Genomic DNA, 72,089 nt, shown 5'->3' with positions numbered 1-72,089 from the left:
CCTTCTCCGCCTCGCCAGCAAGGGCGGAAGAGACCCGCCGCCGCCCCGGCTGCTCCGGCGCATCGTAGTCCTTCTCCTCCGCCTCGTAAGCAAGCACGAAAGAAGACAGCCGCTCAGTCTGCTCCGACGTCTAGCAGTACAGCTAGAGGCGGGAGGCAATACAGATTCGGTCCACCTCTCAAGCCTCTAGAGAAGTTACCATACGAAAGGACCGTGGAAGAAAACGTGAAGATCGTGGAAAAAGAAGTGAAGGACTTCTTTGAAGGGGGGAAAGCAAAGAGACATCCACCTCCGGAGGAGAAGGTAGACCGGGTGAAAGCAAAGCGCGCTATCGATGCCCTGAGGAAACCATCAAAGTCTCCGCTAAAAAACAACTATGAGCGCATTACTGCAAAGGTATATATCGAAGCGGAGCGGTCGAGAAATACTATCAGTGATCGAAGGTTAGTAGAACGACGGAAAAAAATGCCCAGCTCGGCGAACAAGCGGACCAATCGTGCCCCCCACTCAAGGTGTCTAGCGATATCGTCGCTATTGATCCGGGGATGGTGTCCGGTTATAGCAATATTGAAGATTACCTTCCCAATGATGTACATTATGATTTCTTGGAGGTGGAAGAACACCAATGCCATTACGGGAAGCCTCTTGTCAAAGATTAAAAATCTCTAACAACGATGATGCGAAGATTCCATGATTGGTACATGAAAACCTACAGAGAGTCTGGGGGGACGAATACTGTGTATCTGAGGGTTAAAGAGGAGCACGACCTCGTTGGAATTGATTTGTTGACTGTTCCATTTGAGGAGTTCTTCCAGTGATACAATGAAAAGGCCCTCGATAAATTAACGGTCACTTACTACTGTCTATAAGTACTACTTCTGTCATTAAGTCTCTATATATAGCTCAGCTCTTTCATTGCATGTATATATGATTATTCTCACTATATTATGCAGATTGAAGATCGTCGAGTGCTGAAAAGCAGAAATGTATGATATTGGGTTCATTAACACAAATCTCATAGATAAATTTGAGGTTGAAAAGAACGCCGATGATGCTGAGGCCAACTTGCTCAAATCATTGATAGTAAATCAAAACAAAGATAAAATACTCTTTCCTTACAACTTCGAGTGAGTGTTACTGTCTTGTGCATATTCGGTTTCCCTTATTACTCGAGCGAGGTTATAGTAATGTAATTCATGAGTTATGCATGCGTGTGCAGCTTCCACTATATTCTCCTGGAGATTAAGCTTGAGCAGGGACTAGTAACCGTCTTAGACTCGAGATGAAAATCTCCCGAGACCATGCGGACATGACTAAAATGCTCGAGAAGTAAGTTCAATCGATCATTATCGCACCATATCGGCAACTTTTTGTTCATTTCCTGATATCAAGTAATTGTTTTCTTTGTCTCATAGGGTTTGTAAAGTATTCACCACACAAGCTCCGGGACTACCGGGGAGCTGCGACGGACATACCCAAAAGTAAGTAGTACTAGCTAGCTAGTTCCGCGCATCTCGATCCCGTTGATTCTAGCTACTTTCATCAATGCCATTTATAATGCTTCATTATCAGTTTGATTGACCTCTATTTCTTGTAAAGTGCTTGTGGCGGGAACAAGGGAATGATTTCTGTGGATACTATGTGTGCGAGTTCATCTACAACGCGACTTGCAAAGATAAGCGGGGCTACTCTAAAAGACAATTTGATGTGCGTAAGCAATAATATTCATAATTTCATTTTATTACACCATCATTTCTGTTGAGTTTCATTCATATATATGTATTAACCCCCTTCTTCAAATTAGACATGGGAGATGCGGAATGAACTCCTACCAGAAGATCGCATGAAAGCAATTCAAGAGGAATTAGCGAGATTCTTTCTTGACCACGTCATCAATAAGCCGGAGAATACCATGTGGAACTTGATTTCAGATGCTAGGGGATTGTAACAGATCTTACATATTGTATATGTATGTAGCCGTAGCGTCGGATAGATAATACGAAAACTTGTTCGACCAATCTCTCGGAGAAGGAGAGGTCGATCACTTCCCTCGGTATGCATGACGAACTTCTGTACTTAATGCTTTCCTTCATTTTCTTACTAGCTAGCATGTCGAGGGCCACTCTATACGTATAGTACGTAGCGTCGACCAAGCACAGAGATAAGAGAGGACACTTCTCTCTATTAATTAATTAGCTACCTAACACAATATATGATAACAAGCCCTACTAATCATCATCATACAACTTCTACTCGCTATTAATAACAAGTCATACGATCATCATCCTCATAGTCATCCAACCAACCCTACTTAATTGTTCTTAGCACATGATCATCAGTATTAGGTAGGATCTAAATACCCTCTTTAAGGTAAAATAGCATAAAACAATATAGACCCTGACTCTCCATTATGGAGAATGGAGATCATCCTGTCACCAATTATTGCGCTTCGCTTCCTTTTGCTTCCAAGAACCTCCTTACGACTGTCCATACATTTTTTCCATCCTTTGATTAGCATGTCTCCACTTCTTTGAGAAATCCGGTATGGATAGTTGATATTCGTAGGATGACCTGGATGTATGTTCAAAACACGAAGGCTGCCATTCTGATACATCAAATGTGGCACACAATCCGTCGGGATTCCCTGTTGAAAAATATAGTAATAACTTCATAGTTAGCAATGATGTACTAGTTTTAGAAGTATGCAAAAGATGCACGGATGTCGTAATAGTAAAAAATCTTACCAGGGTATCTCCATGGTAGTTACCGTAGTTCAACACGTGCACTAGTGGCACGTATTGACCATAATGTTGAGGAGTTTGATTGTAGATATTGTAATTCTCAATATCTGTACAAAATCCAACCAGATGATTTTTCTCCTGATAAGTTAATTCGGAGGCATCGGTGTAGTGGGTTTTGTCTAGCATCTTCCGCACATTCTTTGAACAATGAAAATAAGCTGTTAATGGAAATAAGCTGTCAACTATTTTTTAATAAACAATATAAATTAGTTAATAACTATGTTTGAGAAACTCACATCGCGGTAGAACTGGAAGCGTATCAACAAGGACCCAAATGTCCATATTGTCTTGGTCGATGTCAGGATCACCAAGATCCATGGTGATAAGCATACCCTCATGAAAACCATACATCTTTCAAAGTGCTTCCCAATTTTTGTAACCAAAATGGGTTACGCTCTCAAAATTATACAGATTTACTTCAAAATCCACATCATGATAAGTCCTTAGGTGAATTTTCTTTGTTTCATAATTTTCATGGTCTTGAAAATCCATCATCTCCAATACATAGCGTCTTGGATGGCATGTGATAAGCTAGTCGAACTGTAAAAGATGAAAATTACACGTTGAAATAGCTGAAGTCATGCTTAATTACGAAAAAACACTTGTCGTCGTTGCGTACCGTTTCAACATCGAAGGTCTTCTCGAGCTTAATGCTGAAGCGCCGATCATCGTCCAGGTGAGGCCTGTCGCACAAACCTCGATCGTCGTGGCACCAGCTGCACTCCCCCGGGAGACTTTCGTCGTCTGACGATGACATTTCCTATGTTCATAATTCAAAGATTAAACTTGTACAATTAAATATATGTACTACACAAACTAAATTATATCATTATTATTCATCACGGGTTGACTATCGGTCTGTCAAGTCTTTTCTTGAAAATTCTCAGCTCACGTGGTGTATATATTCGACTCTCGGTGATGGTCGCTCCTCCCTTCGTCTCCGAGTGCATTACACCAAAATGTCTAGCACACGGGAACAAAGGAGAAGCGACCCCCACGACAACAGTCGGGATTCTTCGTCCTCTCATATATATATATATATGTATATATATATATATGGTGGAACTCTCCCTCACGGATTCCTCTCTGACATTTGCGACCGTCGGTGATGGTAGCTCCTTTCGTTCCCGAGTGCATTACACCAAATTGTCTAGCACACGGGAACAAAGGAGAAGCTACCCCCAGGACAACAGTCGGGATTCTTCGTCCTCTCATATAAGGTGGAGACTCGATAGACTTAAAGTCAACCCGAAATATCGTTTAATTATCTTTCTAAAAAAGGATTTGGCTGGTCTCACCTCGAGGTCGGAGGGGGTCGGTAACGGGGACGATGGCGGGGATGATGGAGGGGGGCTCCTAGATTTTTGCGAAAACAAAAACCCTATAAGCTATCAACTAATCATATGCATACGCCTTGCATAGTGCTCTCCAATTTTAGCATTCAAAGTAGGAGTAGTTTTCCAATTTGAGCATTCAATAAGCAAAATCAAATCGCAAAATAAAGTAGTATTCAAATTAGGATGCATTCAATTATAAGCAAAACTACATAATCTTTTGCGTCTGTACATCGTCGAATATTATCACATATACACCTCGAATACTATCATACATATAACACTGCTGGTACAGCTAGAACCGTAGCGCCCGACGGGTATCGGCACGGGCGGTGGACACCTAGAGAGAAGGAGCCATCACAGGATCATAGCTCCAGCAAGATCCCTGAAGAACCTGCCAGGTATTGTCGAACCTGCCCTCGAACGCAACCATGTAGCGACGGATGTGCTCGCCCTCCTCGCTAACACGGTGGCGTACCACGTCCGCGGTGTCCGGAAGCCTCGGCACCGTCACTGGCCACACGACCATCACCAAACAAGGATCGGGTCAACGACGGGCTGGCTCCTCACAAACCTACGCCCCCCGGAAGGTAGCACCTCCCAATACCAGCCCGGCGGAGCCCAGTCCCGGACATGGCCCCACTGATCAAGCCGGCCTCCTCCGTCGAGTCGACGACGAGGATGCGGGATAGGCATCGTAGACGTCTATGCGGGAATAATTGCTTTAACTAAAAAAACTAGTTCTATTAATTTTGTTGCTAAAAACAAACTACGTCTATAGTAAAATAAACTAGTTTTATTAAATCAACTAGTTCAACTACTAATTAAGCACTTACTATAAATAAAATAAAGTAGTACTTACTAAAAATAAACTACTTCTATATATAGTAAAATAAAGTAGTTTTATTAAATCAACTAGTTCAACTACTAAGCACTTACTATAAATAAAATAAAGTAGTACTTACTAAAAATAAACTACTTCTATATATAGTAAAATAAAGTAGTTTTTATTAAATCAACTAGTTCAACTAAAATTAAACTAACCTTAAATGCACTAACAGTAGAACTAATAACCTAAAATGCACTAAATCAACTAACCTTAAATGTAACTTTTGCAACATAATTTTTTCCTCTTCTCTTCTAACCATAAACATCGAACAAAAATAAAACTATACAGCGTAAAAATGCTATGAATAAAAAACTATGAACAAAAAAAACTATGAACACATACACATACATCCATCCATATATATGCATATCCATTCATACATACATACATCCATATACATACAAACAAAAAACAGGCGCGGCGCAGGGGGCGGCGGCAGAGCACAGGGGCGGCGACAGTCGCGGCAGCACACGGATCGGGATGGGAAGGGCCTCACTGGGGGCTCGAGGCAGGACGACGACGATGACGGCGACGAGGACGGAGGGCTCGTGGGGGAGGGGTTACGCACGCGGCGAGGGCTCGGGGAGGAGCGGCTCGGGGGGCGGTGACGGCGACGGCGATGGCGAGGACGACGTCGACGGCGGGTCAGGGGCGCGGCGATGGTGTCGGGGCAGGGGCTTGGGGCGGCGACGGCGACGAGGAGGAACAGCCTGGCGGCGTCGGGGGGAATGGCCGCAGTTGGCGAAATTTTCACAAGTGCTACCTTATATAGCAAAACCAATGGTACCGGTTCATGGCACCAACCGGTACCATTGCCCACCAATGGTCCCGGTTCGTGCCACCAACCAGGTCCAAAGGTCTCTTTTCGGTAGCCCAAAGAGCGGGAAACAAAGGCCTATATATGGTCCCGGTTGGTGGCTCGAACCGGGACCATAGGTGGGCATTGGTACCGGTTGGTGGCACGAACCGGTACGAATGCCCGCCTATGGTCCCGGTTTGTGGCACGAATTGGAACCATAGGCCTTGTGCTGGCACGGTGCGGTGGGAAGTTTAGTCCCACCTCGCTAGTTGAGATGGGCTCGGGGTGGTTTATAAGCTTTGCTGCCGTCACCCTCTCAAGCTCCTCTCTATTACAGGCTTACGGGCCTAATCTCTACTTTGCCATGCCTGTTGGGCCTATTGGGCCTTCTGCGGGCCTGAATCCTGGCCCATTGTAGGGTTTTTAGTCGTATTCAAGCCGTGGAGGTCCAGTAGGTGGCATTTTTTCATTTTCTCTTTTTATTTTTTATTTCTACTTAAAACTAAATATTTATAGTTTTTTAGTGATTTCTTTTTGCTTTTAGCTCACAAAAATTATAAACTTTCTGTTAGTGCCATTAGTTTTAAAATTTGAATTTTTTTAAATGTATGTGAATCACTAGTTTTATGAATAAATTTACTATAAAAATAGATTTTTGAGTGATTCTTTTTCCTGCTATTTAATATTACTATGTTTTATAAATTCTTTGTGCTATTAATGTGTTGAACAAAAACTAATTTGTTAATATAATTTGCATAAATTTTATATAATTTTAGTTTCAAAAATACTAGAGGTTTATAAAAGCTTTTTAGTTGATTTCTTTTGGTATTATAGTTTTATAAAAGCTTTTTAGTTGATTCTTTTTGCTATTGAAGAATATTATAGTTTTATTTTAGTTCATCATAACAGAATATTTTAATTGATTTTAGTTTTTTAGTTGATCATAACAAATACTATAGTTTTATGCATTTTATTATTTTTCATGCATTAACTGCTTTTTTGAGCTATAAGACCCGGAAATTGAAAAGCATTTCAAATGAACTCCGATAAGGTTGCAAATTGGCATGGTATCATCATTTCACACAGAAACTCGTCTGTTACAACATTCATTTCATTTCTTCACATGTAACTGCAGTGATATTCTAGATCAAATGCATCATCATAATAGTTGTAGAGAGAAAGTCTTCACTTTTTATTCGCTTGTGACGTTTGCTTATTGCGCCGTAACCATGGATAATCTTCATCGTTTATTAGGATGCTTGGGTTAGCCTTGACTTTGAAGGGAGGAATTTCAGGAAACTTTTCATAATCTTCAGACATGTCTGTCTTGCCCTCCACTCCCACGATGTCCCTTTTTCCTGAAAGAACTATGTGGCGCTTTGGCTCATCATATGATGAATTCGCTTCCTTATCTTTTCTTTTTCTCGGTTTGGTAGACATGTCCTTCACATAGATAACATGTGCCGCATCATTGGCTAGGACGAACGGTTCGTTAGTGTACCCAAGATTGTTCAGATCCACTGTTGTCATTCCGTACTGTGGGTCTACCTGTACCCCACCTCCTGACAGATGGACTCATTTGCACTTAAACAAAGGGAAAATCATGTCCATAGTCAAGTTCCCATATGTCCACTATGTAACCATAATATGTGTCCTTTCCCCTCTCGGTTGCTGCATCAAAGCAGACACCGCTGTTTTGGTTGGTGCTCTTATGATCTTGGGCGATCATGTAAAATGTATTCCCATTTATCTTGTATCCTTTGTAAGTCAATACAGTCGAAGATGGTCCCCTAGACAACGAGTATAGCTTATCACAAATAGTGTTTTCACCTCTGAGATGTGTTTCCAACCAATTGCTAAAAGTTCTGATGTGTTCACATGTAATCCAGTCGTCGCACTGCTCTGGGTGTTTGGAGCGCAGACTGTTCTTGTGTTCATCGACATACAGGGTCATCAAGGTAGAGTTCTGTAGAACTGTGTAGTGTGCTTGAGACCAAGAATATCCGTCCCTGCATACTATTGAGTCCCCTCCAAGCGTGCATTTTCCAGTCAGTCTCCCCTCATACCGTGATTTAGGGAGATGTAACGCCCACGATGCGTCTATATCTCCCATGTGTCGAAGCACGACTTAGAGGCATAACCGCATTGTAAGCAATGTCGCAAGTGAGGTAATCTTCACAACAACCCATGTAAATGCATAAGGAAAAGAGGTACATAGTTGGCTTACACTCGCCACGTCACACAATAGCATAAATGTCATTACATTCATCCAGATACAAGCAAGGTCCGACTACGGAACCAAAATAAAGAACAACCCCAAATGCGACAAAGTTCCAGATCGCCCCAACTGGGCTCCACTACTGATCGTCTGGAAAGGAAACGTAGTATCATCATGAGTCCTCATCGAACTCCCACTTGAGCTTAGTCGAAACTCCTGGAATGGTATCATCGGTCCCTGCATCTGGTTTTGGAAGTAAACTGTGAGTCACGGGGACTCAGCAATCTCACACCCTCGCGATCAAGACTATTTAAGCTTATAGGAAGGGTAAAAGGTATGAGGTGGAGCTGCAGCAAGCAACTAGCATATATGGTGGCTAACATACGCAAAAGAGAGCGAGAAGAGAAGGCAAAGGCACGAACGAGAAACTATGATCAAGAAGTGATCCTAGAACAACCTACGTTCAAGCATAACTCGAGACCGTGTTCTCTTCCCGGACTCCGCTGAAAAGAGACCATTACGGCCACACACTGTTGATTCATTTTAATTAAGTTAAGTTTAAGCTTTTCTACAACCGGACATTAACAAATTCCCATCTGCCCATATCCGCGGGCACGACTTTTGAAAGTTCAAATCCCTACAGGGGTGTCCCAACTTAGCCCATCACAAGCTCTCACGGTCAACGAAGGATATTCCTTCTCCCAAGACAATCCGATCAGACTCGGAATCCCGGTTACAAGACATCTCGACAATGGTAAAACTAAACCAACAAAGCCACCCGAATGTGCCGACAAATCCCGATAGGAGCTGCACATATCTCGTTCTCAGGGCACACCGGATGAGCAAGACATCGGGTAGGCCAGCCCAGAGTTGCCCCTGGTGGCACCGGACGTCGCCTAGTTTGGACCAACATTTAGAGAAGCTCTGACCCCGGGGGGGTTTAAAATAAAGATGACCCTTGAGTGCGAAACCCAAGGGAAAAATGGCTAGGTGGCAAAAGGTAAAACCAAGGTTGGGCCTTCCTGGAGGAGTTTTATTCAAGGCGAACTGTCAAGGGGTTCCCATTATAACCCAACCGTGTAAGGAACGCAAAATCAAGGAACATAACACCGGTATGACGGAAACTAGGGCGGCAAGTGGAACAAAACACCAGGCATAAGGCCGAGCCTTCCACCCTTTACCAAGTATATAGGTGCATTTAAGTAAACAAGGTAATATAATGGTATCCCAACAATAAACATGTTCCAACAAGGAACAAACTCCAATCTTCACCTGCAACTAGCAACGCTATAAGAGGGGCTGAGCAAAGCGGTAACATAGCCAAACAACGGTTTGCTAGGACAAGGAGGGTTAGAGGTTTGACATGGCAATATGGGAGGCATGATAAGCAAGTGGTAGGTATCGTAGCATAGGCATAGCAAAAGAGCGAGCATCTAGCAAGCAAAGATAGAAGCGATTTCGAGGGTATGGTCATCTTGCCTGCAAAGTTCTCCGAGTTGACGTTAGCTTGATCCTCATAAACGTACTCAACGGGCTCCTCGATCACATACTCGTCTCCCGACTCTACCCAAGCAAGAACAACAAGCAAATGGAGACACAATCAACCACGTGCAATGCACAAGCAACATGATGCAAAACATGGCATGATATGCGGGATGTGATATGCGATGCATATGCATGTTTTGCAAAGAAAATATTGAACCTGGCCTCAACTTGGAAAACCAAGAGTGCCGCTGGAAAGAGGAGTTGATTTCGGTCAAAATGGATATAAAGATCACCGGAATCGGATGCACGGTTTGCAAATGACAAGCAAAACAAATATGGCACCGATTTGCGATTAACAGCACGAGGCCATCTATATGCATCAAGAACAACAAGCTGCATCACTCCAACATAGCAACAAAATACATGGCAGGGATCCACTCAAGATGCTTGACAAAAGATGAACACTGAGCTACGGCTAATTCACTCAATAGCAGGTTCAAACAAGCATGGCAAAAGTGCAAAAGATATCAGGTTACAGACTTAGTGAAATAACAACATGCCAGGAATTTAACATCAGGAAGCAATGTTTAGAGAAAGATAACAACATGCTACAGGAACATATCATGACAAAGCAAGGCATGGCATGAAGCTACTCAAAGCATACAACAAAAGTCCCTTACTGACCATAAGCCAAAAGGGATCACAAAATACAATGGCAACCATGTGAACATAGCAATTATCGTTAACAGATTCAGACTTAGTAGAAAACTGGAACATGGCAAAACAGGTATTAAGTAGGCATCTTTACGAGCTCGATGCACTCACCACAAGACATTGCATGACAAACTAACCATACACCCAGCAAGTAGGCATGTCATAGAATCTAAACATGGCAAGAGAAACATCATAGCATGCATGGATCAACTACAACAACCTCGGCAAAAATGCTTAACATGTAAACATTCTGCCTGGAATATTTTATAGCAAAAGTAGAGCTCGATTGACTCAAGTTAGGGTGCTCCATAATTGCAAACAAAGACATGGATGGATAGAGCACCACAATATCTACAAAACATCCTTACTGATCATGCTCAAAAGAGGCATGGATCACTCTGTAGCAACAAGAACACATGGCATAAAAATAATGACATGCAAAGACTTAGAATATTTCTAAGTCCCTGAAATCAGCAACATTACGAGAGCTACTTTGCATGCTTGTGCTAGTCACCACAAGGATCACAAAAATACATGGCATACACCCCTGTAAAGATAGCATGGCATACTTCAAAACACATGTAGGGCTCAAGTTCATAGGAGGCACAGATCAATCATGGCAAAAATGACAAATGACCAATTGCCGATAATAAGCTGAAACTAACAGAAACTAGCACTCTTACAACAGCATTTAGGACATCAAGATGAGCTCAAATGAACATGATGCAATTAGATGAAATGAAGTACTCGTCGAGACGAACAATTTGATATGCTATACGCCCAAAATGGAGCACGGATGCAGAGTTATGACATGAAGAAGAATGCCAAAAATATCTAGGGTTAGAGCAAAAGTCAACCTCCGAATTCCAGATCTGGATCCGGGCACGAACTTCGAGGCACTCGCCGGAGTTACTGTTCACCGAAGTTGGTGGCGGTGGCTGGAGCTGCGGGGGGGAGCGAGGTCGGCGTTCCGGGGCCGAGGTGGCGCGCGGGCAGCGGAGCCGGGCGGGCGGCGACGCGGCGGAGAGGAGAGTGGAGGCACAGCGCGGCCTCTCGGGCGGAGGCACGGGCGGCGCACGGGGGAGCCGGGCTGGAAGGGCTCCCCTCGGGCCCACGCGGGCCGGCGGTGGCGATGTGGGCGCCTGCCACATGGCGCGACGGGAGTGGCGGCGGTGCGGTTGTCCGGCACGGCCCGGACGTTGTCCGGCACGCGGAGAGGAAGGGGCTAGGTTAGGGGTGGAATGGATCCGGAATTTTCGATGGAGTGTCTAGTAGAGGGAGCTAGGAGACTCCAAATTGAGCACGGTTTTCGGCCACGCGATCGTGATCGAACGATCTAGATGATGGAGGAGGTTTAGGTGGGTTTTGGGCCACTTTGGAGAGGTGTTGGGCTGCAACACACACGAGGCCTTCTCGGTCCTTCGGTTAACCGTTGGAGTATCAAACAAAGTCCAAATGGCACGAAACTTGACAGGCGGTCTACCGGTAGTAAACCAAGGCTGCATGGAAAGTCTCGGTCCAATCCGAAAACGTTTAACACCCGCACGTGAAAAGAGATAGAAAGGGACACCGGAGGACATAGGAGCGCCGGAATGCAAAACGGACAACGGGGAAAATGCTCGGATGCATGAGACGAGCACATATGCAAATGCAATGCACATGATGACATGATATGATATGCATGACAAAGACAAAACAACACGGAGACAAAACCCGACAATGAGGAAATAACATAACTTAGTGCCGGAAATGGCAAGAGTTGGAATACAAATATGGCAGCTTACATACGCGGTGTTACAACACTCCACCGCTACGAAAGGATCTCGTACCGAGATCTAGGACTGGAAAAACTTCAGGTACTAAGAACGGAGGTGGTCCTCGCGTTCCCAGGTGGCTTCACGGTTGGAATGATGTGACCACTTGACTTTCAGGAATTTGATAGACTTGTTGCGAGTCTTGCGCTCAGTTACTTCAAGAATAGCAACGGGGTGCTCATGATAAGACAGGTCTTACTGGAGATCAATCTCTTCAAAGTTGATGGTGCGGTCAGGAGTCTTGAAACACTTGCGGAGTTGAGACACGTGAAACATGTCGTGCACGTCTGCAAAGTTGGATGGAAGCTCAAGTTGATAGGCGAGATCGCCTCTTTTGTCAATGATCTTGAAAGGACCCACGTATCTAGGGGCAAGCTTCCCTTTGATACCGAAGCGACGAGTACCTTTCATTGGAGAGACGCGGAGGTAGACATGGTCTCCGATCTCGAAAGCCAAGTCATGATGCTTGCTATCATAGTAACTCTTCTGGCGCGATTGCACGGCTTTGAGATTTTCATGAATGACTTTGCACATTTTTTCTGCCTCTGTGATCAAGTCATTGCCAAGAAGTTGACGTTCACCAATCTTTGACCAGTTAAGAGGAGTACGACACTTCCTGCCATAGAGAATCTTGAATGGGGCCTTACCCGAACTCGCTTGGAAGTTGTTGTTGTAGGAGAACTCGGCATATGGAAGACAATCTTCCCACTTCATACCAAAAGAGATGACACATGCCCTGAGCATATCTTCAAGAATTTGATTGACACGCTCGACTTGGCCACTGGTTTGAGGATGAAAAGTTGTGCTGAAGCAAATGTTTGTGCCCATGGCCTTCTGAAAAGAAACCCAGAACTTAGAGGTGAAGATGCCGCCACGATCTGAAGATATCAACTGCGGGATGCCATGCAGGGAGACAATTCTGGAGGTATATAGCTTTGCCAACTGAGCTGATGTGATAGATTCTTTGATAGGAAGAAAATGTGCCACTTTAGTGAGTTTGTCGATGACCACGAAGCTAGCACCATTGCCATTCTTGGACTTTGGAAATCCAGTCATGAAGTCCATCTCAATATGGTCAAACTTCTATTCTAGAATGGCAAGAGGTTGGAGGAGACCAGCTGGTCGTTGGTGTTCTGCTTTCACTCTTCTGCAGACATCACATTCATTTACGAACTGAGCAATCTCGCGCTTCATTCGAGTCCACCAATACGACTGCTTGAGGTCCTGGTACATCTTTGTACTTCCAGGGTGAATAGAGAGGAGCGAATTGTGAGCCTCGTTCATAATGACTTTATGAAGGTCACCTTTAGGCACAACAATGCGATCCTCGAAGAATAGAGTATCCTTGTCATCAAGGCGATAGCACTTGTACTTGGGTTGACTCTTGGCAATCCCAATCTTCACCTTCTTCACCATAGCATCAAGAAGTTGAGCCTCACGAATCTGACCTTGCAAAGTAGGAGAGACTTGGATGTTGGCAAGAAATCCTTGAGGAACAACTTGAAGATTGAGTTTGCGGAAAGCTTCACAAAGCTCTGGCTGGTAAGGCTTGAGAATCAGACTGTTGCAGTAAGACTTCTTGCTCAATGCGTCAGCAATAACATTGGCCTTGCCTGGAGTATATTCAATACTCGGATTATACTCTTGAATCATTTCGACCCAACGAATCTGCCTGAGGTTGAGGTTTGGCCGAGTGAAGATGTACTTGAGACTTTTATGATCAGTGAAGATGTCCACTTTTCTTCCCAATAAGAGATGTCTCCAAGTTAAAAGAGCATGGACAACTGACGCCAACTCGAGGTCATGAGTGGGGTAGTTCTTTTCATTGGGATTCAACTGGCGAGAGGTATAGGCCACAACTTTCTTCTCTTGCATCAAAACTGCACCAAGACCTTGAAGGGAAGCATCACAAAAGACCTCGAACGGTTTGGATTCATCAGGAGGAGTCAAAACTGGAGCAGTGACTAACTTCTCTTTCAGGGTGTTGAAAGCGATGTCACATTCAGGCGACCAGACATACTTCACATGCTTCTGGAGAAGGTTGGAAAGAGGCTTCGCGATCTTTGAGAAGTTCTCAATGAACCTTCGACAATAACTTGCGAGCCCAAGGAAACTGCGGAGTTGCTTCTTGTTCTGAGGTGGTTCCCAATTCATAATTGCAGACACCTTCTCAGGATTAACAGCTATGCCCTTGGCGGAGATGATATGCCCAAGCTAGAGAAACTCATCGAGCCAAAACTCGCATTTTGAAAACTTCGCATAGAACTGATGTTCTCTGAGTTTATCCAGCACCAATCTCAAGTGTTTGGCATGATCCTCCTTGTTCTTGGAAAAGACCAAAATGTTATCGAGGTAGACCAAGATGAAGTCATTTGTGTAGGCATTGAAGATGAAGTTCATCATGCGAGAGAATGTTGGAGGAGCATTGATGAGGCCGAAAGACATGATAGTGTATTCATATGAACCATAGCTTGTTCTGAACACTGTCTTGGGGATATCTTCTTCACGAATGCGAATCTGATGATAGCCCATACGGAGATCAAGCTTGGAGAATACTTGAGCACCTTTGAGTTGTTCAAAAAGCTCGTTGATGTTGGGAAGTGGGTACTTGTTCTTTATGGTCTTCTTGTTCAATGGATGGTAGTCGACACAAAGTCGGCCCGTTCCATCCTTCTTCTTGACGAAAAGAACACCACAGCCCCATGGAGAAGAACTTGGTCGGATAAGACCCATACGCTCTTGAATATCGAGTTGCTTCTTCAGCTCCTTCAACTCTTCAGCTCCAAGCTTGTAAGGACGTTTGTAAACAGGTTCCATGCCAGGCTCAAGATTGATGACGAATTCAACTGGCCGGTGAGGAGGCATTCCTGTAAGCTCTTCTGGAAATACGTCTTGATACTCACAAACAACTGGAATTTGAGAGATGGCATCCAGCTCGCCCTTCTCGTTGAGAGAAAACAGTCTAATGGTATCATCACGAGTGGCAAAGACGATTACATCCTCAGACGAATGTGTCAATTGAATCGGTCTGGCAGCACAATCAAGCTGAGCCTTGTGCTTAGAAAGCCAATCCATTCCGAGAATAAGATCAATATCCGAATTACCAAGGACCATTGGAGAAGAAAGAAACTTATAGTCGCCCAACGTGATAGTAACATCCGGAGCCATCATTTTGGTGTTCATGAACAAACCCGGAGAGGAAACCGCTATCATCTTAGGCAATCGACAGTATGCAAATCGTGCATGGATGCAAAAGGCTTCGATATGAATGACAAAGATGCACTAGTATAAAAAAGAACTCTTGCAGGGATATCTTTGACAGGAAGGTTACCCATAATCACATCTGACGAGTCCTCTGCCTAAGATGCGTTCATCATGTTGACCTTAGCAGACTTGGGATTATGCTTGACCACTGCGGTGCTAGCAGATCTCACAGGAGGAGGAGGAAGACGCCTCTGATTAAAGCATTTGTTGGCATAGTGGCCCTTCTGCTGACACTTGTTGCATGTGACTTCCGAGAGCGGCCGGTGATACGGAGCACTTGATCTTGGAGCATGAGACAAAGTCTTTTTCTGATAGCCTGGGTTGGGTGGGTGGGAAGATCCATTGCCACCTTTGCTCTTCTGCTGATAAGGCTGACGGAACGGAGGAGGAGGCAACCAATACTTTTGCTGCTTAGTTGCCACTTGAGTTGAGGAAGAAGGAGTTGCATCTCTGACTCACTTCTTGGAAGCATTGCACTTGAGTTGAGCAGTCTCTTGTTTCAGTGCCATGTTGTAAAACTCATCAATACTTCTGCGGCTCAAAAAGCACAAGAGATAGTTGGAGATCTTCTCTGAGGCCACCTCTGAACTGATAAATCATGCTCTTCTCGTCGGGGACGTCCTGCTTAGCAAAACGAGCGAGCTTCTGGAACATGATGTTATACTGGTAAATAGACAAGCTGCCCTGCTTCAGGTTGCGGAATTCCTCACGCTTGCTCTCAACAACACTCTGAGGAATGTGGTGAGCTTTGAAGTCTTGACGGAATTCATCCCAGGTAATCACACAACCTCCTCTAGAATCTTTGTACTACTGATACCACTCTGCAGCTTGGTCTTTGAGTTGGAACGAGGCAAACTTGACAAAGTCCTTAGGCCTAACGTTGCTGCACTCGAAATGCTTGCAGATATCCACGAGCCAATCATCAACGTCTGTTGCCTCGACACAGTTACTGAAGGTCTTTGGCTGGTTTGCGAGGAGCTGGTTGAGTGTAGCAAACTGATTCTGATTGTTGCCATGGCCTTGATTTCCTTGGTTGCGCTCTTGCAATATTTGCATGATCAGCTGCGTGTTTGCATTAGTAGTGGCCATCACAGCTTGCCATGCCTCCGGAGGTGGAGGTGGTGGCGGCGGTTCAGGATTCTGACGCGTTGGAGGAGCCATCCTGAAGAGGGTGACATCCGTTAGCATCTTGACAGACATATATTCAAGCTGAATCAAATGGATCGAAATTGCAACATATAGTCTTAACATCCGAACAAAATGAACGAATGCATTCCAATTGAAATGGTCACACTTCCATAAATTGAGAAGCCACTTAGATAGAGGTAGAAGAAATAAAACAACAAGGTACGGACAAGAACAAATACTTGGTGAGTATTACCCAATCACAAACCAAATATCTGCGGAAGAAATACTAGAGCTACATGAGTTCCCACCTATGAAACTCCCGAACCTTTCCGGTTATGCAATCAGGTGTTGGGGATACAAGGGAAGCATAATATCTCACCCAAAGCTAGCAAATCCTACATCCAGCTGTATCCATCCTTCAACACATAACCAAGAAACCTTCAGAAATCATCTACCTCAACCTTCGAAAGGATCCGTTATACGAGTTATGGCAATACTCCCGAACTCCCGCCCCAGTACTGGGTGGCGTCAAGGTTATCTCACCAACAACCGCATAAAAGAGATTTTCGGTGTCGGCGAAACTCAGGTATTCCAGAACTGCAACGATAAAATTGTGACGACAACACCTCGGAGCTCAACTCCCCGGGACACTGCCACAACCCCTAAATGTCAGGAGGCACCAAGAACAATGTTCTCGTCACAAAACCATCGGAACGATTCCAAGATACCCGCGTGATCCTAAAAAAAATTTAGTAAAATTTGAGAAGAGAAGAGTCAAAACTCTATGTCAGGATGCCTCACCAAAGCGACGAAGGGACTGAGGAGTAAAAAGAATCCTACTCTCCGATATATATATATATAATCCTAAATGACTCAAAACATTTTTCTAGACTCAACAACGCCAACGATTCGATCAAGTAGGGGTCTCCTAAGGTCGGGGAAGGCTCTGATACCAACTTGTAACGCCCATGATGCGGCTATATCTCCCACGTGTCGAAGCACGACTTAGAGGCATAACCGCATTGTAAGCAATGTCACAAGTGAGGTAATCTTCACAACAACCCATGTAAATGCATAAGGAAAAGAGGTACATAGTTGGCTTACACTCGCCACGTCACACAATAGCAGAAATATCATTACATTCATCCAGATACAAGCAAGGTCCGACTATGGAACCAAAATAAAGAACAACCCCAAATGCGACAAAGTCCCCGATCGCCCCAACTGGGCTCCACTACTGATCGTCTGGAAAGGAAACGTAGTATCGTCATGAGTCCTCATCGAACTCCCACTTGAGCTTAGTCGAAACTCCTGGAATGGTATCATCGGTCCCTGCATCTGGTTTTGGAAGTAAACTGTGAGTCACGGGGACTCAGCAATCTCACACCCTCGCGATCAAGACTATTTAAGCTTATAGGAAGGGTAAAAGGTATGAGGTGGAGCTGCAGCAAGCAACTAGCATATATGGTGGCTAACGCAAAAGAGAGCGAGAAGAGAAGGCAAAGGCACGAACGAGATTCCCATCTGCCCATAACCGTGGGCACGACTTTCGAAAGTTCAAATCCCTACAGGGGTGTCCCAACTTAGCCCATCACAAGCTCTCACGGTCAACAAAGGATATTCCTTCTCCCAAGACAATCCGATCATACTCGGAATCCCGGTTACAAGACATCCCGACAATGGTAAAACTAAACCAGCAAAGCCACCCGAATGTGCCGACAAATCCCGATAGGAGCTGCACATATCTCGTTCTCAGGGCACACCGGATGAGCAAGACATCGGGTAGGCCAGCCCAGAGTTGCCCCTGGTGGCACCGTAGATCACCCAGTTTGGACCAACACTTAGAGAAACACTGGCCCGGGGGGGTTAAAATAAAGATGACCCTTGAGTCCGTGAAACCCAAGGGAAAAATGGCTAGGTGGCAAATGGTAAAACCAAGGTTGGGCCTTGCTGGAGGAGTTTTATTTAAAGAGAACTGTCAAGGGGTTCCCATTATAACCCAACCGTGTAAGGAATGCAAAATCAAGGAACATAACACCGGTATGACGGAAACTATGTTGGCCCAGATAGCGTCGCCGAGTACTTTCCGGCGACGGCGATGACCGACGACGAACAACGACGAAGAAACTTGCTGGCTGAACTCGACGAATTACTTTTATGCCGAGCTACACCGTGCGCAAAGCTAGCTTCCTCTAGCTAGTCTGCTCCTGATCGATCTGCTCCTGATCGATCTATGTGAATATACTGTAACCAATGTCAATAATACACACACATAAACAGCGGCCGGACGGCCGGAGAACAATGCACGCACGCAAGACTGGGCTGATTGCCACAGGAACGTATCATCCCTGTTTGATCTGTATTGATTCACAAACCATGGTACTGTTTACAAGGGGTGCGTGCACACATATATATAGCAGCCAACTATCAGGAGCTAGCCTACTCGGTGTCTAACACGAGTCCTATACGGACAAGAACACATACATGTAACAACGTATGTCTCTAGAACTTTACGTCTGTGTTTAACACCAACATTCACCCCCCTAAACACGACGTCGTTACGTTACAGCTCCGACGCCGATCCTTCTTTGTATCTCCAAGAACTTCTCTCAGTCCAAAGACTTGGTTAGCATATCTGCCAGTTGATCACCGGTGCAAACGTAGTTGACCTTCATTTAGCTTCTTCCACACAGTCCTTTATGTAATGATATATCGTATCAATGTGCTAGCTCCTATCACGCCACACTGGTTCTTCGCGTAGAAAAATTGTAGACTTTCCATCAACATTGAGCACCACTTGTTCCGGATCTTGATCCATGAGATCACCGTGTAGCCTTCCTAGCCACACACCTTGACACATCGCAGCTGCAGCCGCAATATACTCTATTGCATCAACTGTGGGTGCTTTGCTCTTCTTGCTTAGCTCAAGACGAGGTTTCATTGAAGCATCAACTGGATTGCAATCTTTCATGCCATGGCTTTGAAGTACCTTCCTTGTGTATACCTCCTGGCATAGTGTGATCCCCTCCGGTTTTTGATGTTCCTCCATCCTGAGGTAGTAACTCAAAATACCAAGATCATCCATCTTGAAAAGCTCCTTCATTTGTAGCTTGAACTTTGCAATCACCTCTTCATCTGCTCCGGTAATTAATAGGTCGTCGACGTAGATGCCAACTAGTAGACGATCCCTTCCTTCACCTCTCTTGTACATTGCATGCTCTAGTGGGGCTTTCTCAAATCCAAGAGAAATCAATGTTCGATCAAGTTTGATGTTCCACTCCCGAGGTCCTTGACATAGCCCATACAAGATTTTGTGTAAGTTCAGTACCTTGTGCTCTTCTCCCTCTTTGATGAAACCCGGTGGTTGATTAACATACACATATCCTTCTATCTTGCCGTTCAAAACACGGAGTTTACATCCATGTGATGCACTTTCCATGATTCCTGAGCCGCGAGGGCGATGAGTAATCTCACCGACTCCATCTTTGCAATGGGAACGAACACTTCTTCGAAGTCGACACCTTTCTCTTGCACATACTCTTTGGCTACAAACATTGCGTTGTGCTTCATGCATCCTTCAACATCTTTCTTGACCTTAAATTCCCACTTGAGCTTCATAGCCTTTTCATTGTTGGGAAGATCCACAAGCTCCCATGAATTATTGTCATGGATCGACCCCAACTCTTCTTTCATAGCGTGATGCCAACACTCCTTCATATTTGCGTCCACAAATTCTGCCGGTTCCTCGGTGCTTGCTAGACACCGTCGTCCACTCCCTTTCACTTTTACCGGGTCAAGCATCCGAAGAGTTGTCTCCGGATATGGGTGTAACACCGGCTGTAGATGATCAGTTGTAGATGAGTGTGTCCTTTTCTCCTGTACCAACGCAGGTGACGCAAGTGCAAAATTAACTTCTTGCACTGCTGATGATTTTGTTGGTGCAGCCGGGGTCCTTTCCAGCGCACCTGCTCCTTCTAGCCCATCTAATAGGCTTTCACGTGGTGGTGAGTTTCCTTGTAGAGCTACTGTACATTCCTTGTACGTACTACTTCTACCTTGGGTTGTGGCTGTGTTGCCGTCTTCAACTCCAGCAACTAGGCTGCCAAGCGCGCTCGCTGAGAGGGCAACGCTCCTTCCTGACGTGTGGAATGTAGCGGGCTTTGCTGTCACGTCCCGTGTCGTGGCATCTGACGCGATGCCCGTGCTCACCAGGCTACCTGACACCATGGACGCAACATTGCTCCTTGCCGTTTCAAGCGTCATGTACGCCCAACGCTCTCCTGGTCCGAGCAACACATCTCGCCGCACATCGTTTCCTCCTGGCGGAACCTCACTTGTCTGGCTCGTGTCGTGGTCTTCTGACGCCACGACTTTGTCTGGAGTCAAAACTTTTGTGTCCCTCTTCCGGTCACCTACGGACCTCTTCTCCAGTTGACCAACACTAAGACTGCTTCTCCATGGTCGAGCACACGCAGCTATTGCTGCATCTGCTCCAGCAAAGTTGGCACTTATGCCCGTAACATCGACATAAATTTCGGAATCACCCTCCGCATCTGTAGCTTCGACACGAGTTTCCGAACCATAATCTTGATGGCAAAATTTTTCTTCCGCAAGCTCGACAATTTCTTTAGTCAACACTTGTGAGTCTGGATCCTCCTCGTCCACGAGTTCGCTCATTAACATCATGTCACCATCATCTCCTTGCTGGGCAATGAGCGCCTTCTGCTTCGGTGCTTCCTCGCAGTCAGCCTTGAAGTGGCCGAGGAGGCCACAATTATAACATCTCACTTTCCTGATGTCAAACTTTCTTCTCGGTGGTGGTGCAGCCTCATCGTCTAAGTCGACATCCGAGTCGGCGAAGTTCTTTCTCACCGAACACTGCTTCCCCTTCTTCTTGCTGCTGCCCATGGATCCGCCTTGCTTTTCCTTTGTCAAAGCAACCCACTGCACCCTTGTGAGCATCACAAGCTCGTCGTTCCTCCCGTCCCCAAGACTGTACCGCATCCGCTCATTGTGAGCCTTGTACCGTCCGACAAGATCGTCGATGGAGAGAGTTGCGAGATCAACGGACTGTTCGATCGCTGTGAAAATTTGCAGGTACCGGGGAGGGGCCGCGCGTAAGAACCGTCGGACAACCGAGGTCTCCGTGAGGTTTTCTCCAAGCGCGCGGATCCGATTGACGAGAGTAGCCACCCGTGAAGCGAACGCATCCACGGACTCATTGTTGCCCATGACCAAAGTCTCATAGTTCCTTAGGAGAGTTTGGAGATTGGCTTGCTGGACACGGGTGTGTCCCTCGAACATGAGCTTCAGCGTATCCCACACCTCCTTCGCCGTTGCTTTGGCGATTAGGTGCTGGAGGACATCCATCGGCATCACCGAGTAAATCGCCGACGCCGCCTGCCAATCCTTCCGGTGCTCGGCTCCCTCCTTCTTGAACGCGTCGCCTCCGGGATCCACCGCATCCCATAGCTCGTTGGCGCGGAGTCCACACTCCATGAGGGCCTTCCAGACCCCGAATTTCTCGCGATCAAACCGTGGATACGACGAACTCGCCGGAGCAGCAAATACTTTTGCCGCACCGGAGTACTCCGCCAGCTGCTTGGTCTTCTCGTCATCCGCCATGATCCTCCGTTACTAGAAGATCAACCTTGCTCTGATACCAATTGTTGGAAATTCGCCCACAGGATCGATCACATGAAATCACAACGAACACACGCGCACAAAAACTTTTACCAAGGGCCCTTGTCGTGCCCTCTTTTCACTTTATTTATCTTTCTGATTTTCTCACATGGTACAATCTCACGGCCTAGCCGTGTATATATATATATATGCAAAAACATAACCGACGCAAAATCACCTAACCTACTCGTACACGACATCCTACTACTACTCGGACTAGGACACAAACTAGTAACCAATCTTACATGCCTATTACCATGGCATGCAAGCCAATCCGACAGCTCCTTCCTTTCTAATTATACGGCCACGTCCTAGTACGAATCCTAATGGGACTAAGACTAGAACCTCTCACATGCTTAGCACTTGACCAACTTCAGTTTGGATTACTCCAACATTTGGTATCAGAGCTAGGTCGATTTGAAGCCGCGCTTGCCCCGGGGTGGCGACCCGACTAGTGCCTCGGGGCGGGCCATATAGTCATTGGGTGGTACAATGACGAGGGGAAGGAGATCGTTGACGGGAGCGGTTGTGCCGAGGTGCGGTACTAGAAGATCTCGTCAAGATCGTCGTTCAGGGGGAGCGAGGAAGAGGCGACAAAGTTGCGAGATGTCGTCAAGTTGTGCACATGAGTTCTTCTAAGGTGCATCCAAGAGCTCAGGTGTGTGAATCTTCTGTTGCAGTTGAGATGCGTCACTGGCGAAGGAGAATTGAGAATGAGAGCGGATGGAAAAATGAAATTGTGCCTTGCGTTTCCGTTCGTGATCAAGGAGTTCCGGCGAGTTCATATACAGAGAAGTTGAGTTGCACGTATATGGCGAGTTGCGTTGCCGCTGGACAGGAGGTGTCGTTTGGTAAGTTATGGCACCAACGACAAATAGACGAAGTGAAGATGAGGCGGGTGAATAGATGTGTCTCCCCGTGTGCAAGTAGTCGACGAGAAGATGAAGATCAATGTGAAGAGGACGCGCACCGGTTAAGTTGAGTTCCTGCATGAGGCTATGCATTTAGTCTGCATGTAGCACGCTAAGATGTGGCAGCGTGGCTGGTAGTCCATGTAATCGTTGATTTCAGTCTATAAGTCGGCATGAAAGCGATGTTGATGAAGTGGTGGTCATCGTTGCAGAAGAACGAAGTTGTGGTCCGGTAAGTTGTGTCATCGGAGACAGCTAGCGTGACAAGATGAACAGATGATCGTCTGCGTGTCTCGTTCGTGTAAATTGTTGGATGTTTGGATTAGGGGGTGAATGTTGGAGTAATCCAAACTAAAGTTGGTCAAGTGCTAAGCACGTGAGAGGTTCTAGTCTTAGTCCCGTTAGGATTCGTACTAGGACGTGGCCGTATAATTAGAAAGGAAGGAGCTGTCGGATTGGCTTGCATGCCATGGTAATAGGCATATAAGATTGATTACTAGTTTGTGTCCTAGTCCGAGTAGTAGTAGGATGTCGTGTACGAGTAGGTTAGGTGATTTTGCGTCGGTTATGTTTTTGCATATATATACACGGCTAGGCCATGAGATTGTACCATGTGAGAAAATCAGAAAGATCAATAAAGAGAAAAGAGGGCACGACAAGGGCCCTTGGCAAAAGTTTTTGTGCGCGTGTGTTCGTTGTGATTTGATGTGATCAATCCTGTGGGCGAATTTCCAACAAACTAGGGCGGCAAGAGTGGAACAAAACACCAGGCATAAAGCCGAGCCTTCCACACTTTACCAAGTATATAGGTGCATTTAAGTAAACAAGGTAATATAATGATATCCCAACAATAAACATGTTCCAACAAGGAACAAACTCCAATCTTCACCTGCAACTAGCAACGCTATAAGAGGGGCTGAGCAAAGCGGTAACATAGCCAAACAACGGTTTGCTAGGACAAGGAGGGTTAGAGGTTTGACATGGCAATATGGGAGGCATGATAAGCAAGTGGTAGGTATCGTAGCATAGGCATAGCAAAAGAGCGAGCATCTAGCAAGCAAAGATAGAAGCGATTTCGAGGGTATGGTCATCTTGCCTGCAAAGTTCTCCGAGTTGACGTTAGCTTGATCCTCATAAACGTACTCAACGGGCTCCTCGATCACATACTCGTCTCCCGACTCTACCCAAGCAAGAACAACAAGCAAATGGAGACACAATCAACCACGTGCAATGCACAAGCAACATGATGCAAAACATGGCATGATATGCGGGATGTGATATGCGATGCATATGCATGTTTTGCAAAGAAAATATTGAACCTGGCCTCAACTTGGAAAACCAAGAGTGCCGCTGGAAAGAGGAGTTGATTTCGGTCAAAATGGATATAAAGATCACCGGAATCGGATGCACGGTTTGCAAATGACAAGCAAAACAAATATGGCACCGATTTGCGATTAACAGCACGAGGCCATCTATATGCATCAAGAACAACAAGCTGCATCACTCCAACATAGCAACAAAATACATGGCAGGGATCCACTCAAGATGCTTGACAAAAGATGAACACTGAGCTACGGCTAATTCACTCAATAGCAGGTTCAAACAAGCATGGCAAAAGTGCAAAAGATATCAGGTTACAGACTTAGTGAAATAACAACATGCCAGGAATTTAACATCAGGAAGCAATGTTTAGAGAAAGATAACAACATGCTACAGGAACATATCATGACAAAGCAAGGCATGGCATGAAGCTACTCAAAGCATACAACAAAAGTCCCTTACTGACCATAAGCCAAAAGGGATCACAAAATACAATGGCAACCATGTGAACATAGCAATTATCGTTAACAGATTCAGACTTAGTAGAAAACTGGAACATGGCAAAACAGGTATTAAGTAGGCATCTTTACGAGCTCGATGCACTCACCACAAGACATTGCATGACAAACTAACCATACACCCAGCAAGTAGGCATGTCATAGAATCTAAACATGGCAAGAGAAACATCATAGCATGCATGGATCAACTACAACAACCTCGGCAAAAATGCTTAACATGTAAACATTCTGCCTGGAATATTTTATAGCAAAAGTAGAGCTCGATTGACTCAAGTTAGGGTGCTCCATAATTGCAAACAAAGACATGGATGGATAGAGCACCACAATATCTACAAAACATCCTTACTGATCATGCTCAAAAGAGGCATGGATCACTCTGTAGCAACAAGAACACATGGCATAAAAATAATGACATGCAAAGACTTAGAATATTTCTAAGTCCCTGAAATCAGCAACATTACGAGAGCTACTTTGCATGCTTGTGCTAGTCACCACAAGGATCACAAAAATACATGGCATACACCCCTGTAAAGATAGCATGGCATACTTCAAAACACATGTAGGGCTCAAGTTCATAGGAGGCACAGATCAATCATGGCAAAAATGACAAATGACCAATTGCCGATAATAAGCTGAAACTAACAGAAACTAGCACTCTTACAACAGCATTTAGGACATCAAGATGAGCTCAAATGAACATGATGCAATTAGATGAAATGAAGTACTCGTCGAGACGAACAATTTGATATGCTATACGCCCAAAATGGAGCACGGATGCAGAGTTATGACATGAAGAAGAATGCCAAAAATATCTAGGGTTAGAGCAAAAGTCAACCTCCGAATTCCAGATCTGGATCCGGGCACGAACTTCGAGGCACTCGCCGGAGTTACTGTTCACCGAAGTTGGTGGCGGTGGCTGGAGCTGCGGGGGGGAGCGAGGTCGGCGTTCCGGGGCCGAGGTGGCGCGCGGGCAGCGGAGCCGGGCGGGCGGCGACGCGGCGGAGAGGAGAGTGGAGGCACAGCGCGGCCTCTCGGGCGGAGGCACGGGCGGCGCACGGGGGAGCCGGGCTGGAAGGGCTCCCCTCGGGCCCACGCGGGCCGGCGGTGGCGATGTGGGCGCCTGCCACATGGCGCGACGGGAGTGGCGGCGGTGCGGTTGTCCGGCACGGCCCGGACGTTGTCCGGCACGCGGAGAGGAAGGGGCTAGGTTAGGGGTGGAATGGATCCGGAATTTTCGATGGAGTGTCTAGTAGAGGGAGCTAGGAGACTCCAAATTGAGCACGGTTTTCGGCCACGCGATCGTGATCGAACGATCTAGATGATGGAGGAGGTTTAGGTGGGTTTTGGGCCACTTTGGAGAGGTGTTGGGCTGCAACACACACGAGGCCTTCTCGGTCCTTCGGTTAACCGTTGGAGTATCAAACAAAGTCCAAATGGCACGAAACTTGACAGGCGGTCTACCGGTAGTAAACCAAGGCTGCATGGAAAGTCTCGGTCCAATCCGAAAACGTTTAACACCCGCACGTGAAAAGAGATAGAAAGGGACACCGGAGGACATAGGAGCGCCGGAATGCAAAACGGACAACGGGGAAAATGCTCGGATGCATGAGACGAGCACATATGCAAATGCAATGCACATGATGACATGATATGATATGCATGACAAAGACAAAACAACACGGAGACAAAACCCGACAATGAGGAAATAACATAACTTAGTGCCGGAAATGGCAAGAGTTGGAATACAAATATGGCAGCTTACATACGCGGTGTTACAGGAGACCTATCTTCTTAAAGCCAGGAATGAAGTCAACACAAAACATAATGACATCCTCTGTTTGATGGCCCATGGAGATGCTGCCTTCTGGCCTAACGCGGTTACGGACATATTTCTTTAGGACTCCCATGAACCTCTCAAAGGGGTACATATTATGTAGAAATAGGGGCCCAGAATGACAATCTCGTCAACTTGATGAACTAGGACGTGCGTCATGATATTGAAGGATGGTGGGAACACCAGCTCGAAATGATAAGACATTGCACCACATCACTCCTTAGCCTTGGCATGATTTCTAGATCGATCACCTTCTAAGAGATTGCATTGAGAAATGCACATAGATTCACAATGGCTAATCGGACGTTTTCCGGTAGAAGCCCCCTCAATGCAACCGGAAGCAGTTGCGTCGTAATCACGTGGCAGTCATGAGACTTTAGGTTCTGGAACTTTTTCTCTGGCATATTTATTATTCCCTTTATATTCGACGAGAAGCCAGTCGGGACCTTCATACTAAGCAAGCATTCAAAGAAGATTTCCTTCTCTTCTTTGGTAAGAGTGTAGCTGGCAGGACCTTCATACTGCTTTGGAGGCATGCCGTCTTTTTCGTGCAAACGTTGCAGGTCCTCCCGTGCCTCAGCTGTATCTTTTGTCTTCCCATACACGCCCAAGAAGCCTAGTAGGTTCACGCAAAGGTTCTTCGTCGCGTGTATCACGTCGATCGAAGAGCGGACCTCTAGGTCTTTCTAGTAGGGTAGGTCCCAAAATATAGATTTCTTCTTCCACATGGGTGCACGTCCCTCAGTGTCATTCGGAACAGCTAGTCCGCCGGGACCCTTTCCAAAGATTACGTGTAAATCATTTACCATAGCAAATACGTGATCACCGGTACGCATGGCGGCCTTCTTACGGTGATCTGCCTCGCCTTTGAAATGCTTGCCTTTCTTTCGACATTGATGGTTGGTCGGAAGAAATCGACAATGGCCCAGGTACAAATTCTTCCTGCATTTGTCCAGCTATATACTTTCGGTGTCAGCTAAACAATGAATGCATGCGTGGTATCCCTTGTTTGTCTGTCCTGCAAGGTTACTGAGCGGGCCAATCGTTGATGGTTACAAACAGCAACACATGCAGGTTAAATTCCTCCTGTTTGTGCTCATCCCGCGCACGTACACCATTTCCATTCCACAGCTGTAAATTTTTTTCAACTAATGGTCTTAGGTACACATCAATGTCGTTGTCGGGTTGCTTAGGGCCTTGGATGAGAACTGGCATCATAATGAACTTTCGCTTCATGCACATCCAAGGAGGAAGGTTATACATACAAAGAGTCACGGGCCAGGTGCTGTGATTGCTGCTCTGCTCCCCGAAAAGATTAATGCCATCGGCGCTTAAACCAAACCATACGTTCCTTAGGTCACGTGCAAACTCAGCCCAGTACTCTCTCTTGATTTTTCTCCACTGTGACCCGTCAGCGGGTGCTCTCAACTTCCCGTCTTTCTTACGGTCCTCACTGTGCCATCGCATCAACTTGGCATGCTCTTCGTTTATGAACAGTTGTTTCAACTGTGGTATTATAGGAGCATACCACATCACCTTCATAGGAACCCTCTTCCTGCGGGGCTCGCCGTCAACATCACTAGGGTCATTCCGTCTGATCTTATACCGCAATGCACCGCATACCGGACATGCATTCAAATCCTCGTACGCACCGCGGTAGAGGATGCAATCATTAGGGCATGCATGTATCTTCTGCACCTCCAATCCTAGAGGGCATACGACCTTCTTTGCTGTGTACATACTGTCAGGCAATTCGTTATCCTTTGAAAGCTTCTTCTTCAATATTTTCAGTAGCTTCTCAAATCCTTTGTCAGCCACAGCATTCTCTGCCTTCCACTGCAGCAATTCCAGTACGGTACCGAGCTTTGTGTTGCCATCTTCGTAATTGGGGTATAACTCTTTTTTGTGATCCTCTAGCATGCGATCGAACTTCAGCTTCTCCTTTTGACTTTCGCATTGCGTCCTTGCATCGACAATGACCCGGCGGAGATCATCATCATCGGGCACATCGTCTGGTTCCTCTTGATCTTCAGCAGCTTCCCCCGTTGCAGCATCATCGGGCACATCGTCTCGTTCCTCTTGATCTTCAGCAGCTCCCCCCGTTGCAGCATCACCGTATTCAGGGGGCACATAGTTGTCATCATCCTCTTCTTCTTCGTTGTCTTCCATCATAACCCCTGTTTCTCCGTGCTTTGTCCAAACATTATAGTATGGTATGAAACCCTTATAAAGCAGGTGGATGTGAAGGATTTTCCGGTTAGAGTAAGACTTCGTATTCCCACATATAGGGCATTGATAACATATAAAACCATTCTGCTTGTTTGCCTCAGCCACTTCGAGAAAATTATGCACACCCTTAATGTACTCGGAGGTGTGTCTGTCACCATACATCCATTGCCGGTTCATCTGCGTGCATTATATATAATTATGTGTGTCAAAAGTAAAAAATCAGACAAGTATCAATCTAAAGTAAGAAAATCAGACAAGTATGTATCTAAAGTAAAAAAATCAGAAAGAAGATAAGAATAAGAGGCTCACCACAATGGTGCCGGCGACGAGATCGGCGCGGGCGATCGACGGCGGTGAAAATGGGGACGGGGCTTGACGGACTGCTAAATCTAGACAAATCTCGGGAAAAATGGAGCTCCGAGGTCGAGCTTCGAGAGGAGAAAGCTTAACTAGTGTGGCTCGAGCATTTCATCGAACACCTCATGTGCATAGAAGGTGAGCTAGAGCACTCAAATGCCCTCCCCACGCCGGCCAAAAAACAGAGCAGTGTGGACTGCTCTGCTCGCCGGCGAGGGAGTATATATAGGCAACTTATTTGTCCCGGTTCGTGGCAGGAACCGAGACTAAAGACCCCCATTCTGTACCGGTTCTAGGCACGAACCGATATCAATGGTTGTGGGCCAGGAGCGCGGCCCGTTGGTCCCGGTTCGTGTCTAGAACCGGAACAAATGGATCCAGACAAACCGGGACCAATGCCCACGAGGCCCTGGCCGGCCCCCTGGACTCATGAACCGGGACTAATGCTCCCCATGAGTCCCGGTTCGTGAAAAACCGGGACTAATGGGCTGGCCAGGCCCGAACCAAAACCCTGTTTTCTACTAGTGGGAGTAAGTGATAGTCAACTATTTGATGGAGCTACTTGATGATATGGACAACTTACATGTCAAAATAAATAAGATAGTGAAAATAAATCTCTTACATATATAGGATTCCATTCAAAATAGAGGCAACTAAGCTAAAAGAAAGACGTCCGTCATTGCGTCGTAGCAACATGAAGCAAGCCATCACACCGGCCTCCTCGGTGCACTTCATAAATCTTCAACCACTACTCGTCAGTGGATAGATAACAATATTTATACAGTCTTGGTAAATCTCAGTAGACTGAAACTTCGTTATGTCTTGGTCGATGCTATATTGTGAGATTTTTCACTGAGATCCGCACATTTTTCTTCCTTTTTCTCTTTGCATGCTATTTCATCTGACCGAAACTTGGTTAAACCTAAGTCGACTGAGATCTAGCCATATCCAATTTCAAATCATGTTTTTCATTTCCAGAGCAGCCATTGGTTAAATACTTTTTCTAGCTTTTCTATTTTCCTTCTATTTTTCTCCTGTTTCTTTGTAACATACTGTTTATAATTATATAAAAATATACCTTGAAACTATTGTTCCACGGTTTGTGGGTCAAAAAAATAATCCTACAAATCAAGAGCCCATTAGACTCGAATCGGTGAAACCTTACAAAAAATTTCAAATCTGCTTCTGCCGCTTGAGGTTAACTGGCCCAACTGTGTACTGTCAAAAAAAAAAAAAACTGGCCCAACTGTGAGCACATCGTCCAGCTCCGTCCAGTCCCTGCCTTGAGGTTGATCGTGTCCGCCCCACACGGCCGCCCCACAACACCTGCTGAATTGCCTGGCTGTTGAATGGAGCGGCAGCCCCTTGATGCTCCCTTATTGGTGCTTCGCGTGGTATGTGGCACTGGGGCGACAGCCCAGTTTAGAAACTCACGGGCTGGACACTGCCTGCTAGTAAACCACCTATGTATGAGTGTGGATTTTTAGAACATCTGTACCCGGGTCCTGATATTCTGGCTATTCAATATTGCTTTAAGATATGTGTAACACAACTAACTTTCTATACTCCCTTCGTTTCTTTTTAGTCTGCATATAAGCTTTAGTCAAAGTCAAACTTTGTAAAGTTTGACCAACTTTATTGGAAAAAATATCAACATCTACAATACTAAAGCTATATGGTATGAAAATTAATTTCATGATGCATCTAACAATATTGATATCACATTGTGAATCTTGATATTTTTTTTCTATAAACTTAGTCAAAGTTGACAAAGTTTGACTTTGATCAAATCTTATATGCAGACTAAAAAAACAGAGAGAGTATAAAATTTTCTCTTTTTTGTTTCTCTCACACAGAACATGTCTTGAAATTCAAACCTTTGCAGCGTGGCAAAGCTTTTTATCTAGAATCTAGGATAAAACTTTCAGAAATTTTTGTCAAACATAAATATACAAAATATGATTTTTTTTTAATCTAGAAAATCATAATTTGTATATTTATATTTGAAAAAAAAATCTGAAAGATTTATCTTAGATTCTAAATAGAAAACTTTGCCACGCTGCAAAGGTTTGAATTTAAAACATGTTTTATGGGAGAGAAACAAAAAGGAGAAATGTATTTGCACGAATGGCTATGTGCAGAATGGATGACTAGATAGGAAGGGCCTGGGTGCAGGTGTTCTACTTTATGTTTTCAACCTATGTATGCATCCCTTGATCTAGAAAAACAACCTATATATGCTTCCCCTAAAAAAACACACGATATATGCTTGTTCCACCCACACACAAAAAACCCCCATAAATGCTTTGTCTAGATGTGCTGAAAAAGATGCTTGTCTCGATTTTCCTCTCACCAATATATGCACAAAATCACTAGTTGATAAGGGGAATTCTTTGCAAAGATCACTCGCACCTTCTCTTGTGTTGACAAATGGCTAGCTGATTGTGTGATACTTGTCGCAACCAAAAAGTTTTGTGTTTTTTCATTCATTCATTTTTTCCAAAATGTTTTATCTCGTAAAATGTGTGTCCAAATAATGAACCGTTTTAACAACTGCATATCTGCGACGAGCACTTCAAAACTAGATCCCATGTTAATAGGTTTGGACATACTTTTTTTTTCCAAAAAGACTAAATCAAACAAATTGGAAACAAAAATCGCAAATCGCAAAAAAGGGAAGTCTATAAAACCAAAAACTAAAAGCATAATCGCGCTTCACTGGAAACACAACCGTGCTTTGCAAAATCCATTTTTTAAAGACCCAAAAATGTGTGCATCAATTTTAAAAAGCTATTTCGTGCGTGCACTCAGCAAGTGACACATGGCGGTGGTTTGGCGCACCACATGTCGCGAGCTCAAATCACCCAGAGCGCCCGCTGGGACCCCCCCCCCCCCAGGGGTAACCGGCAGCTAGTTGCTCCCATATATGCACCTTTGACTATCAAAACCGCGCAAGAAAAATATAAAAAAGTCTATATATATGCACCTGTGAGCATCCCAGTTTTGTAAAAATTGCAACAAAATACCCACTGGAGTTGCTACAAAAACAAGAAAGTTAGATTACATAATAAACACACACCTATTCAGTGTCATGTTGTTTGGGACAAATATTTCGCCCCAGAAGACCGGAGGTTTAGCCTTCAGAATGCTTCATACTTAAACCTGCCTCAAGTAGTTTTTTTGGAAGATTGAAAGTGCATTATATCGACTAGAGGGGGGTGAATAGACGATTTTTACAAATTCATCACTGAGGAATTTCTAGGCGAGGAAATTCAACTAAGCAACAAACTACTTAGCAGCGGATTAAGTACTGAGATGCAAGTTTATCGGAGTAGTAGCACAGTTATCATGATAAAATGAAAACAAGCACAAAGTACAAGTAGCGTGTAAACAGGATAAGCGGGCTAAAGACAAAGTGACTGAAGAAATAGGATTGAGGAAATTGAGAAAACCTTCAGTCAAAGTCTTCAAACAGTAACGATCAAGTACTTCAACACAAGAATGAGGAAATGAGAGGGTTGAGGAAATAGAACCAGTAGCTTGGTGAAGACGATGATTTGGTAGACCAGTTCCAACTGCTGTGACAGTCGTGCGTCTGGTTGGAGCGGCTAGGTATTTAAACCTAAGGACACATAGTCCTGGACACACAGTCCTCACCATATTCTCCTTGAGGTAAGATCACACAGACCTCGCCCAACCACTCGTGGTAAGTCTTCAGGTGACTTCCAAATCTTCACAGACTCGGTCACTCGGCGGTCCACAGTTCCCTCTTGGATGCTCTAGACCATGATGCCTAACCGTCTGGAGGATGCACAGTCCTCAGAGGTAACGAGCGCCGGTTCCACACAGGAACAATCTCTTCAGTGATGCTCAATCACTTTGGGTTTGTAGGTGTTTGGGTTTGGGTTTTTCCTCACTTGATGATTTTCGCTCAAAGTCCTCGGAGGATGGGATGCTCTCAGTGACAAGTGTGAGTTTCTCTTAGAGCAGCCAACCAACTAGTGGTTGTAGGGGGTGGCTATTTATAGCCTAGGGAGCAACCCGACATGATAAGACATAAATGTCCTTTAATGATATGACTGTTAGGTGGGTAGATATTTTGGAACAGCTGGCGCGTAGCACAACAACGGTCGGATATTTGAGTATCAAATTCCTCAGGGCTATCATGTTCCTCACTTGTAGGCAATCCGCACTGGCGAATTCCTAACTCCTCAGTCAGAACAAATTCCTTAGAGAACAGAAAATCCTCATCTTTGCCACTGAAGAAATTCATTGAACTGTATGATTTCCAATGGCTTCACTCGAAAGGATTGGGTAGGTGTAGAATTTTTAGATGAGCATCACTTGGAAACTTTTCCTTAGTTTTACCTCAATCCCATTTAACAGTACAGTGTTTCCTATGACTCAAGAAAGAGAAAATAAAACTACGAAAATAAAAGTCTTCACGCTTCATAATCCTCGCATGAATATCAAGTCTTCAAGGTCGCACCAATTTCTCACTTTCAAAGTCTTCAAGAAAACCGAAGTCTTCAGCTGAAGACATTCACTTTTAGGGGTCGACTTTCATCGTAAATATCAAACTCCTCATAGACATATAGACCCGTGTACACTCACAGATGCATTAGTCCCTTAACCTATAAGTCTTCAATACACCAAAATCACTAAGGGGCACTAGATGCACTTACAATCTCCCCCCCTTTTAGCGATTGATGGCAATATAGTTTAAGTTTTCAATGGTGATAAACATATGAAGTGTAAATACTGATATTGACGAATTTGATTGCAAGGTATAGAAGAACTCCCCCTGAAGATATGCATATGTGAGGAATTTGCTTTGAATAGCAAAAGCACATTGTAGAGTAGAATCATGGAGATTCCCCCTATATCTTGTAATTCATACACGCATTTAACATATGATATGAAGAATTTGAAATGCATGATGAAATATGGTGACTGATGTAAATCAACATGCGTGCGTTAACGAACTTGAGGAAATAGCATGCGGAAAACAGAGCAAAAGTATCAGACCACCATAGGACTTAAGTTTACAACTCGACCAACAAACACTTCAGAAGAGCGAGAGTTGTAACTTAACAAAAAACGCCCATATATAGAGACCCGCTTGAAGACTAACTCAAATTCCCCCTGTCATCGAATGACCAAAAGGGACGAAAAATGAGGACTAACGCCCTTGAAGAATATCATCATGACGTCGATGGAGGAGCGCCAGCATTGTTGGGGTCGTCCATTGGAGTAGGGCCTGCGACGGTGTCATTCAAATCTTCAGCTTCATCTGTCTCGCGTGATGAAGAATATGAGCTGGCGACTAAATGAGGAACTTTGACCTTCTTGAATTTCTTCGAAGGTGGTTGTGACTAGTCAAAGTCCTGTTTGAAGCCCATCTGCTTGAGATCTTCCTCACCGTAGAGGTGAGGCAATACGGCCCAAGTGCGATCAAAAACTTCATGCAGGTAGTAATGGTTCTTCTTCACAGTGTTCAGCGTGATTGTCATATTCTGAAGAATTGAACCAAACTAACGCTTGACCCACTTGTGGTTGCAATCAACCTTCTGATGAAGACTAAGGAGAAGCGCACGATCAGCCATCACACATGGAGCAGTGGCTTGAGGATATTGCTTTGAAGCATTTGAGGCAGTATCATGTGTGGCAGAGTCGTCATTGTTGGAATATGATGCAGCCTTGCAAAACTGTCCATCTAATGAACGAGTGCCTTCATCAATGACAGCAGCCTTGCCCTTCTCATCGGCTGAGGAAATAGTCCTTTTGAGGACTTCAATCGGCGGCAAGTAGCTGAGATGATTTTGATAGTCAGCCTTATAGTTGATTGAAGACCTTGATCGGATGAATCTCATAATCCAGGGAGCGTAAGGCGTCAACTCAAACGGTGACAGAGCTACATTGGCCAAAGTCCTCATGAAGAAATCGTGGTAGTTGATAGGAATACCATGTATGATATTGAATAGCAGATTCTTCATTATGCCAACAAGTTCGTCATCATCAGAGTTGTGTCCCTTGATTGGACTGAGGGTTTTGATCAATATTATGTATATAGTCCTTGGCACATAGAGCAATTCCTTCACAAGGAATGTGGTCCTTGGAGCTTGGCATGGCTGCAAAGGCTTCATTAATTATCACTTGCATTCCTTCACAACTTTATAATTGCCTCTAGGGCATATTTCCTTCACTCATCCCATGTCCTAGACCCACTCAAGAATAACTCGGACACCCATTTGATCCTAGTTCTATTCTTCTTAGTGGAATTTGTAGGCCAGAATCCCTAGGTATCCAGTTATCCCTCCAAATATTTATACTAGTCCCATCGACCACTCTCCAAATGATGCCTTTTTTAGCAGTTTGAGGCCATGGATAATACCTTGCCAAGAAAGTGATGTGGCTTGAGGGAAAACCGTGTCAATAAGATGCCCATGAGGATAATATTTAGCTTTCATCACCTTTGCGCACAGAGAGTTCGAAAAAACCAATAGACGCCAAGCTTGTTTCGCCAAAAGTGCTTGATTAAACAGCCGAAGATCCCGAAAGCCCATACCTCCTTCACTTTTTGGTCTTGTCATCTTATCCCAAGCCAGCCAATGTGTTCTTTTCCTATTCTCTTCATCGCCCCACCAAAAGTTCCTGATAATCTGAGATAACTCCTCACATAGTGAAGTAGGGAATTTAAAAATACCCATTGCATAAACCGGTAGAGCCTGAATGACCGACTTGATTTGCATTTCTTTCACCCCGCCCGAAGCATATTTTTCAATCCAGTCTGAAATCTGCTTGAGAGCTTTATCTTTGGTGGATTGAAACTTACCCGCCTTCATACAACCTTCTGGTACAGGCAAGCCCAGATATTTATCCTCAAATCCATTGATCATGATTTTAAGGATAACCAAGATGGACACTTGGTCTTCCATAGAGCATTTTTTGCCAAATAAGATGGAGCATTTATCCGGACTTAATAGTTGGCTAGTTCCCTCCTCATAAGCCAACAAAATACCTTCAATATTTAGAGCTTGATCCAAGTTACCCTTGAAAAATAGGAGACTATCATCAGCAAAAAGAAGGTGAGATATACCTGGAGCGTGTCTGTTTAGTCGGACATCTTGGATAACCCCTTTTGCCAAAGCATCATTAAGTAACAAGGACAAAGCTTCGTCCACACAGAGGAATAAGTATGGTGATAGTGGATCCCCTTGCCTAAGACCACGTGAAGGTTGAAAGGACTCTAGCAGTTGGTTGTTCAAACGCACAGCAAATTTCATAGTGGTAACATAAGTCATAATCCAGTTAATCCATGTTGGAGCAAAGCCATATGCTTGGAGCTTACTTTCCAGGAAATTTCAATCGACACGGTCATACACTTTTGCAAGATCCAACTTATATGCACAATATTCACCACAACTATCTTTTAACGTATTCAAAGAGTGCATACATGATAAGCACATTTCATATATATAATTTTGACACACAAATTCACCATTTCTTGAGGTGTGCCCCTCTATTCTTGCTAAGAATTATCGAATATTGCATGAAAATCATATAAAAGGATTGTTGACTAGTCACTTGTTTATTTTGCAGAAAAGTGCGATAAGGCACAAAACTCTTCTACTACAAATGATCAAGTGATGGAGTCAAGGAGCTGAGTGTGAAGGAAATAAGTAACCGAGGGGCCAAACTAAAGATGGGAGGACTAACTTGGGAAGAAAGAAGGAAGAAGGAGGGCCAAAGTGAAAACGTTCAGATCTGATTGGGAGGGGATCAAAATCCCTAGCCGCATCTCCATTGCAATCAGGCCTGGCATCACATCTCTCTCCCTCACCCCTCCTTCTTCACCTCCGGCCGCCGCCACGGCTAGGCTGGCATGGTGGTGCGCCTCTGCGCCATCCATCACCAGCACAACTGCACCCTAGCGCGCCGCCAACACCTCCACCATAACCCCACGCCTCCATCCACCATCATCCATAGCGCCGCCTCATCACCTCATGCCACCGCCCATGCATCTCCCTGCTGCTCCTCACCTTTCTTCTTCTCCTAACCCTGCTGCTGCCCTTCTACTTCTTCTTCCCGCATCCCCGCAGCCCTTCTTCTTTCCAGAACCTGCTGCTGCTACCTCCTCTTCTTTCTTCCCATTCACCTCGCTGCTCCTCCTCTTGCTGTTGCTCATCCCCTCACCCCCACGCTGCTGCTCATCTCTCTGCTGCTCCTCCTCTGCTTGAAACTGTTGAAGCTCTGCTCTAAACCTCCTCCTTATGTTGCTCCTTTTGTGTGTGTGTGTGTGTATGTGTGTGTGTGTTCAGTGAACACTTTGTGTTGAGACTTGTTCAATTGTAAACTGTTTTGCGCTAGATTTATATGTGACTGCCAGTTTGTGGTTTATATAAACCAAGATTACTTGTCAATTTTTGTGTTGTTTGTGTTCTCTGTCAAGTGAGAAGTTTGAACCTCTTTAATTCTTAGTTCCCGTGTTAGCTATGTACATGTGAATATATATGTTTGTGATGTGAAGTACTTGATCTGTCATACCTTGCTTAGTGAAATAGTAATCTTCATATATGTGTGTGGTGCCCTGTGATATATAAATATGTGTGTGTTTTTGATGTGAAACATCTATCTTCTGTCATATAAACTTGTAACTTCCCTCTGTATATGTTTTGTCATGCTACTTCCTTTTGTGTTAGTTTCTGTTGTCTCTAGTAATAAGAAAACACCAAAAATATAGTGAAGATAATCTGAATCTCCCTTTTGCTTATTTTCATTTTCTTTGTCGTCAACTTTGGTTAGTTCTTGTTAGTGTTAGGTTTTATTTCCTGCATTCGTCTCTTAAAATTGTGTTACCTAGATTTAGCCGAGCATAGTCGTCGTTGCCTAGTACCTATGGGGAACAAGACACTCGCAGATTTGGGCGTAAAAACCCTACTGTACTTATAATTGATCATTTTAGCGCCGTTGCTGGGGACTAGCGTCGAGTGAACGTGTTAGGCTATAGACTAGGTTTTTATTCTTTTTCTAGTTTGTGCCATATATATGCGATATATTTCTAACTCCTAACCCTTGTTACAGTTGATTTCTTCTTCGTTTTCTTTTCCTTTTTGCAGGTTAGAACTATCTTCTCGGTTATGGATTACTACTGAGATCATCATGCTTATGCGAGCAACACTACAAACAGCACAGAAAGTATTCAAGAACTGATAAGTAAGATTTCCCATCGATTAGATGATTTAGCTCGGCAGCGAGAAGTAGTTTTTGAGGATAGGCCTAGCTCTTATGATCCTTATTCTAGAGGTCATCCTTATGTTGCTCCTACCTGCCATATTTGTGGATTTCAGGGCCATTCGCCCGCCGAATGTCTGCGTGGTTACTCTCACCCTCCAGATTGTTTTGGCATGAGCTTCGCTCAAGAGCATAGCTCATACCAAAACAATTACTCACATGGGTGGCCTGAAACCAGAATATGTCATATAGGAGCAACAACCCTGAGATCTCACCATTTGCTTCTAGTAATCATATGCAGGGATTTAGGTATGAAGAGGACAACAACAACTATGAACCACAACAATTTTATTCACCTCCTACTCATATACCTCAACACCAGGAGATGTTGCCAATGGAGTTAAATGGTCCTCCACTTGGTCAACCAACAACTCCAGCACCTGTTGAGCGATCTCATGCACAAGTGCCCACACAAGATGACTTTGATGATATAGACAAGATCACATTGCTTAGTCTCGAGTTCACTTGGAGTGCTGAAGATGATCCAATTAGGCCGGTGATACTAGAGGAAATGAAGAAGATCAAGAGTGGAAAAGAGCTAGTGGAAGAAGTAAGGAAAATTGAGAAGAATATCAATGTCGGGTGCAGTAGCTCATCCCTCCTTGAGCTGAGTGTTTCTGGGATATCCCTTGAGGTGTGTGAGGTTCCATCACCGTCACATCCAGCTGAGCAAGATAGCAAGAGCGCAGAGGAAGAGATACCTCAGATTGAAGATGGACTAGAAGACAAGGAACAAGATGACCAAGAAATCGACTACCCAAGTGATCAAGTCGAAGACACAATCTCTATCTCTCCTGAAGAAGTACAAGAAGCTGTTGTAGTTGAACTTGAAGAACTAGAAATTCATTTTCCTATCGTCGTACAAGAGCTTGATCTAGCAGGTTTATCTAATCCTCTCGATGACATGCGTCCTTATGATTCTTTTGCTTCTACCATGCATTGCATGATGCCATCTATTAAAGTAGATTTGAAAAAGTATTTGATTGGATATGATCATATATACCCTGTTAGTGGCATTACTCACATTAGTGATGATCACAGTTACTTTCCTCGTGCTAGACCTATGCTTAATGAAACATATCATTCTTATGCTAGTCTTGAGCTTAATGATAAGTATCATCCTCATGTTAGTGTATACCTTGTTGGAAATATGCCCTAGAGGCAATAATAAATTGGTTATTATTATATTTCCTTGTTCATGATAATCGTTTATTATCCATGCTAGAATTGTATTGATAGGAAACTCAGATACATGTGTGGATACATAGACAACACCATGTCCCTAGTAAGCCTCTAGTTGACTAGCTCGTTGATCAATAGATGGTTACGGTTTCCTGACCATGGACATTGGATGTCGTTGATAACGGGATCACATCATTAGGAGAATGATGTGATGGACAAGACCCAATCCTAAGCCTAGCACAAGATCATGTAGTTCGTATGCTAAAGCTTTTCTAATGTCAAGTATCATTTCCTTAGACCATGAGATTGTGCAACTCCCGGATAGCATAGGAGTGCTTTGGGTGTGCCAAACGTCACAACGTAACTGGGTGGCTATAAAGGTACACTACAGGTATCTCCGAAAGTGTCTGTTGGGTTGGCACGAATCGAGACTGGGATTTGTCACTCCGTGTAAACGGAGAGGTATCTCTGGGCCCACTCGGTAGGACATCATCATAATGTGCACAATGTGATCAAGGAGTTGATCATGGGATGATGTGTTATGGAACGAGTAAAGAGACTTGCCCGTAACGAGATTGAACAAGGTATCGGGATACCGACGATCGAATCTCGGGCAAGTATCGTGCCGCTAGACAAAGGGAATTGTATACGGGATTGATTAAGTCCTTGACATCGTGGTTCATCCGATGAGATCATCGTGGAGCATGTGGGAGCCAACATGGGTATCCAGATCCCGCTGTTGGTTATTGACCGGAGAGTTGTCTCGGCCATGTCTGCATGACTTCCGAACCCGTAGGGTCTACACACTTAAGGTTCGATGACGCTAAGGTTATAGGGAAAGTATATACGTGGTTACCGAATGTTGTTCGGAGTCCCGGATGAGATCCCGGACGTCACGAGGAGTTCTGGAATGGTCCGGAGGTAAAGATTGATATATAGGAAGTATGGTTTTGGCCACCGGAAGTGTTCTGGGCATCACCGGTAGTGTACCGGGACCACCGGAGGGGTCCGGGGGTCCACCAGGTAGGGCCACCAGCCCCGGAGGCCTACATGGGCCAATAGTGGGAAGGGACCAGCCCCTAGGTGGGCTGGGGCGCCTCCCACCAAGGCCCAAGGTGCCTCCAAGAGGGGAAGAGGCAAACCCTAGGCTCAGATGGGCCTAAGGCCCACCTAGTGGTGCGCCCCCTCTCTCCCCCCTTGGCCGCCCCCTAGATGGGATCTAGGGCTGGCCGCCACCCCTAGGGAGGGAACCCTAGGTGGGGGCGCAGCCCCTCCCCTCCCCTATATATACTTGAGGTTTGGGGCTGCCCAACACATGTGATTTGCTCTCCGTGTTGGCGCAGCCCTACCCCTCTCCCTCCTCGTCTCTCGTAGTGCTTGGCGAAGCCCTGCTGGAGTCCCGCGCTCCTCCACCCCCACCACGCCGTCATGCTGCTGCTGGATGGAGTCTTCCCCAACCTCTCCTTCTCCCCTTGCTGGATCAAGGTGTAGGAGACGTCACCGGGCTGTACGTGTGTTGAACACGGAGGTGCCGTCCGTTCGGCACTAGGATCATCGGTGATTTGGATCACAACGAGTACGACTCCATCAACCCCGTTCACTTGAACGCTTCCGCTTAGCGATCTACAAGGGTATGTAGATGCACTCTCCTTCCCCTCGTTGCTAGATTACTCCATAGATTGATCTTGGTGATGCGTAGAAAATTTTGAATTTCTCCTACGTTCCCCAACAGTGGCATCATGAGCTAGGTCTATGCGTAGTTACTATGCACGAGTAGAACACAAAGTAGTTGTGGGCGTCGATATTGTCAATTATCTTGCCGTTACTAGTCTTATCTTGATTCGGCGGCATCGTGGGATGAAGCGGCCCGGACCAACCTTACACGTACGCTTACATGAGACCGGTTCCACCGACTGACATGCACTAGTTGCATAAGGTGGCTGGCGGGTGTCTGTCTCTCCCACTTTAGTCGGATCGGATTCGATGAACAGGGTCCTTATGAAGGGTAAATAGAAATTGGCAATTCACGTTGTGGTTTTGGCGTAGGTAAGAAACGTTCTTGCTAGAAACCTATAGCAGCCACGTAAAAACTTGCAACAACAATTAGAGGACGTCTAACTTGTTTTTGCAGCAAGTGTTTTGTGATGTGATATGGCCAAAGGATGTGATGAATGATATATATGTGATGTATGAGATCATGTTCTTGTAATAGGAATCACGACTTGCATGTCAATGAGTATGACAACCGGCAGGAGCCATAGGGGTTGTCTTTATTTTTTTGTATGACCTGCGTGTCATTGAGAAACGCCATGTAAATTACTTTACTTTATTGCTAAACGTGTTAGCCATAGTAGTAGAAGTAGTAGTTGGCGAGCAACTTCATGGAGACACGCTGATGGAGATCATGGTGTCATGCCGGTGACAAGATGATCATGGAGCCCCAAGATGGAGATCAAAGGAGCTATATGATATTGGCCATATCATGTCACTATTATTTGATTGCATGTGATGTTTATCATGTTTTTGCATCTTGTTTACTTAGAACGACGGTAGTAAATAAGATGATCCCTCATAATAATTTCAAGAAAGTGTTCCCCCTAACTGTGCACCGCTGCGAAGGTTCCTTGTTTCGAAGCACCACGTGATGATCGGGTGTGATAGATTCTAACGTTCAAATACAATGGGTGTTGACGAGCCTAGCATGTACAGACATGGCCTCGGGACACATGCGAAACACTTAGGTTGACTTGACGAGCCTAGCATGTACAGACATGGCCTCGGAACACAAGAGACCGAAAGGTCGAGCATGAGTCGTATGGTAGATACGATCAACATGAAGATGTTCACCGATGATGACTAGTCCGTATCACGTGATGATCGGACACGGCCTAGTTGACTCGGATCATGTAATCACTTAGATGACTAGAGGGATGTCTATCTGAGTGGGAGTTCATAAGATGAACTTAATTATCCTGAACATAGTCAAAAGGTCTTCGCAAATTATGTCGTGGCTCGCGCTTCAGTTCTACTGTTTAGATATGTTCCTGGAGAAAATTTAGTTCAAAGTTGATAGTAGCAATTATGCGGACTAGGTCCGTAAACTGAGGAGTGTCCTCATTGCTTCATAGAAGGCTTGTGTCCTTAATGCACCACTCAGTGTGCTGAACCTCGAATGTCGTCTGTGGATGTTGCGAACATCTGACATACACATTTTGATAACTACGTGATAGTTCAGTTAAACGGTTTAGAGTTGAGGCACCGAATACGTTTTGAAACGTCGCGAAACATATGAGATGTTTCGAGGGCTGAAATTGGGATTTCAGGCTCGTGCCCACGTCAAGAGGTATAAGACCTCCGACGATTTTCTTAGCCTGCAAACTAAGGGACAAAAGCTCAATTGTTGAGCTTGTGCTCAAATTGTCTGAGTACAACAATCATTCGAATCGAGTGGGAGTTGATCTTCCAGATGAGATAGTGATGTTTCTCCGAACTCATTACCACCAAGCTGCTAGAGCTTCGTGATGAACTATAATATATCAGGGACATATATGATGATCCTTGAGATATTCGCGATGTTTGACACCACAAAAGTATAAATCAAGAAGGAGCATCAATTGTTGATGGTTGGTGAAACCACTAGTTTCAATAAGGGCAAGGGTAAGAAGGGATACTTCATGAAACGGCAAATCAGCTGCTGCTCTAGTGAAGAAACCCAAGGTTGAACCCAAACCCGAGACTAAGTGCTTCTGTAATAAGGGGAACTGCCACTGGAGCAGAATTACCCTAGATACTTGGTAGATGAGAAGGCTGGCAAGGTCGATAGAAATATATTGGATATACATTGTGTTAATGTGTACTTTACTAGTACTCCTAGTAGCACCATGGTATTAGATACCGGTTCGGTTGCTAAGTGTTAGTAAACTCAAAATAAAAGGCTGCGGAGTAAACGGAGACTAGCTAAAGGTGAGCTGGCGATATGTGTTGGAAGTTTTTCCCAAGCTTGATGTGATCAAGCATCGCACGCTCCCTCTACCATCGAGATTGGTGTTTGCGTTGAGCATAGACATGATTGGATTATGTCTATCGCAATACGGTTATTCACTTAAGGAGAATAATGGTTACTCTGTTTATTTGAATAATACCTTCAATGGTCTTGCACCTAAAATGAATGGTTTATTGAATCTCGATCGTAGTGATACACATGTTCATGCCAAAAGATATAAGATAGTAATGATAGTACCACCTACTTGTGGCACTGCCACGTAAGTCATATCGGTATAAAACACATGAAGAAGCTCCATGTTGATGGATCTTTGGGCTCACTCGTTTTTGAAAAGTTTGAGACATGCGAACCATGTCTATTGGTGTATATGCATGAAGAAACTCCATGCAAATGGACCGTTTGGACTCACTTGATTTCGAATCACTTGAGACATGCAAATCATACCACATGGGCAAGATGACTGAAAGCCTCGTTTTCAGTAAAATGGAACTAGAAAGCAACTTGTTGAAAGTAATACATGTTGATGTGTGCAGTCCAATGAGTGTTGAGGTGTGTAGTGGATATCGTTATGTTCTTACTTCACAGATGATTTGAGTAGATGTTGAGTATATTTACTTGATGAATCACGAGTCTGAATTATTGAAAGGTTCAAGTAATTTCAGGGTGAAGTTGAAAGATCGTCGTGACAAGAGGATAAAATATCTATGATATGATCATAGAGATGAATATCTGAATTACGAGTTTGGCACAGAATTAAGACATTGTGGAAATTGTTTCACAACTAATACAGCCTGGAACACCATAGTGTGATGGTGTGTCCGAACATCATAACTGCACCCTATTGGGTATGATGCATACCATGATGTCTCTTATCGAATTACCACGGTAGTTTATGGGTTAGGCATTAGAGACAACCACATTCACTTTAAATAGGGCACCACGTAATTCCGATGATATGACACCGTATGAACTATGGTTTAGAGAAACCTAAGCTGTCATTTCTTAAAAGTTTGGGGCTGCGACACTTATGTGAAAAAGTTTCAGGCTGATAAATGCATCTTCATAGGGCACCCAAAATAGTTGTGTATACCTCCTGTCTCAGATCCGAAAGCAATAAGGGATTGTTTCTAGAATCGGGTCCTTTCTCGAGGAAAAGTTTCTCTCGAAAGAATTGAGTGGGAGGATGGTGGAGACTTGATGAGGTTATTGAACCGTCTCTTCAACTAGTGTGTGGCAGGGCACAGGGAGCTGTTCCTGTGGCACCTACACCAATTGAAGTGGAAGCTTATGATAGTGATCATGAAACTTCAGATCAAGTCACTACCAAACCTCGTGGGATGACAAGGATGCGTACTACTTTAGAGTGGTACGTAATCCTGTCTTGGAAGTCATGTTGCTAGACAACAATGAACCTACGAGCTATGGAGAAGCGATGGTGGGCCTGGATTCCAAAATGGCTTGAGGCCATATAATCTGAGAGAGGATCCATATATGAAAACAAAGTGTAGACTTTGGAAGAACTACTTGATGGTCGTAAGGCTGTTAGGTACATATGGATTTTAAAAGGAAGACGGACAATGATGGTAAGTATCACCATTAAGAAAGCTCGACTTGTCATTAAGATGTTTTCCGACAAGTTCAAGGAGTTGACTACGATGAGACTTTCTCACTCGTAGCAATGCTAAGAGTCTGTTGGAATTATATTAGCGATTACTGCATTATTTATGAAATCTTACAGATGGATGTCAAAACAAGTTTTCTTACCAAGTTTTTGTAAGAAAAGTTGTATGTGATACGAAAGAAGGTTTTGTCAATCCTGAAAGATGCTAACAAGTATGCAAAGCTCCAGCGCTCCTTCTAAGGACTGGAGTAAGCATCTCGGAGTTGGAATGTATGCTTTGATGAGATGATCAAAGATTTTGGGTGTATGCAAAGTTTATGAGAAACTTGTATTTCCAAAGAAGTGAGTGGGAGCACTATAGAATTTCTGATGAATATATGTTGTTGACATACTGTTGATCAGAAATGACGTAGAATTTCTGGAAAACATATAGGGTTATTTGGAAAGTGTTTTTCAATGGAAAGCCTGGATTAATCTACTTGAACATTGAGCATCAAGATCTATAAGGATAAGATCAAAACGCTTAATGGTACTTTAAAATGAGCACATACCTTGACATGGTCTTGAAGGTGTTCAAGATGGATCAGTCAAAGAAGGAGTTCTTGCCTGAGTTGTAAGGTATGAAGTTAAGACTTAAAGCACGACCACGGCAGAAGAAAGAGGAAGGACGAAGGTCGTCCCCTATGCTTTTGTCATAGGCTCCATACGGTATGCCATGCTGAGTACCACACCTGATGTGTGCCTTGCCATATATTTGGCAAGAGGGTACAAAGGTGATCTAGGAGTAGATCACCAGATATCGGTCTAAATTATCCTTAGAGGAATAAGGATATGTTTCTCGGTTATGGAGGTGATAAAGAGTTCGACGTAAAGAGTTACGTCGATGCAAGCTTAACACCTATCCAGATAGCTCTGAGTAGAGATACCGGATACGTATAATGGAGCAACAATTTAGAATAGCTCCAAGTAGAACAGTTATTTGAAATGGCACCAAATGTAGCGTAGTAGTTGCATCTACAAGATGACATAGAAATTTGCGAAGTACATACGGATCTGAATGTTGCAGACCCGTTGACTACAACCTCTCTCACAAGCATAACATGATCAAACCCAGAACTCTTTGGGTGTTAGTCACATGGGGATGTGACCTTGAGTGTTAATCACATATCGATGTGAACTGGATTACTGACTCTAGTGCAAGTGGGAGACTGTTGGAAATACGCCCTAGAGGCAATAATAAATTGGTTATTATTATATTTCCTTGTTCATGATAATCGTTTATTATCCATGCTAGAATTGTATTGATAGGAAACTCAGATACATGTGTGGATACATAGACAACACCATGTCCCTAGTAAGCCTCTAGTTGACTAGCTCATTGATCAATAAATGGTTACTGTTTCCTAACCATGGACATTGGATGTCGTTGATAACGGGATCACATCATTAGGAGAATGATGTGATGGACAAGACCCAATCCTAAGCCTAGCACAAGATCATGTAGTTCGTATGCTAAAGCTTTTCTAATGTCAAGTATCATTTCCTTAGATCATGAGATTGTGCAACTCCCGAATACCGTAGGAGTGCTTTGGGTGTGCCAAACGTCACAACGTAACTGGGTGGCTATAAAGGTACACTACGGGTATCTCCGAAAGTGTCTGTTGGGTTGGCACGAATCGAGACTGGGATTTGTCACTCCGTGTAAACGGAGAGGTATCTCTGGGCCCACTCGGTAGGACATCATCATAATGTGCATAATGTGATCAAGGAGTTGATCACGGGATGATGTGTTACGAAACGAGTAAAGAGACTTGCTGGTAACAAGATTGAACAAGGTATCGGGATACCGACGATCGAATCTCGGGCAAGTATCGTACCGCTAGACAAAGGGAATTGTATACGGGATTGATTAAGTCCTTGACATCCTGGTTCATCCAATGAGATCATCGTGGATCATGTGGGAGCCAACATGGGTATCCAGATCCCGCTGTTGGTTATTGACCGGAGAGTTGTCTCGGCCATGTCTGCATGACTTCCGAACCCGTAGGGTCTACACACTTAAGGTTCGATGACGCTAGGGTTATAGGGAAAGTATATACGTGGTTACCGAATGTTGTTCAGAGTCCCGGATGAGATCCCGAACGTCACAAGGAGTTCCGGAATGGTCCGGAGGTAAAGATTGATATATAGGAAGTATGGTTTTGGCCACCGGAAGTGTTCCGGGCATCACCGGTAGTGTACCGGGACCACCGGAGGGGTCCGGAGGTCCACCAGGTAGGGCCACCAGCCCCGGAGGCCTACATGGGCCAATAGTGGGAAGGGACCAGCCCCTAGGTGGGCTGGGGCGCCTCCCACCATGGCCCAAGGCGCCTCCAAGAGGGGAAGGGGGCAAACCCTAGGCTCAAATGGGCCTAAGGCCCACCTAGTGGTGCGCCCCCTTCTCTCCCCCCTTGGCCGCCCCCTAGATGGTATCTAGGGCTGGCCGCCACCCCTAGGGAGGGAACCCTAGGTGGGGGCGCAGCCCCTCCCCTCCCCCTATATATACTTGAGGTTTGGGGCTGCCCAACACATGTGATTTGCTCTCCCTGTTGGCGCAGCCCTACCCCTCTCCCTCCTCGTCTCTCGTAGTGCTTGACGAAGCCCTGCTGGAGTCCCGCGCTCCTCCACCACCACCACGCCGTCGTGCTGCTGCTGGATGGAGTCTTCCCCAACCTGTCCTTCTCCCCTTGCTGGATCAAGGCGTAGGAGACGTCACCGGGCTGTACGTGTGTTGAACACGGAGGTGCCGTCCGTTCGGCACTAGGATCATCGGTGATTTGGATCACGACGAGTACGACTCCATCAACCCCGTTCACTTGAACGCTTCCGCTTAGCGATCTACAAGGGTATGTAGATGCACTCTCCTTCCCCTCGTTGCTAGATTACTCCATAGATTGATCTTGGTGATGCGTAGAAAATTTTGAATTTCTCCTACGTTCCCCAACAGACCTTGCTGATTTCTACCATCCTAAACATGTGCTTTATAGCTATCCTTATGTAATTGGATACTCAATTGATGACTTGGAGGGTATTATCCGTACCGCTTGCATTGTCTCTTTTGTGGAGTGTTCTTTCAGGTTTTTGCTTCTGCACCGTTCACTTCATGCTGACCAGGTTCGAGGTGACATTCCTTGGGACCCTGGTGGACTCGGAGCATGGTGATGAGGAGAAGCATGGATCACACATGAAGAAGAGTGAAGCTGGAGCATGCACGAGGAAGCAAAGGAGAAGAGCTGCCGTTGGTGAGATGATCGAGCGAGTGCTACATCATCAAAGCCCAGTGAACTGTTTCATGACCCATTTTGAAATCATCATTCATTGATGCTTGCTGGATTAAATTGCTATTTGGGTTGCTTGTGCCATTTCTTAAATGCCGTCCCATTGAATTTCACCTTTGTCATATGGTGCTTGATGAGAATAGGTGAACTGATTGTTGAATTCCTTGTAAACTAGTGATCTACACCCTATTTGCTTTGCTGAAAGTAGTGAAAGCTATTAGTTTTGAGTGCACAAATCCCTAGTGCACTAGTAAACTTAATCATTTTCTGCTTTTACCTTGATACACTTAGATTATTAAGTGTTAGATGCTGAGTTTGTGCCTATTGTGTTCCCATTGAGAGCAATCACTTTACCACTATGGACTAGTATGCTATGTTCCCTAGATCGGTAGCATGTGAACCAGACATGGAGAAGTGATGATTCCTGTTTTTGTGCTTATGTGTTGTTCATTTAAGATAAGTAATAAAGAATAAATAAGTCTGACTACCTACAGTAGCATGTCATGTTCCCTGGATCGGTGGCATGTGAAATCGGGTTAGCTTGGGCAGTAATTAATAATAAAAAATGTAATTGTCGAACCAGGTGTATACCATGTTCTCTGGATCGGTGGTATGTTCCTTTGGGGAGACAAACAAAAAAACTAATAATTGGTTGAGCCAGGTGTATACCATGTTCTCGGGATCAGTGGTATGTTCCTTTGGTGAGACCGATAAAATATTATCATTACTTCCTTCAAATTCAATAAGTGCTTCAACCATAATGTTATGTTCCAGGTAATAAGTTTTTTTTGGGATCATGCCCTCTTTAGGAACCCTTTTGGCACAATCATCATTTGAACTAGTTGATATTCTTTTATCATTGTAAAAGTTTAAAATGGCCAAGTCTACTAGTATCATATTGCTTTGAAGCACTCCTAACCATTAATTTTCACTAGCAAAGTTCAAAGCATGCACTGTATAGAGATCTACTTCACTTGGACATTCTTTAGTCAGCTCAATATTCACTATCTTGCTCTTGTCATATTCCTTTGCTTGAGGACAAGCAAAGATTTAAGTGTGCGGGAACTTGATAAGCACATTTCATATATATAATTTTGACACACAAATTCACCATTTCTTGAGATGTGCCCATCTATCCTTGCTAAGAATTATTGAATATTGCATGAAAATCATATAAAAGGATTGTTGACTAGTCACTTGTTTATTTTGCAGAAAAGTGCAACAAGGCACAAAACTCTTGTACTACAAATGATCAAGTGATGGAGTCAAGGAATTGAGTGTGAAGGAAAGAAGTAACCGAGGGGCCAAACTAAAGATGGGAGGACCAACTTGGGAAGAAAGAAGGAAGGAGGAGGGCCAAAGTGAAAACGTACATATCTGATCGAGAGGGGATCAAAATCCCTAGCCGCATCTCCATTGCAATCGGGTCTGGCATCACATCTCTCTCCCTCACCCCTCCTTCACCTCCGACCGCCGCCACGACCAGGCTGGCGTGGTGGTGCACCTCCGCGCCATCGATCACCAGCACCACCTCACCCCAGCGCGCCACCAACACCTCCACCATCACCCTGCGCCTCCATCGACCACCATCCACAGCGCCGCCTCATCACCTCGCGCCGCCGCCCATGCATCTCCCTGCTGCTCCTCACCTTTCTTCTTCTCCTAACCCTGCTGCTGCTCTTCTACTTCTTCTTCCCGCATCCCCGCCACCCTTCTTCTTTCCTGAACCTGATGCTGCTACCTCCTGTTCTTTCTTCTCTTTCACCTCGCTCCTCCTCCTCTTGCTGCTACTCATCCTATCAACCCCACGCTGCTGCTCATCTCTCTACTGCTCCTCCTCTGCTTGAAACTGTTGAAGCTCTGCTCTGAACCTCCTCCTTATGTTGCTCCTTGTGTGTGTGTGTATGTGTGTGTGTGTGTGGTGTGTGTGTGTGTGTGTTCAGTGAACACTTTGTGTTGAGACTTGTTCAATTGTAAATTGTTTTGCGCTAGATTTATATGTGACTGTCAGTTTGTGGTTTGTATAAACCAAGATTACCTGACAATTTTTGTGCTGTTTGTGTTCTCTGTCAAGTGAGAAGTTTGAACCTCTTTAATTCTTAGTTCCTGTGTTAGCTATGTACATGTGAATATATATGTTTATGATGTGAAGTACTTGATCTGTCATACCTTGCTTAGTGAAATAGTAATATTCATATATGTGTGTGATGCCCTGTGATATATAAATATGTGTGTTTTTTTATGTGAAACATCTATCTTCTGTCATATAAACTTTTTACTTCCCTCTGTACATGTTTTGTCATGCTACTTCCCTTTTGTGTTAGTTTTTGTTGTCTCTAGTAATAAAAAAACACCAAACATATAGAGAAGATAATCTGAATCTCCCTTTTGCTTATTTTCATTTTCTTTGTCGTCAACTTTGCTTAGTTCTTGTTAGTGTTAGGTTTTATTTCCTGCACTCGTCTCTTAAAATTGTGTCACCTAGATTTAGCCGAGCAAAGTCGCCGTTGCCTAGTCCCTGTGGGGAACACGACACTCGCAGATTTGGGCGTAAAAACCGTACTGTACTTACAATTGATCAATACATTTAAAAGCGATGAGGGCATTATATATGAGATATTAATATTCTAGGGATAAAAGCACTTTGTGTAGGAGAAATCATACCATCCAGTAGAGGTCTCAGTCTGTTGACAAGACACTTGGATATAATTTTATAAATCACATTACAAAGGCTGATTGGGCGAAAGTCCTTTATCGACTCAGGATTCTTCACCTTAGGAATAAGTACAATAGTTCTATCATTTATCCCATCAGGCATACTTCTAGATATAAAGAATTGCTGGACAGCACGAACAATATCTTCTTTAAGCAAACCCCAATTTCTTTGAAAAAACCTGGCAGGAAACACATCGGGTCCCGGAGCCTTCAACGGCCCTATTTGGAAGAGGGTATCGCTGATTTCTTGCTTAGAAAAAGGTTTACAAAGATCCTCATTCATTTGATCAGTAACCAATGGTTTCACAAGAGAAATAATACGAGATGGATTTACCACAGAGTCGCAGGAATAAAGATCCTTGAAGAAAGAATTTGTGATACCTTTAATTTCTTCCATAACATGAGAAAGAGACCCATCATTTCTTCTGATTGCAGAAATCTTATTCTTCTTCGCTCTCCAAGTGGCCTTCCTATGATTTTTTTTGTGTTCCTGTCTCTCGATTTCATTTTATCTAAACATGATCTCTGCTTCCACATGATTTCTTCCTTAATCAGAAGCTCATCCATTTCCTTTAAAATTTTCTTCCTCACTATTGCCTGATGATCATTTCTTTTCGACAACACATTTAATCTTTTATGGGCAGTTTCAAGATTTTTTGGCAAATATCCAATGTGGACCTTACTCCACCCATAAGAGACTTCATCAACTTTCCCAAATTATTTGCAACTTCTCCCAGACCATTTACTCTAATACTTTTAGTCCAACACGAATCAATCTGATGTTTCAACTCCGCATCTTCCCTCTCCCAGTACGCTTCATATTTCAAATGTTTAATAAATGTACTAGGATGAGGAGCACCCATCAGTTCAATAAGGAGAGGGCAATGATCTGACCTAGAGCTGATAATATGAGATAGCTTGCAGTTAGGGAAGATAGAGGACCATTGAGGGCACGCCACTGCCCGGTCCAGAAGCACCTTCACATTTCTATTACCTTCCTGCTTATCTATACCAATATAAAAAGACCCAGTGGGGCAGATCCAACAGATCTCGGCCATCCATTAGTGTTAATCTGACAGTCCTTATTGTCCTAATGGTGAGCAACTAAACACATTTAGTGCTAAATGCGTTTACTGCTAATCAATCTTTTCTCTCCCTGATCCCCTTCCTTATGTACCCTTTCATATGAAAGGAAACTCAACGAACTGTCATGCGATCCCCTTCCTCAAATACCCTTTCACACAAAAGGAAATTGCCACAGCGAACCGTCGTGCGATACCCTTCCTTACGTACCCTTTCACATGAAAGGAAACTGCCACAGCGAACCACCCCACAGTGTCGCCCCATCACCTCGCTTCAGCGATGCACGCCGCCCCCATCAGCTCGACCTGCGGCAGCTTCAAGGATGCAGCCCCTCACATCTCCGTGCCGCCTCTACCCATCGCCTTTGCGTGGCCTCGACCGTAGCGACGCCGCTGCAACTTCAAGGACATCGGCTATCGGGGACACCTCCTAGATCGCCTGGCCGACCAGCCGGGGCGCGTCAGAGGCTCCGCATGGACCGCCCATCACCGTCGAACCTGTCAGGGATGCCGCATGGCCGTCTGTTGCCGTCGGGCCGTCGGACCATCATGGACACTACCTGGACCGCCTGCCCGTCCCTCTCTGTCGGGCCTAGGTCGTCAGCGCCGCCAACAGGGGACACGCCGCTGTCAAACAGGAAGCTGCCGGGCCAGAGGTCCTTCATCCCTGCTTTCTTCATTTCTTTTAAAGAAGATTGATTCATGTTTCACTGAACAGAGGAGCAGTCTGCATGCACTAAAAACTGAACCCAAATCAGGGTTCGTAAAACTGAACCAAAAGCAGCCTTGTGTGCACACATTCAGCAGTTATTAACCTTCATTACCAATGGGCGCTATGAAATAACTAGGTTACACAGTGATATGGTACTTTTGGTAGCAGCTGGGTAGTGGATCAGTTTTGCTGATTTCAATGGATTGTGCTTAGATTTTTGGATTTCTCTTTTGGCAGCGTGAGGACAGGGTATGTGCCCCCCTCCCCTGGTCACTTGCATATACCATCAACTACATTTGATTAGCACATTTTTCAACCCATTTGAAGGAAGAGATTAACATGTCGCTGGTGGTGCTTACACAAACTATTTTTATGCTACTTTTGTAAAGAAAATTCAGGTATATCTTCAAGCCGGATTAAGATTACATGAGCATTGCATGTGTGCATTTACTAGTTGTTATAAGTCTAAGGAACTCCATGAAAACCCAAATAAAACAAATTACATTCAGACATGATCTCACGAAAATTTGCCATAAGCTTTGGTGAATGCTTGATCCGAGAGAAATGCTCATTTTACCACATTGCCTCATTAAAATCTCCAACCATAAACCACGAACCAGACCCAAGTGATTTTATTCGCCTTAACATTTCCCACATAACATACCTTTGGCTCGCCTTTGGTTCCCCATAGATAAAAGTGCATCTCCATTTCGTACCACCACTATCAGAAATGTACATGTCAATAAAATGTTCTTCGTATTTGTTCAACTCCAAGGTGTAAATTTCATCCCAATAGACTGCTAAACCACCTCCTTTTCCTAGCATAGAAACAGTAAAAAATATTTTTCATTCCCAAGCGGTAACGCAAACTCTCGACATACACTTTATTTTTTCTTGTTTCAGAAAGAAAGAATGCTTCATACTTAAACCTACCTCAAGTAGGTTTTGTTCGAAAATTCTACCTCACCCTCTTCTTTTCTTTCTTGTTTGTCTCACTTCACTAAGTCTAATAGTAGAGCTGTGTTAGTTTGCTCTTCCTCGAAGCTTTTCGTCCCCTATGCAACCCCATATTTCAAACACTGCTTTTTTTGCGCTAGTTTAGCGCCTTGTTTCCTTAGATTTTCACAAATATGCAATATAGGGATGTTCGTGTTTCATGAATCGATGGTATATTAACCACTAAATCCACATAGTCGTTTGTCCATGAACTTTTACAGGATGTTACATTTAGAACTCCAACTTGGAGAAATTACTCAATTATCATTGGCGCATGTTCTGTTGGTTGCATGACCGCTGAAGGCTCTTCAACTAACAATCGCATTTTTAGCATGCTGATAATTCGTACCTATGATGGACACTCCAATATAGTAAAGTATCAACGAGTACTCTTAGCCAGTGGTGTAGCTAGGCCCCTGGAAAGAGGGGCCATGGCATGGGGCGTGTAGCTGAAATCCTTTGATGACTGTAGCTGGGTAGCTATTGCAGCTACTGTAGCATTGGTTGTTAGACCGGGGTGTGGCTCAGCCCTGCCTACACCTCTGCCCTCAGGAGTTAAGTTACAAAAACCACGTAAACTGCCCGTAGTGGAAAAAAATTAGACCACATAAGAGACTTGCGCAAGTGTGCTCGTGTCGAACAATGTTTCGTCCTACAAGGATAGTGGCCTAGCCTTGAAAATGACTCACACTTAAATCCACTTTAGATAGGTATAGTTCGCAGATTCTACCTTAGTGTCTCGTTTTCCCGCTTTTTTTGCCACTTCGCTGAGCCTAGTTTGTTCTTTCCTACAACCTTTTCTTTCCATGCAAGCTCGTTTTTCAAGTGCCGCATTTCCCGATCTAGTTTTTTTGCACCTTACATTAGCTCTAATTTCACTAAAAATGCCATGTTTGGACGATCGTGTTTCGTGATGGTAAGACCTTAACTACCAAATAAGTATACTTGGCGGCCTTTGAACTTTTGTAGGATGTGCCTTTCACAACTCAATTACTCCACAAACCGTTGTCACATGTTCACCAGGCTGGTTGGCTGTGGAAGGCTCTTTATAACCAGCGTCGTTTCGGAAGGTGAAGGAAATATGCCCTAGAGGCAATATGCTACCTCTTGAGCACTGCGTTGGCTTTCCCTTGAAGAGGAAAGGGTGATGCAGTAAAGCAGCGTAAGTATTTCCCTCAGTTTTTGAGAACCAAGATATCAATCCAGTAGGAGACCACGCGCAAGTCACCTCGTACCTACACAAACAAATAAGAACCTCGCAACCAACGCAATGAAGGGGTCATCAATCCCTTCACGGCCACTTGCAAAAGGAGATCTGATAGAGATGATAATAATAAGATAAATATTTTTGTATTTTTATGATATAGATTGAAAGTAAAGATTGCAAAATAAAGTAGATTGGAAACTTGTATGATGGAGAATAGACCGGGGGCCATAGGTTTCACTAGTGGCTTCTCTCAAGATAGCATAAATATTACGGTGGGTGAACAAATTACTGTCGAGCAATTGATAGAAAAGCGAATAATTGTGAGAATATCTAGGTATGATCATGTATATAGGCATCACGTCCGTGACAAGTAGACCGACTCCTGCCTGCATCTACTACTATTACTCCACACATCGACCGCTGTCCAGCATGCATCTAGAGTATTAAGTTCATAAGAACAGAGTAACGCCTTAAGCAAGATGACATGATGTAGAGGGATAAACTCATGCAATATGATGTAAACCCCATCTTTTTATCCTCGATGGCAACAATACAATACGTGTCGTTTCCCTTTCTGTCACTGGGATCGAGCACCTCAAGATTGAACCCAAAGCTAAGCACTTCTCTCATTGCAAGAAAGATCAATCTACTAGGCAAAACCAAACTGATATTTCGAAGAGACTTGCAATGATAAACCAATCATACATAAAAGAATTCAGAGAAGATTCAAATATTGTTCATAGATAGACTTGATCATAAACCCACGATTCATCGAATCTCGACAAACACACCGCAAAAGAAGATTACATCGAATACATATCCAAGAGAATCGAGGAGAACTTTGTATTGAGATCCAAAGAGAGAGAAGAGGCCATCTAGCTACTAGCTATGGACCCGAAGGTCTGAAGTAAACTACTCACACATCATCGGAGGGGCCATGGAGTTGATGTAGAGGCCCTCCGTGATCAATGCCCCCTCCAGCGGAGCTCCAGAAAAGGCCCCAAGATGGGATCTCTTGGGTACAGAAGGTTGCGGCAGTGGAAATAGGGTTTTCGGATGCTCCTGGATGTTTGCAGGGTATAATAACATGGAGCAATAAAAAATTATAGATACGTTGGAGACGTATCACAATAATAAAATTATTGTTTATATTTCCTTTTATCAAGATAAATATTTATTATTCATGCTAGAATTCTATTAACCGGAAACTTAGTACATGTGCGAATACATAGACAAACAGAGTGTCCCTACTATGCCTCTACTTGACTAGCTCATTAATCAAAGATGGTTAAGTTTCCTAGCCATGGACATGTGTTGTCATTTGATGAACGGGATCACATCATTAGAGAACGATGTGATGGACAAGACCCATCCGTTAGCTTAGCATAATGATCGTTCAGTTTTATTGCTACTGCTTTCTTCATGACTTATACATGTTCTTCTGACTATGGGATTATGCAACTCCCAAATATCGGAGGAACACCTTGTGTGCTATCAAACGTTACAACGTAATTGGTTGATTATAAAGATGCGCTACAGGTGTGTTCAATGGTTTTTGTTGAGTTGGCATATACCGAGATTAGGATTTGTCACTCCGTCTATCGGAGAGGTATATCTGGGCCCTCTCGGTAATGCACATCACTATAAGCCTTGCAAGCAATGTGACTAATGAGTTAGTTGCAGGATGATGCATTACGGAACAAGTAAAGAGACTTGCCGGTAGCGAGATTGAACTAGGTATTGAGATACCGACGATCGAATCTCGGGCAAGTAACATACCAATGACAAAGAGAACAACGTATGATGTTATGCGGTTTGATCGATAAAGATCTTCGTAGAATATGTAGGAACCAATATGAGCATCCAGGTTCCGCTATTGGTTATTGACCGGAGATGAGTCTCGGTCATGTCTACATAGTTCTCGAACCCGTAGGGTCCGCACGCTTAACGTTCTGTGATGATTTGTATTCTGAGTTATGTGATTTGATGACCAAGGTTCGTTTGGAGTCCCGGATGAGATCTAGGACATGACAAGGAGTATTGAAATGGTCGAGACATAAAGATCGATATATTGGAAGGCTATATTCGGATATCGGGAAGGTTCCGAATGATTCGAATATTTTTTGGAGTACCGGAGAGTTACGGGAATTCGTATTGGGCCTTAATGGGCCATACGAGAAAGGAGAGAAAGGCCTCAAGGGTGGATGCGCCCCTTCCCCATGGACTGGTCTGAATTGGACCAGGGAAAGGGGACGCCCCCTTCCTTCCTTCTCCTTCTCCCTTCTCTTTTTCCTATTCCATGTGGGAGGTGGAATCCTACTAGGACTAGGGAGTCCTAGTAGGACTCCACACTTTGGGTGCGCCCTATGAGGGCCGGCCTCCTCCTCCCTCAATCCTTTATATACGCGGCGAGGGGGCACCCCATAGACACACAAGTTGATCATTGATCCCTTAGCCGTGTGTGGTGCCCCCTTCCACCATAATCCACCTCGGTCATATCGTAAGTGTGCTTAGGCGAAGCCCTGTTCTGGTAGCATCATCATCACCGCCATCACGCTGTCGTGCTGACAAAGCTCTCCCTCGACACTCAGCTGGATCGAGAGTTCATGGGACGTCACCGAGCAGAACGTGTGCCGATCGCGGAGGTGCCGTACTTTCGGTACTAGGATCGGTTAGATCATGAAGACGTACGACTACATCAATCGCGTTCTCATAACGCTTCCACTTACGGTCTACGAGTGTACGTGGACAACACTCTTCCCCTCTCGTTGCTATGCATCACCATGATAGATCTTGCGTGTGCGTAGGAATTTTTTTGAAATTACCGCGTTCCCCAACAGTGGCATCCGAGCCAGGTCTATGCGTAGATGTTATATGCACGAGTAGAACACAAAGAAGTTGTGGTGGGTATATACATATTTCTTGCCGTCACTAGTTGATTCTTGATTCAGCGATATTGTTGGATGAAGCGGCTCAGACTGACATTACGCGTACGCTTACGCGAGACTGGTTCTACGGGCGTGCTTTGCACACAGGTGGCTGCTGGGTGTCAGTTTCTCCAACTTTAGTTGAATCGGATTCAATGAACAGGGTTATTTTTTGTAGGATCGAAAGTATGTCTAGAGGGGGGTGATTAGACTACTTGACCAAATAAAAATCTAGCATTTTCCCAATTTTAAGTCTTGGCAGATTTTAGCAACTTAGCACAAACAAGTAATCAACCTACACATGCAATTCTAAGAGTATAGCAGCAGAATGTAAAACAATTGCATATGAAGTTAAAAGGAGGAGTTTGGAGGGAGCAAACGCAAAGTAGACACGGAGATTTTTGGTGTGGTTCCGATAGGTGGTGCTATCGTACATCCACGTCGATGGAGACTTCAACCCACGAAGGGTAACGGTTGCATGAGTCCACGGAGGGCTCCACCCACAAAGGGTCCACGAAGAAGCAACCTTGTCTATCCCACCATGGCCATCGCCCACGAAGAACTTGCCTCACTAGGGTAGATCTTCACGATGTATGTGGTTGGATTGGAATATCTTGACCTCAACACAAGTGTAGGTGGTTCTCTCTCAGAAAATGTATGTTGGAAGTGTAGGCATATTCTGATGGCTCTCTCCATGAATGAAGAGTGAGTGGAGGGGTATATATAGCCTCCACACAGAATCTAACCGTTACACACAAATCACCAAACTCGGTGGGACCGAATCATATCACTCGGTCAGACCGATTTAGTTCAAAATGTGAACGTTAGGATTTTCGGTGGGACCGATATGTCAACTCGATGCAACCGATTCCATTAGGGTTAGGGCATAACGTAGTCTCGGTGAGACCGATTACACAAACTCGGTAGGACCGATTTTAGTAATAGGCAAACAGAGAGTTGGTCAGGCAAACTCGGTGGGACCGATTCGCTCATCTCGGTTAGACCGAAACGTTACGGAGGGGAAACAGAGAGTTTGCATTGCAATCTCGGTGGGACCAATCGCTCATCTCGGTTGGACCGAAACATTATGAAGGAAAACAGAGAGTTTGCAATCCCATCTTGGTGAGACCGAGATCCCTATCGGTGAGATTGAAGTGACCAGGGTTTCTAGCAGTATCTATGTCAAGTGAACTCGGTGGCGCCGGATAGAAGATTTCGGTGGGGCGGAGTTTGACTTTTGGTTTGGGACATATGTGGATATGAGAAAGTAGTTGAGGGTATTTGGAGCATATCACTAAGCACTTTGAGCAAGCAACTCATTAAGCAACACCTCACCCCTTTTAATAGTATTGTCTTTTCCTATGGACTCAATGTGATCTTGGATCACTAAAAGTAAAATGTAGAGTCTTGTGCTTTGAGCTTTGAGCCAATCTTTTGTCCTTAGCATTTTGAGGGGTCCACTTTCTAATCCATGCCATGCCAACCATTAAGCTTATCCTGAAATATTTATCTTCAAGTAGCATTAGCTCAATGAGCTATATGTTGTTAGGAATTACTAAACCACCCAAGGATAGTTGCACTTTCATTTCTGAAGATGAAAAAGCAATCACTACACCGCGTTGTGGTTTTTGATGCGTAGGTAAGAACGGTTCTTGCTCAGCCCGTAGAAGCCACGTAAAACTTGCAACAACAAAGTAGAGGACGTCTAACTTGTTTTTGCAGGGCATGTTGTGATGTGATATGGTCAAGACGTGATGAGATATAAATTTTTGTATGAGATGATCGTGTTTTGTTGAAGTTATCGGTGACTGGCAGGAGCCTTATGGTTGTCTCATTATTGCATAAGATGCAAGCACCATGTAATTGCTTTACTTTATCGCTATGCGATAGCAATAGTTGCAAAAGCAATAGTTGGCGAGATGACCATGTGATGACGCATTGATAAAGATCAAGATGATGGAGATCATGGTGTCATGCCGGTGACGATGGAGATCATGACGGTACTTTGGAGATGGAGATCAAAGGCACAAGATGATGATGGCCGTATCATGTCACATATTTTGATTGCATGTGATGTTTATCTTTTATGCATCTTATTTTCCTTAGTACGTCAGTAGCATTATAATATGATCCATCACTAAATTTCAAGGGATAAGTGTTCTCCCTGAGTATGCACCGTTGTGACAGTTCTTCGTGCTGAGACACCACGTTATGATCGGGTGTGATAAGCTCTACGTTCACATACAACGGGTGCAAGCCAGTTTTGCACATGCAGAATACTCGGGTTAAACTTGACGAGCCTAGAATATGCAGATATGGCCTCGGAACACCGGAGATCGAACGGTCGAGCGTGAATCATATAGAAGATATGATCAACATAGAGATGTTCACCATTGAAAACTACTCCATCACACGTGATGATCGGACATGGTTTAGTTGATATGGATCACGTGATCACTTAGATGATTAGAGAGATCTCTATCTAAGTGTGAGTTATTAATTAATATGATTAATTAAACTTTAATTTATCATGAACTTAGTCCTGATAGTAATTTCATATCTATGTTGTAGATCAATAGCTTGCGATGTAGCTTCCCGTTTAATTTTGATATGTTCCTAGAGAAAAAGAAGTTGAAAGATGATAGCAGCAATGACGCGGACTTGGTTCGTGATCTAAGGATTATCCTCATTGTTGCACAAAAGAATTATGTCCTTGATGCACCGCTAGGTGACAGACCTATTGCAGGAGCAGATGCACACGTTATGAACGTTTGACAAAGCTTGGTATGATGACTACTTAATAGTTTAGTGCACCATGCTTTACGGCTTAGAACCGGGACTTCAAAAATGTTTTGAATGCCACGGAACATATAAGATGTTCTAAGAGTTGAAATTGGTATTTCATACTCATGCCCGTGTCCAGAGGTATGAGACCTCTGACAGTACGTTGCCTATAAGATGGAGGAGAATAGCTCAACCAGTGAGTATGTGCTCAGATAGTTTGGGTACTACAATTACTTGAATCAAGTGGGAGTTAATCTTCCAGATAAGATAGTAATCTTCTATATCTAAATAGCTAGCTCCCACTAACTATTTCTCTCAACATGCAAGCATGCCACATCATTGCACAACATGCATGAGAAAAGGCCCACCCCCACTATCATATGTCTCTCAACATGCAAGCATGCCACTTCATCATGACATGCATGAAAAAAAGACTTGTCTCAACATGTAACATACATGAGGGTTTTCATTCTATTTTGCTATATACATTTAATAAACATTTTACAACTATATAGTAATCAAGCACAATAAATTATATGTATTTTTATTGTTAGCTTTTTATATTATTACTTCAAATATTCATGTTTCATACAACGAGTCACATTGAAATATGTTGCAAAATATTCCCGCGACAACGTGCGGGGTATCATCTAGTTGATAAAGTTCTCTAGTCACTATCACCAAGTTACTAGAACTTAGTGATGAACTATAATATGCAAGGGATGACGAAAATGATTCCCGAGCTCTTCGTGATGCTGAAATCGACGAAGGTAGAAATCAAGAAAAGTATCAAATGTTTATGGTTGACAAAACCACTAGTTTCAGGTAAAAGGGCAAGGGAAAGAAAGGGAACTTCAAGAAGAATGGCAAGAAAGTTGCCACTCCCATGAAGAAGCCCAAAGATAGACCCAAGCATGAAACTGAGTGCTTCTACTACAAAGAAAATGGTCACTGGAAGTGGAACTGCCTTAGATACCTGGCGGATAAGAAGGGTGGCAAAGTGAACAAAGGTATATTTGATATACATGTTATTGATGTGTACTTTACTAGTGTTTATAGCAGCCCATCAGTGTTTTATACTGGTTTAGTTGCTAAGAGTAGTAACTCGAAACGGGAGTTGCAAAATAAAGAGAGACTAGTTAAGGGCGAGGTGATGATGAGAGTTGGAAGTGATTCCAAGGTTGATAAGATCACCATCGCACACTCCCTTTACCTTTGGGATTAGTGTTGAACCTAAAATAAATGTTATTTGGTGTTTGCGTTGAGCATAAATATGATTGGATCATGTTTATTGCAATACGGTTATTCATTTAAGTCAAAGAATAATTGTTGTTCTATTTACATGAATAAAACCTTCTATGGTCATACACTTAATATAAATGGTTTATTGAATCTCGATCGTAGTAATACACATATTCATAATATTGAAGCCAAAAGATGCAAAGTTAATAATGATAGTGCAACTTATATGTGGGACTGCCGTTTAGGTCATATTGGTGTGAAGCGCATGAAGAAACTCTATGCTGATGGACTTTTGGAATCACTTGATTATGAATTACTTGATGCTTGCGAACCATGCCTCATGAGCAAGATGATTAAGACTCCGTTCTCCGGAACAATGGAGCAAGCAACTGACTTATTGGAAATAATATATACTGATGTATGCAATCCGATAAGTGTTGAGGCTCGCAGTGGGTATCATTATTTTCTGATCTTCACAGATGATTTGAGCAAATATGGGTATATCTACTTAATGAAACATAAGTCTGAAACATTTGAAAAGTTCAAAGAATTTCAGAGTGAAGTGGAAAATCATCGTAACAAAGAAAATAAAGTTTCTACGATCGGATCGCGGAGGCGAATATTTGAGTTACGAGTTTGATCTTAATTTGAAACAATGTGGAATAGTTTCGCAACTCACGCCACCTGGAACACCACGGCATAATGGTGTGTCCGAACGTTGTAATCATACTTTATTGGATATGGTGCGATCTATGATGTCTCTTCAGATTTACCACTGTCGTTAAGGGGTTATGCATTAGAGACAACTGCATTCACGTTAAATAGGGCACCATCTAAATCCGTTGAGATGACACCATATGAACTATGGTTTGGCAAGAAACCAAAGCTGTTGTTTCTTAAAGTTTGGGGTTGCGATGCTTATGTGAAAAAGTTTCAAACTGATAAGCTCGAACCCAAATCGGAGTAGTGCGTCTTCATAGGATACCCAAAAGAAACTGTTGGGTACACCTTCTATCACAGGTCCGAAGGCAAGATATTTTGTTGCTAAGAATGGATCCTTTTTTGAGAAGAAGTTTCTCTCGAAAGAAGTGAGTGGGAGGAAAGTAGAACTTGATGAGGTAATTGTACCTTCTCCAAAATTGGAAAGTAGTTTATCACAGAAATCAGTTCCAGTGACTCCATCAATTAGTGAGGAAGCTAATGATGATGATTATGAAACTTCAGATCAAGTTACTACCGAACCTCGTAGGTCAACCAGAGTACGGTCCGCACAAGAGTGGTATGGTAATCCTGTTCTGGAAGTCATGTCACTAGACCATGATGAACGTACGAACTATGAGGAAGCGATGATGAGCCCAGATTCCGCAAAATGGCTTGAGGCCATTAAATCTGAGATGGGATCCATGTACAAGAACAAAGTATGGACTTTGATTTACTTACTCGATGATCGGTTAGTCATTGAGAATAAATGGATCTTCAAGAGGAAGACGGACGCTGATAGTAGTGTTAATATCTACAAAGATTGAATTGTTGCAAAAATGTTTTCGAAAAGTTCAAGGTGTTGACTATGATGAGATTTTCTCACTCGTATCGATGCTTAAAAGTCTGTCTGAATCATGTTAGCAGTTGCCGCATTTTATGAAATCTGGCAAATGGATGTCAAAACTGCATTCCTTATTGGATTTCTTAAAGAAGAGTTGTATATGATGCAACCAGAAAGTTTTGTCGATCCTAAAGGTGCTAACAAAGTGAGTAAGCTGCAGCGATCCATCTATGGACTGGTGCAAGCATCTCGGAGTTGGAATATATGCTTTGATAAAGTGATCAAACATATGGTTTTATACAGACTTGCGGCGAAGCCTGTATTTACATGAAAGTGAGTGGGAGCACTACAACATTTCTGATAAGTATATGTGAATGACATATTGTTGATCGAAAATAATATAGAATTTTCTGGAAAGCATAAAGGAATGTTTGAAAGGAGTTTTTCAAAGAAAGACCTTGGTGAAGCTACTTACATATTGAGCATCAAGATCTATAGAGATAGATCAAGACACTTGATATATTTTCAATGAGTACATACCTTGATAAGATTCTGAAGTAGTTCAAAATGGAACAGTCAAAGAAGGAGTTCTTGCCTTTGTTGCAAGGTGTGAAGTTGAGTAAAGACTCAAAACCCGACCACGGTAGAAAATAGAAAAAGAATGAAAAGTCATTCCCTATGCCTCAGTCATAGGTTCTACAAAGTATGCTATGTTGTGTACCAGACCTATTGTGTACCTCACCATAAGTTTGGCAAGAGGGTACAATAGTGATCCAGGAGTGGATCACTGGACAACGGTCAAAAATATCCTTAGTGGAATAAGAAAATGTTTCTCGGTTATGGAGGTGACAAAGAGTTCGTCGTAAAGAGTTACGTCGATGCAAGTTTTGACACCGATCTGGATGACTCTAAGTCTCGTTCTAGATACATATTGAAAGTGGGAGCAATTAGCTAGAGTAGCTCCGTGCAAAGCATTGTAGACACAGAAAATTTACAAAATACATACGGCTCTGAATGTGGCAGACCCGTTGACTAAATTTCTCTCACAAGAAAAACATGATCACTCTTTAGGTGTTAGTCACATGGAGATGTGAACTAATCACATAAAGATGTGAACTAATCACATAAAGATGTGAACTATTGGTGTTAAATCACATGACGATGTGAACTAGATTATTGACTCTAGTGCAAGTGGGAGACTGAAGGAAATATGCCCTAGAGACAATAATAAAGTTATTATTTATATTTCCTTATATCATGATAAATGTTTATTATTCATGCTAGAATTGTATTAACCGAAAACTTAGTACATGTGTGAATACATAGACAAATAGAGTGTCCCTAGTATGCCTCTACTTGACTAGCTCGTTAATCAAAGATGGTTAAGTTTCCAAGCCATGGACGTGTGTTGTCATTTGATGAACGGGATCACATCATTAGAGAATGATGTGATCGACAAGACCCATCTGTTAGCTTAGCATAATGGTCGTTCAGTTTTATTGCTACTACTTTCTTCATGACTTATACATGTTCCTCTGACTATGGGATTATGCAACTCCCGAATACCGGAGGAACACCTTGTGTGCTATCAAATGTCACAACGTAACTGGTTGATTATAAAGATGCTCTACGGGTGTCTCCAATGGTGTTTGTTGAGTTGGCATAGATCGAGATTAGGATTTGTCACTCCGTCTATCGGAGAGGTATCTCTGGGCCCTCTCGGTAATGCACATCACTATAAACCTTGCAAGCAATGTGACTAATGAGTTAGTTGCAGGATGATGCATTACGGAGCGAGTAAAGAGACTTGCCGGTAACGAGATTGAACTAGGTATTGAGATACCGATGATCGAATCTCGGGCAAGTAACATACCGATGACAAAGCAAACAACGTATGTTGTTATGTGGTTTGACCGATAAAGATCTTCGTAGAATATGTAGGAACCAATATGAGCATACATTTTCTGCTATTGGTTATTGACCGGAGATGAGTCTCGGTCATGTCTACATAGTTCTCAAACCCGTAGGGTCCGCACGCTTAACGTTCTGTGACGATTTGTATTCTGAGTTATGTGATTTGATGACCGAAGTTTGTTTGGAGTCCCGGATGAGTTCGGGGACATGACGAGGAGTCTCGAAATGGTCGAGATATAAAGATCGATATATTGGAAGGCTATGTTCGGACATCGGGAAGGTTCCGAGTGATTCGGGTATTTTTGGGAGTACCGAAGAGTTATGGGAATTCGTATTGGGCCTTAATGGGCCATACGGGAAAGGAGAGAAAGGTCTCAAGGGTGGTCGCGCCCCTTCCCCATGGACTGGTCTGAATTGGACTAGGGAAAGGGGACGCCCCCTTCCTTCTTTCCTTCTCCTTCTTCCTTCCCCTTTTCCTATTCCATGTGGGAGGTGGAATCCTACTAGGACTAGGGAGTCCTAGTAGGACTCTACACTTTGGGCACGCCCTATGAGGGTCGGCCTCCTCCTCTCTCAATCCTTTATATACGTGGCCAGGGGGCATCCCATAGACACACAAGTTGAGCATTGATCCCTTAGCCGTGTGCGGTGCCCCCTTCTACCATAATCCACCTCGGTCATATCGTAGCGGTGCTTAGGCAAAGCCCTGTTCCGGTAGCATCATCATCGTCATCACGCCGTCGTGCTGACAAAGCTCTTCCTTGACACTCAGCTGGATCGAGAGTTCATGGGACTTCACCGAGTTGAATGTGTGCATATCGCGGAGGTGCCATACTTTCGGTACTAGGATCGGTCAGATCATGAAGACTACGACTACATCAATCGCGTTGTCATAACGGTTCCATTTATGGTCTACCAGGATACGTGAACAACACTCTTCCTCTCTTGTTGCTATGCATCACCATGATAGAACTTACGTGTGCGTAGATTTTTTTTAAAATTACTGCCTTCCCCAACAGAAGGGCCCTCTCTTTCTCAGATACTTACCCTTTCCGCAACTTACCGGAAACAACCAAGCATGTAGCATGATCTTCGGAACGGTATGCCTCCTTGCAAGGTCCGGTCGGCGGTTCTCATCCCCGCCCTTTGGCATTTACGGAAGTGTCACAATGCCAAGACTTTTAGAAATGAGATTAAAGCTAGCTATCACCTCTGTCTTTTACAGCTGCGCAAGCTTGATTCTTTGGTTCAAATGATGTTCTGATGCCTCTTACACTTGCCTCCTTCAAGCTTAAGGGATTATATTTGGCCCTCCCGTTGTTCATGTATGGTTTTCCCGCCTTATGTACAACTCTTTTATATTAAATCAGTTCAGGTCAACTTCTTCCATCGTAGTTCCTTAAAAAAACTGTAAACCTACCTTGACGAGAATTGCTTTTGTCTTCACTCCATGAAAATATCGACCGAGCAATTCCGACCAAAACTCGTGCCTCTCTACTATTATTACTACAACCCGCCAACTTACTTGGGCTAATCAAGATTTAATAGATACTTTTTTAGAAGACACCCTCAAAGCATCTTATATATGATATTTATCAAGGAAACAATAGGTAGTATACTGAAAAGACAACTGGACGCAGACCGACTAGTACAAAACGATTTTTTTTTGCGGAATCCATTTATTTCCTTTGCGGGAAATAGATTCTCATTTGAATTGGAGTTAATACATTCCTCTCACTCGACTAGTAGATGACCAATTTTTCAAAATGCCGAGAGGAAGAATCGCAATCGGCCAGTGTGCTATAAAAAGGAAAAGCAAAGAAGTCATCTTTCTCTCAGCTATAATCTACAAAATTCTAAAAATCCCCAAGAATAGTTCACTACAGTGTCGGTCGCTAGACGTCCATAGGCCGTGGTGCATAGCATCGCCCACGTCCCCGTCGGCCGTATTAACTCACTGGCGCACTTGTACATCTCGCCCCCCCGGCCCCCGGCTAGAAAACGACGAGCAAATGCATGTATAAGCACCCCAATACGCAGGAACCGGTCGGCGACGTCGATCACTCGACTCGAGGTAGGAGTACACTTATACGTACTCTCTTCGTTCCGAATTACTTGTCGCAGATATGAATGTATCTAGATGTATTTTAATTCTAAATACATTCATTTCTGTGACGAATAATTTAGAATAAAGGAAATAGATACAACTCCTCGTCCCAGCCCGGCGTTATCCCAACCAGCGACGTCAAACGTCCGGCGTCATCCCACCCAGCGACGTATCGGATCCTCCTCGTCCCCGCCCGGCCGCCCGCCATTTGAATACGGAGGACAAGCAGACAACGCACGCGGGACGGCGACGCCCCCGCGCGCGCATCCCCATCCCAGCCGATCGACCGATAGATTGGCTAGGCCTAGCGCGCGAGAAGGACCGTCGGTATGTACGTACGTGCCTCCCGGCGGCGGGGCACACACCCTTTACGGCTTCCCGGGCCACGCCCGCGCTGGCCGGCCGGCCGGCCAGGGGGCCGGGACGCATTCACGCCACAGCTGCTCGACAGCAACGGATCGATGGTGGCCTCGCGCGCGCGCCCCACGGCACGAGCTGGACTGTACGCGGCGCGATGGCGACCCGGCCGGACGGCGACGTTCCTTTTTGTGCCTGCACGGTCCGGGTTCCCACGGCGTCCGGGGCCGGGGCAGATGGGACGTGCACGTCCGCCGTGGGGACGCGCGCCCACGGACAGCCAAAATGCGCCCGTGCATCGGTGCATGCATGCCATTCTATTGTCTATAGCAAATTACAGTAGCAAGCATGAGACATTATCAGTGTCAGCAGTAGTACTAGCTAGTGCCATTGTATTGTAGAACCGCTGTGAATTAGGCCAACTCGCGACCGCGCGACTCTATCCTATCCAGCCCTGTTTGTTTGGAGTAAAACGGACAAAGGAAGCGGCTCAGCGCGCGACGGCCCGGACCCATCTTGTCCGTTTTGTGTCCGGGCCGACCCATTTCGAGCGCAAACTTGCGTCGGGTTTGGGTCGCGACGGACACCAAATGGACGCGCGCCTCGTCCGCATCGGGGCCGCGTGGCAGGCGGCCACCTACCTCCCACTCGCCCCACATCAATGCGCACGAGCGGGCGGCCCCACCTGTCATCCGCACGTCGAACGCTCGCCGTCTTTTTTCAAGTGGGAAGCGTGGACGGATCGTCGTCCACACTACCCTACACCATCCCGCGGCCTCCTCGAAACCCGACAACGCCGAACCCAAACCCTAGCCAAGAACTCGCCGCCCGGCCGCCCGCGGCCATGGGCCTCTGGAACTACGGCCGCAAAGGCAAGCACGACCGCGAGGCTGGTTCCTCGCCGGGATGCCGCCGCGGCTCGGTGAAGAAAGAGGAGCCCGCGTCGCCATCACCACCACGTCGGGCCCTGCCGCCGCCCGCCTTCTCCATCGCGCCCACGGCCGCCGGCTCGCGCGACCGGCACTACATCGAGGCGGCCGTCTGCCGCCGTTATTGAGAGACGAGGACGCCGCTGCCCTGGAGCGACGTTCACCTTCCCAATAACTCGCATCTGTCGGTCGAACGCGTGCCGATCCCGCCCGTCCCGCAGAGCGGCCTTGCGCGCCGCCAGGAGATCGAGCGCCGCCGCCGCCTCCTTCCGGACGACCTCTACCACGACGAGAGGTATGTCCCCGACTCGACATTGTGGGACACGTGGTTCTGCGATGAGCACGACGTGCGGCGGGCGTCGTTCTTCGCCGGCACGTCGACAGGGCCGCGGCGGCCACATGAGCCCCGAGCGGCTCCCCAGGCGCGCGGGTGTACGCGGGTCCGCGGCCTGACGCCCACGCCGTCGCCGTCGCCATCTCCATCGCCACCCCCACCTCCTCGCATGACGACGGAGGAGGAGGCCCGGCTCATGACGCGTGTGCTGGAGGACTCCATGCACACGCACAACGAGCGCCAATGGGTGGACCTCGAGGCGACGATGGCCCTCTTCGCGGCCCGCGACGTCGCCATCCCCGAGCTGGAGGAGCCGCTGATGGTGGAGGAGCCGCCGGTGGCCGCGTTCCACCCTGACCTGGTGGGTCAGGGGTGGAGCTGGTCGTGCTCCGCTGAGCAGATGGCGGCCGCTCTGGGGGACGTGAACTGGTGCCCCACGCCGCGGCGGTCGCCGGAGCGGGAGGCCTCGCCTCGGGAGGAAGTGGTGCAGGCACCACCGGCCACCTTGCAGCCCGCCGCCCCCGTGCACCACGGACCGCCGGCCCATCTGTGGACGCTGCCGGAATACGTCGACCTCGTCAGCGACGACGATGACACCAGCGGCCAGTGAAGACAGCGACGGCCACGGCATCGACAAGCGCGGCAGGAGCGCGCGGGAGGCGTTTTTTTTGGTTTTATGTTAATTATGAACTGGGCCGTTTAAGTGGACTGATAAACTGGGCCGTTTTATGGCCGTAACCCCTATATAAATGTTTTATGTTTTTTAACTGCGTTTATTTACTTTTTTGGTCATTTCATTTAAGTTTTTTAATTTTTTTATTTACGTCCACACAGGACAGGTTTTAGGATGCGGCCACGCGTTAGGCGCCCATACCTTATCGGACAAACACGGACGTGGGCGAATCCATCGACATCTCAAAGGAACAAAATTCGGTCAAATTAAACGTCCGTTTGAGATCGTGCGGTGGAGGTGGCCTTAGGCTCCGCTAGTGCTGCAGAACACGAGGATGCATGATCTCTGTCTCTGGTCAGGGTAAAGTGCTCTCGCCAGATTTCGAAATCCATATATACTAGCGTGTGAGACGCGTCTTCACAGGATTTTTAGAACAAGAAAAACATAGAAATGGAGTATGTGGTTGGATTGGAATTTTCCTACGAAAATCAGTAAAAATTAGTAAAACTTCCTAAGCATTCTAATCTTGTAATCAAATAACCATGTAGAAGTAAAAAAACAGGGATTAGAAATCTTCAAAATTCCTGTGGATTTTTTTAATCAAAGAGGTCGTTACTTCTGCTTTTTTTAGATCGAAGACGCTAGAAGCGTCCGGCTTTAAATTAATAAAGCCCACAGCAAACAGACAGAGTTTCAGCAACAACAAAACACAAACGCCACGGCCCAACGAGAAAGCCAAAGTCCAGGAAAGGGTCCAAAAGCCGGGCTACGAGCTGATTACAAGGCCGAAGCCCCTGAGCAGAAGCACGCAGCCTCGCGAAAACAAAATGGATGCCCCACCGTCAAGGAGGCATCGCCGGCTCCCTAGCCGCCACAAACACTTGGTGCACCCGGAGTTGCGCTAGCTTCATAAAATCAGTGTCCTTCCGCTTCGCCAACGGACTCCATTGCTGCAAGAGGATAGATCATTTGCATATTATGTTAGCCGGGTGCTACGGGAACGATCCTTCAATGATAAACTTGTTGCGTGTAAGCCATAGAGACCAAAGCATCGCTCCTATACTAGTCCAGAGCACCCGTTTGGCCTGGCCCTGCACCGAATGTAGAAGGTCTACGAGTTCGGTTGAGGATCGTGGGTCCCAGGCTATCCCCGCAGCCTCCCGAACAGCACTCCATGCAAACCGAGCGAGAGGGCAGAGGAAAAAAGCGTGATTCGTGTTTTCGGGGTTACCACACAGCGCACACGTACCCGTAGTCGGGCCATTCCGTTTAGCTATGTTGACGGATGTGGGTAAACGGTCCCGGAACATTTGCCAAAAAAAGACTTTGATCTTAAGCGGAACGCGTGCTTGCCATAGACCTTTAACCTCTCGCTTGCCGACCCCTGGCACAGTTTATGGTATAAAGATTTAATGGTAAACCTCCCAGAGGCGTTGAGGTGCCAGGACACCCTGTCCGGCACGTCAGTTAGCGTCACCGAGGTCGTCAGTTCTAGCAATGCGTCCCACCTCGTTGATTCCTGCACATTAAGGTTTCGGCAGAAAGCTGCGGCCTGAGGAGCAGCCAGAGCCTCGGCCACCTTATGGTTGGGATGAAACACTAGGGCATAGAGCTCTGGGAACTCTTCCTAGAGTGGTCGGGTGCCTACCCAGAAGTCTAACCAGAAACGAGCAGAACGACCATCGCCGATATTGAACTTGGCCCCTAGATCGAAAGCAGGTCTAATGGCCTACAGATCTTGCCAGAAGGGGGATCCGCTTGATTCTCCTTCAAAGAAATTCCCGTTTGGGAAGTACTTGGCCCGAAGGATGTCAGCCCATAAGCCAGTCGCCCCTTGCATAGCTTCCAGATCC

General features: G+C 44.8%; 2 protein-coding genes across 2 annotated transcripts; one reads left to right on the top strand and one right to left on the bottom strand.

Annotated features, from left to right (window-relative positions):
- Window positions 1–19,845: 19,845 nt before the first annotated feature.
- On the bottom strand, window positions 19,846–22,071 carry LOC147984147 (uncharacterized). Its single transcript, XM_087540989.1, has one exon. The coding sequence runs from the start codon at window positions 22,069–22,071 to the stop codon at window positions 19,846–19,848; it is 2,226 nt and encodes a 741-aa protein (XP_087397115.1).
- Window positions 22,072–38,901: 16,830 nt separating this feature from the next.
- LOC147984146 (uncharacterized) lies at window positions 38,902–48,758 on the top strand. Its single transcript, XM_087540988.1, has 2 exons — window positions 38,902–39,472; window positions 48,514–48,758. Exons 1-2 carry the CDS (start codon window positions 38,917–38,919, stop codon window positions 48,756–48,758), a joined length of 801 nt encoding a protein of 266 aa, XP_087397114.1. The 5' UTR covers window positions 38,902–38,916.
- The last annotated feature ends 23,331 nt before the right edge of the window (window positions 48,759–72,089 follow it).

The sequence above is a fragment of the Triticum urartu genome, chromosome 2A (assembly GCF_056163025.1).
Source record: "Triticum urartu cultivar PI428250 chromosome 2A, HENAU_Tu73, whole genome shotgun sequence".
In the NCBI taxonomy this organism is placed as follows: domain Eukaryota; kingdom Viridiplantae; phylum Streptophyta; class Magnoliopsida; order Poales; family Poaceae; genus Triticum; species Triticum urartu.
The sequence above is the reverse complement of the archived record's forward strand: the minus strand, read 5'-3'. Positions and strand labels throughout refer to the sequence as shown.

What these genes read in the sequence shown, in the direction of transcription:
- LOC147984146 (XM_087540988.1), top strand. Translation starts at nt 38,917, where the DNA reads ATGTTGCCAATGGAGTTAAATGGTCCTCCACTTGGTCAACCAACAACT. An exon ending in ACAAGAGCTTGATCTAGCAG is followed by an intron (nt 39,473 to 48,513) that starts GTTTATCTAATC and finishes GTGTTCTTTCAG; the next exon opens with GTTTTTGCTTCTGCACCGTT.
- LOC147984147 (XM_087540989.1), bottom strand. Translation starts at nt 22,071, where the DNA reads ATGGCGGATGACGAGAAGACCAAGCAGCTGGCGGAGTACTCCGGTGCG.